Source organism: Hyaena hyaena, unplaced genomic scaffold (genome assembly GCF_003009895.1).
Source record: "Hyaena hyaena isolate Hyena2069 unplaced genomic scaffold, ASM300989v1 scaffold_364, whole genome shotgun sequence".
In the NCBI taxonomy this organism is placed as follows: Eukaryota; Metazoa; Chordata; class Mammalia; order Carnivora; family Hyaenidae; genus Hyaena; species Hyaena hyaena.
The window spans coordinates 1,293,878-1,365,966 of NW_024080996.1; the positions used below are offsets into that span (position 1 = coordinate 1,293,878).

At 36.6% G+C, this 72,089-nt stretch overlaps 6 protein-coding genes across 6 annotated transcripts in view; all 6 read left to right on the forward strand.

Annotated features, from left to right (window-relative positions):
• Positions 1-3,514: 3,514 nt before the first annotated feature.
• LOC120243931 (olfactory receptor 8B3-like) lies at positions 3,515-4,447 on the forward strand. Its single transcript, XM_039250168.1, is given in 1 exon segment — positions 3,515-4,447. A coding segment is annotated over 1 exon segment (933 nt).
• Positions 4,448-21,182: 16,735 nt separating this feature from the next.
• Positions 21,183-22,115, forward strand: LOC120243935 (olfactory receptor 147-like). Its single transcript, XM_039250171.1, has one exon. It carries the CDS (start codon positions 21,183-21,185, stop codon positions 22,113-22,115), a length of 933 nt encoding a protein of 310 aa, XP_039106102.1.
• Positions 22,116-27,966: 5,851 nt separating this feature from the next.
• LOC120243930 (olfactory receptor 147-like) lies at positions 27,967-30,632 on the forward strand. The gene is made up of 2 exons (XM_039250167.1): positions 27,967-28,903; positions 30,613-30,632. The coding sequence occupies exons 1-2, from the start codon at positions 27,988-27,990 to the stop codon at positions 30,630-30,632; spliced, it is 936 nt and encodes a 311-aa protein (XP_039106098.1). The 5' UTR covers positions 27,967-27,987.
• An 18,293-nt stretch (positions 30,633-48,925) lies between these two features.
• On the forward strand, positions 48,926-49,852 carry LOC120243939 (olfactory receptor 8B3-like). The gene is given in 1 exon segment (XM_039250176.1): positions 48,926-49,852. A coding segment is annotated over 1 exon segment (927 nt).
• A 14,142-nt stretch (positions 49,853-63,994) lies between these two features.
• On the forward strand, positions 63,995-64,951 carry LOC120243969 (olfactory receptor 145-like). The gene has a single exon (XM_039250228.1). The coding sequence runs from the start codon at positions 63,998-64,000 to the stop codon at positions 64,949-64,951; it is 954 nt and encodes a 317-aa protein (XP_039106159.1). The 5' UTR covers positions 63,995-63,997.
• Positions 64,952-71,842: 6,891 nt separating this feature from the next.
• The window catches only part of LOC120243938 (olfactory receptor 145-like), a 939-nt gene continuing 692 nt past the window's right edge, over positions 71,843-72,089 (forward strand). The window contains exon 1 of the mRNA XM_039250175.1: positions 71,843-72,089. This exon is cut by the window's right edge and continues 692 nt beyond it. Within this exon, the coding sequence (XP_039106106.1) occupies positions 71,846-72,089 (244 nt within the window). The 5' untranslated portion in view covers positions 71,843-71,845.

A 72,089-nucleotide genomic window follows, 5' to 3' on the forward strand; every position in this document is an offset into this window, starting at 1 on the left:
ACTTATTTTTAAAAAGGACAGAAAAGACTCACACAAAATCAGAAATGAAAGATGAGAAATAATGATCAACACCACAGAAATACAAATGATTATAAGAGAGTATTATGAAAAATTATATGCCAACAAATTGGACAAAGTAGGAGAAATGGAAAAAATTTCTAGAAACTGAAGCAGGAAGAAATAGAAAATTTTAAGAGACCAATTACAAGAGAGAGCAATGAAATATAATCAGTAATCAAAAACTCCCACAAAACACAAGTCCAGGACCAGATATCTGGCTTCACAGGCAAATTCTACCACATATTTAAAGAAAAGTTAGTACATTTTCTTTTCAAACTATTCCAAGAAATAGTTGGAATAGTTTCATTCTTCCTAATTCATTCTACAAGTCTAACATAACACTGATATGTAAGCCAGATAAAGACACTGCAGAAAAAGAGAACTATAGGTTAATATCTCTGACGAGTATAGATGCAGAAATGCTCAACAAAATATTAGTAAACAATCCAACAATACATTAAAAAAAATCATCCACCATGATCAAGTGGGATTTATTCCTGGAATGCAAGGTGGTTCAGTATTCACAAATCAACCATCATGATACATCATAACAACAAGAGAAAAGATAAAAATCATATGATCATTTCAACATGGAGAAAAAGCATTTGACAAGTTACAACATGAATTCAGGATAAACACCCTCGATAAAGTAACAGTTAACTGCAAATCTTAGTAATCAAATACTACAAATCAAACACTGCTGTAGTAATCAAATATACTATATATCTATTGTAATCAAAATAGTATGGTACTGGCACAAGAATAGAAACATAGATCAATAGAACAGAATAGAGATCTTAGAAATAGATCCATGACTATATGATCAGTTAATGTATGGTAAAGGATGCAAGAATATTCAATGGAAAAGTACAGTCTCTTTAACAAGTGGGGTTATGAAAATTGGACAGTTATAGCAAAAATAATAATGAAATTTTCTTACAACGTATACAAAAATACACTCAAAATAGATTAAAGACCTAAATGTGAAATCTGAAACCATAAAAATACTAGAAGAGAGGACAGGCAATAATTTCTCTTACATTGGCTGTAACAGCATCTTTCTAGATATGTCCCCTGAGGCAAGGGAAACAAGAGCAAACATAAACTATTGGGACTACATCAAAATAAAAAGCTTCTGCACAGCAAAGGAAACAATCAATAAAATAAAACAACAACAACAAAAACAACCCATTGAATTGAAGAAGACATTTACAAATGATATATCCAATAAAAGGTAAGTATCCAAAATATAAAGAACTTATACAATTCAATACAAAAAAAACAAGTAACCCAATTTAAAAATGGGGAGAAGACATAAACAGACATTTTTTCAAAGAAGGTATACAGATCGCCAATGGACACATGAAAAGATGCTCAACATCACTCATCACCAGGGAAAATAAATGCAAATTGAAACCACAGTGAGATATCATTCATAATGATCAGAACGGATACAATGAATAGCACAAGAAACAACAGGTGTTGGTGAGGATGTGGAAAAAGAGGGACTCTCATGCATGCACCATGCAAACTGGTGCAGCAACTATGGAAAACAGTATGGAGTTTCCTCAAAAAGTTAAAAATAGAAGTCCTATATGATCCAGTAAACCCACTACTGGGTATTTACCCAGAGAATAAAAAACCACTAATCTGAAAAACTTTATGAACCTCTATTATTTATAATAGCTAAAATATGAAAGCAACTCAAGTGTCTATAGATAGATAAAAAAAGAGGTGATATGTATATACAGTGGAATATTACTCAGCCATAAAAAGAATGAAATATTGCTATTTGCAACAACATTGATGGATATAGAAGGTGTAATACTAAGTGAAATAAGTCAGTCAGAGAAAGACAAACACCATGATTTCACTCATATGTGAAACTTAAGAAACAAAACAAATAAAGAAAACTTGTTGAATCAGTATTTCTGAAACTAATAAAACTGTATCTTAATTATTCTAGAATTAAAAAAAAAATTTAAATCCTTTAAAATTGACAGATGCATTAACCTTTCTTTTTGGAGGCACCCAGGAGAGATAACAACTGAACTGAATTACTGCAATATTTGAAATATTTCAGGTAAAGAAATAAACCTGTAGGCAAACTCTATGGAAAATTTTCATTTAGGATATAGGAAGAAAGGGAGAAAGAACTTATGCAGTAGATTTTCATTAAGAGATGAAGATGATATGAAGATGGGAGTTTATTTTTGCATCTGCCTTGGGGGATGTACAATCCTTAGAGTGAACTGTAAACTTGATTAGATATTGAGTCCCTAAAGAACTAAAGAGAGATTGTGGTCCCGAGTGTAACTATAATCAATCCCCTTATTTCTCTTTTGTACATAGACTCTGGTCCTTGGGGAAGAGACTGAACAAACATCTACCCTGTTTATAATCAGGTGCACTTTATCATTAGGCTCACATTCAGTCTTCTGTCTCCTTAATCATTAAGTAACAGATGTGATGACAATACAGAGGGTTTTTTCTCTGCTGCTTGAGCAGACTTAAAATTTTCTCAGAAATTATGATATGTAGTCCAGAAATATTTGAAGGGCATATCTGAAATTAAGTCTGGACTAAATCCTTTTAGAATTAAAGGAACCAAGGCCTCAGAGCCTGAAGCTTCCTTTTCAGGACTACAGGGGTAAATATCAGGGATAAGGAAGCACTGAGGTTTTCTGACCTAAGGAAGGTGAGTGGGTTTCTGAATTCTGTTGGTATCAATGTCCTTCTTGATTTGAGATGAAAGTCAAAAAATGTCAGATAAGCCACTTTCCCCCACATTTTGTGTAGTCCTAAGACTCAAGTAAAACTGAAAGGAGAATATGTTTCAGGGGAATAAGAATGTTCAGAGATCAGAAGGTGCAGGGGGTGTAGTATCTCAGTCAGTTCCCTCTCCATGGGTGGAGCCCTCAATGTTTATGACTCTTTCTCTGTGACATGGGGCAGTAACTCAGCCTCCCCCAGACTCTGATCCCTTAGTGTTGGATTAGGAACAATATTCATGGTTCCCAATCCACCACGTCTAATCTGGCCCATTAGAGGTCAGCTTCAGGTTGTTAGGGTCTCTGCCTCCAATTTTCTCGTGAGGAAAAGGTTCAAGTGCATGAAGAAATAGTGAGATGGCAGAAGGATGATCCTGTATGGGCCTTGCTTCTTCTTACTTACCCTTGGTTTTCCATAAGTCACATTGACATATGGCAGCACTGGTTTTCCCTCTTCAGGCAAAGTTTGTGATGCCTTTGCTAAATTTAGCTTATTAAGACTGTAGTAAGAGAAAGTCCCTGTCATTTAGTCTCTCGTTAATGGAAAAGGCAGATTCTATGGGTCCAGGTTGGGCCGGTCTTAGACATTCCCAGTGTCCACGCTCTCTTTGTAGGATGAGATATTGCAGGAAGAGCTGTTTTTCTGAGTTTTCTCATGTGTTCACAGATCCCTTTAGAGAAGAATGACTCCTGGAAATGCCTCTTCTGTGACTGAATTCATTCTGCTGGGACTAACAGACCTATCAGGTCTCCAGCTCTCCCTGTTCTGCCTGTTTCTAGTCATGTATGTGGTCACTGTGTTGGGAAATTTGGGCTTGATAATTTTAATCGGGCTGAATTCGTACCTACACACCCCCATGTACTTCTTCCTCTTCAATTTGTCCTTCATAGACCTCTGCTATTCTTCAGTATTTACACCAAAAATGCTGATGAATTTCCTATCAAAGAAAAATATTATCTCCTATATGGGATGCATGACCCAGCTTTACTTTTTCTGTTTTTTTGTGATTTCTGAATGCTATGTTCTGACATCAATGGCCTATGATCGCTATGTGGCCATCTGCAACCCACTTTTGTATAATGTCATCATGTCCCCTAGAGTGTGTTCCAGCCTTATGCTTGGTTCATATTTGATGGCATTTTCGGGTGCCATGGCCCACACGGGATGCATGCTGAGACTGACCTTCTGTGATGCAAATACCATCAACCATTATTTGTGTGACATCCTCCCCGTGCTCCAGCTCTCCTGCACAAGCACCTACATGAATGAGCTGGTGGTTTTCGTCGTGGTGGGCATCAACATCATTGTGCCCAGTGTCACCATCTTTGTGTCTTATGGTTTCATCCTCTCCAGCATCCTCCACATCAGCTCGACCGAGGGCAGGTCCAAAGCCTTCAGAACCTGAAGTTCCCACATAATTGCTGTTTCTTTGTTCTTTGGATCAGGTGCAATTATGTATCTTAAACCCTCTTCTGCTGGGTCTATGAATGAGGGGAAAATCTATTCTGTCTTTTATACCAATGTGGTTCCCATGATGAACCCCTTAATCTATAGTTTGAGGAACAAAGATGTTAAAATCGCTCTGAGAAGAACCCTGAGTAGGAAAGGGTTTTGATCAGAAAACTATGTGAGTAGTCATAAGGTAGGGACATTGCATGTGTTTATTTCAATATTTTTAGTGGAAGTCTTATCCTATTTCTCATTGTGATGAAGGAAATGTGTCTTCTCTCAATCTGTTTCTATTTTTTTTTTAAGTTTGGTCTGATTCCTTTGATCACTATTTTTCAAATTTTGCTCCTTTTCCTATTTAAAAATCACATTAAGGAAGATATTTATCTGTTTTTAAAATGGCACTAATGGATTTTTTTCTGGAAAAAGATGAATGGCTTAACAAATGATCAATAGAAAGACAAGTGTTACCTTGTACATTGGAGGATTTCTTAATTGCCTCTTGTAATGTACCTTTGGAAGCATGAACTAGATAATATGTCTGCATTCCTTTCTTTCCATTCTACTGTGGGAAGGAATATCACTCCTTCAAATACTAGTGTTTCACAATTATAGCAGATTCCATAACAGCTGTCAGTTTTACTCCACTTTGCAGCTGCAAACCCTACACATTAAACTTCGTTTAGTAGAGATTTCATATTTACTTCTCCAGGCTCAAAGTCACACATAATACATTGTCAGTATATATTGTGGCAGTGAGTACTTAAAGTCACATAGCTTCTTCATGAAGAAGTCTAGAATAGTCTATTAGCTACTTGATTTCAAGTCAACTACATTTTCTAGTGTACTTTCTAATTAATTTTATTTTAATTTTAGTAAACATGAAATATGAAAAAAATTTCTATTTTGAATGCTGACATTTTTGCAAGAAAAAAAATGTGAAATGTTTTCAGAGTCTTCTAATTCAAGGAACAAGACACAGGAGGAAAGATTTTCCAGGAACAGGCCATTAGTCTATGACCCAAAGGGATATATGGCCAATAAATCAGAGGTCCCTCAGTAAGGAATGGGTAATAAGATTTTAGAAACTGTATTTTATTCTCAATTTTAACCTGCTCCATAGAATACTATAATTATCCTTCACTTTCCATGAAGTTTTTTTTAAAAAAAATTTTTAATGTTTTATTTATTTCTAGGAGAGAGAGAGAGAGAGAGAGAGAGACAGCGTGAGCAGGGGAGGGTCAGAGAGAGAGGGAGTCACAGACTCTGAAACAGGCTCCAGGCTCTGACCTGGCAGTCAGCACAGAGCCCGATGCGGGGCTCAAACCCACGAACCACGAGATCATGACCTAAGCGAAAGTCAGACGCTTAACTGACTAAGCCACCCAGGCGCCCCTCCATGAAGTTTTTATTAAAACTTATAATATACAATGACCCATATTAATAGTGGTCTTGGGGGATGCCTGGGTGGCTCAGTCGGTTGAGCCTCAGACTTCAGCTCAGGTCATGATCTCATGGTTCTGGGGCAGTTTGTGGGTTTGAGCCCCGCGTCGGGCTCTATGCTGACAGCTAGCTCAGAGCCTGGAGCCTGCTTCAGATTCTGTGTCTCCCTCTCTCTCTGACCCTATCCTGCTCATGCTGTCTCTCTCTCTCAGAAATAAATTTTTAAAAATTTTTAAAAATTAAAAAAGAAATAGTGGTTTTGGCAATGAAGAACCATATCTATGGTCACATTTGTAGAGAACCAGGTAGAGTAAGGATAGCATCTTAAGGAGATGAAATAATGAGCTGTGATAAAAAAAAAAAAATCACATTGGGAAGAAGGAATAGAAAGTAAAATAATGAAAAAGGAACATTTTCTGTGGCTCTCTTCTTTTGGGAAGGCTCTAAAAATAGTATGTAGATGACAGGATTTCTCTGGATAGAATAAAAGTTTTAAGTTATTTGATATTTAAAAAGTTAAATTCATAGGACTGGTGGACCTGGGAACAATAAAATCACCCCTGCTTTTGGTGGTTTCCTATGTTACTCCCATATGAATTTTGAAGTACGGAAACCTCAAACTGTAGCTGGAAGAACAATGGAAATTTGAAAGAACTATTTGGTCGATGGCCATACCACCCTGAATGCGCCCAGTCTTTTCTGAAAGAGCTATTTGGTGAATAAATGATATGGTGAGAGTGTCTTTCTGTAATTGGATGTTGGATTGTTTTTCTTTTGAGAAAATTGGCAAATTGGTGATCACTGAAAAATCCTTTATATGTTGTGTGAAGTGACAATTTAAATATGGTTAACATAAATTTAAAAGGGGCGCCTGTGTGGCTCAGTGGATAAAGCATCTGACTTCAGCTCAGGGCATGATCTTGCAGTTTGTGAGTTCAAGTGCTGGCAGCTCAGAGCCTGGAGCCTACTTGGGATTGTCTTCCTCTCTCTCTGTCCCTCCTTGCTCATGCTCTGTCTCTCTCTCTGTCTCCCAATAATAAATAAACATTAAAAATTTTTAAATATAAATTTAATAACATTTACTATTTTACTGTTTTTCCAATCTCCACTCAATATTTAGGGTTTAAAAGTTAGCATAGCTAGATCATTGGCTTGTTTGTTTTTGAGACATTTGGCATTGCTTAATCCTTGACATATGGTTTTAAATGACCACTCATTTCCCATCTTCTGACCCCAATATTAATGCACCTGATTTTCACTAAGTATTTATATAAAATATGGGGTCTTGAGTGGAGTTTTCATTTTGGTTTTGTTTTACTGTTTTGATAACATTGTTTCCCGTATTGGAAGAAAAGTTTTTGGATGTGGTATTCGGGGTCCTTTGAAGACATTGAAGAGTGCATTCACTCTTCATGCATCTTATTCCTATTTGAGGTGGCCTAAAGAGTGGATTTAAAAGTCATCAATCTTTCATTTTATGAGACTCAAGTACAAATGACTTCTGTTTCAATTTCAGGAAAAAAAATCCTTTCTTTAAAATTAGATACCATTTTTTCAGATTATTTTGGAAATGATTAGTAAGAAACACATATACAAAGATGTTGTAAAATCTAAGGTGGTAAAATTTTAATAGAGGCAATTTAGTTTTTTAGGTACTGCATTTAAGTACTATGAAAAACTATTGGACTTCTTTCAAAGGGAGGAATATGTCAGAGGAAACAAGTTGGGTGTTTTACATACATAGGATAGGGTTTGTAGTTTTTTATTCTGTTTGTTATATGAAACGTGATAAAAGGAGTTTTGAAAGACAGGATACTTCTACTGAAGTTGTCACAACTGAGAGCCAAGTAAGTTAACCTTTAGATTCATCTCTGCCTGTGTATTAGGAAGGAGATTTTTCTAATTTAGTGTGAAAGCTTGGACTTCCCAAGCTATAATGTATATAAATGGTCCTCTTAGTTAAACCATGAAGAACATTTTCTGATTACATGCTAAATTTGTTTCCTGTAAATTTTCTGTAAGTGACGGTCTGTTGTCACTCAGGATTAGGTTTGGAATGAGCATGACTAGGGTGTGCTGAGGTTAAGAACTGATGAAAATCAGAAATTAAAGGGCTTTTGAGTTCTATATCCCTTTAATTCCTGAACCCCACTTTGTGGAACTCCACTCTTTTTTATACTGCCTCCCTAAACACACACATACACACCCTCACATGTGCACTCAGTGTATTCAAACTTTATAGTTTATGAGGTTTCTGCCTAACATCTATTGCATGGCATATGACCCACTTATAATCTTTGCAAGAACATTCAGGTACATGGTTTCTGCTTATGGCTCCAGAGAGGCAGGGATGAGTAGGAAATACTGCTGCATCCTGCAAAAGGAAATGATTATTGCTTCAATTATTCATTTCATTATGTAAAAACAACAACAGCAAACACTTTGATACCTGCTACATGTCTGGCAACTTGTGCAATGTGCAATATGTCACAAATGTAAATAAGATAGAAAGATAGATTTTTCATATAACAACATAGTGGCATTACATGCTACATACAGATAGAATCTAAAATCAGTCTTTAAAAAAATTTTTTATGTTATATTTACTTCTGAGAGAGAGAGAGAGAGAGAGTGCAAAAACAAGGAAGAGTCAGAGAGAGAGGGAGACACAGAATCCGAAACAGTCTCCAGGCTCTGAGCTAGCTGTCAGCACGGAGCCTGACGCGGGGCTCGAACCCACGAACCGCGAGATCATGACTTGAGCTGAAGTCGGACACTTAACCGACTGAGCCACCCAGGTGCCCCTAAAATTGATTGTGGTGAATCTGTGTCTGTGTTGGGGACAGCCATGGTATTTTTCTGTAAGTCTGATGCAGTTGGTTTTTCTCTCTAGCATTGGGATATTCCACTGGTTATTCAGTTGAGCACCAGGTGAAATAGTAGATGAAATACCAGGGCTCTGTGGTAAAATAAAGATGTATATTTGAACATTAAAATCACTTTCAGTGTGGGGAAGTTTTACATTCTGAGGCAGAGACTCCCATCTTCAGAGTGGGGGAAGACTGGTTGAATTCCTTGAGATGCTTAAAGTCTCTCTATGACATAAAGTTGAATAAACACACTTCAAATATAAATATAATGTGCAGGGTGTTATGATTGTTCTTAGAAGTAGAGCTCCTGTTTTCTGCATGCTGTTACATCTGTCTGTCTGTCTATGTGCTCCTTAGGGAAGAGCTAAGAGGTCAATAGGGAAGGGGATCCAATTTCCATCTCATAGATGATGAAACTGATTCTCAGAGATTTCATGACTTGTTCTGAATCACAATTTGTTCTGAATCACAATGGTCGAAGTTGAGTCGAGGACCTTGGTGTTTTGATTCTAAATCTACCAGCATCTTAAATTACATAAAACTTACCATTCTTCTAAAACCAGTAAAACAGAAACAGTGGTTTTAGTTAACTACAATGTCTCAGAACACAAATAACAGCAAACTCAAAGATGAAAATATCCACAAAGTGTCCTGAAAGACATTTCATTGACAATCCAGGTTGGTTCAACAGAAGAAACCAATAGAGGTCAAATAACGCTTACAAAGTAATCCGTCTGGAGTCCAGGGCAGAAACAATCTCTTCACCACACTTGAAGGATTTCCACTAGTGTCTGAAGGAAAAGGAAGGTCTATGGACAATCCCATTGTATAGGTTTGGAGAAAGTATCTTGTCATTATATTTAGGGTAATGGTAATGAAGGTATAGTTCCCATTCCATATTATGATTTCATTTTCTTAACCTTTTCTACTTTTTCATACAGTCTTTTTATTTTTATTTTTAAAGAACTTCTTCAGACATTATTTTTAAATTTTTAAAAATGATTTTTATATTTTCTGAAAGAAAGAGATAGTATGAACAGGGGAGAGTCAGAGAGAGAGGGAGACACAGAATCTGAAACAGGCTCCAGGCTCTGAGCCTGTCAGCACAGAGCCCGATGCTGGGCTTGAACCCACAAATTGTGAGATCATGACCTGAGCCTAAGTCAGATGCTTAACCAAATGAGCCACCCAGGAACCCCCAGATATTGTTTTTAATAGCTCTGTAATGAAAGTAATTTGGGAATATAGAAATATGGAAATATTTAGGCATAGAGAAAATGAAGAAAAGACACAAACAGGCAAATCACAGGAAAGCAAATTGGGAAGGTTTACAAATTTATGAATGAATGCTCAAACCCATTAATTTTAAGTGGGATACAATTTAGAAATGCGAGAGAAGGAATATGGTTTCATAAATTACCTGTGGGAATATGAATTGCAATAGTTTTTGAGAAATCCAATATGTAAACATACATATTAAAATGAAAGGCAATATTTTGAGAACTTATCTCATTGAAATAAAGTTACTCTCATATAAACATATATGCATAATAGTGATAGCATTGATCTTATAGTGAAAAACTGGAAGATAGTGAATTTCCACCACTATGGAGCAGGTGGATGAGTTTTGATATATCTACAGCATACACTAAAGTGATTTAAATGAAATGTTTTTAAATGCCAAAAGCAATAGGTCAACAAAATGTTTCCTTGTAAATACAGGACATAGCTCTTATGAATGCAGATAAAATGGTGAACAGTATTTATTGTTGTGCTGCCCCACTGTGACAAGCCCCTTCTCCTCTTGTTGAATGGACTTCTAGTACATTTAAAGGCCAGTGCTTTATTTTCCTTTTTTGTTTTTCTTTTTTCACCCTTTGGGAGCCAGGCATTAAAAACTAGAAGTTAAAATAAAACTTAGGTTTTTCTTCTTTATCTTTTAATATATAATTTATTGTAAAATTGGCTAACATCCAGTGTGTAAAGTGTGCTCTTGGTTTTGGGGGTAGATTCCCATAAAACCTAGGACTTTCAAAAGCAATTGTATGCACAAGAGAAATTAGAAAGTCACTGCATGTGTACAGGGAGAAGTGCAAGGTCTGAAAAACCTAAAAAGCCATTAACACCTCAGACTGATCCTTGGAACAGATACACTCTACCACAATATAAATAAATAAATAAATAAATAAATAAATAAATAAAAACATTAAACCCTGGTGAGGGGAGAAGATTTGATTTCTAGAGTCACCATAGTATTAGATTCATATATTTAGATTTCAACAGGAAATCACAAGACATACAATGAAACAGAAAGTATGGGTTCTTCAAAGGAAAAAAGAAATCAATAGAAACTGCCTCTGAAAAAGATGTCATGGCATATCTCCTAGACAAAGACTTTAAAATAATTGTTTAAAGAGGCTGAAATATCTAAAGGAAGATGTGTAGAGAGTCAATTTAACAATTTATAACTATAATGAAAATATCAATAAAGAAATAGAAAATCTAAAAGTGAGCCAAAAAAGAAATTTTGAAGCGAAAATCTCAATACTGCAATGGAAAATTCGGTAGAAAGGTGCCTGGGTGGCTCAGTCAGTTAAGTGTCTGACTTTTGATTTTGGCTCAGATCATGATCTCATGGTTCAAAGGGATCGAGACACGCGTTGGACACACACCTAGATACAGCTAATATCATATTCACCGGTGAAAAACTGAAAGCTTTCACCCAAAGATGAGGAACAGAATAAGTTTGTGAACAAGATAAGGATGCTCATTCACACCACTTTTATTCAATATCTACTGAAAGTCCTAGCATTAGCAATCAGACAAGAAAAAGGAATAAAAGGCATCCAAATTGGTATGGAAGAAGGAAAACTTTCACTATTTGCAGATAACATGATACTCTGTAGAAAACCCAAAACACTCCACCAAATAACTACAGGAACTAATAAATGAATTCAGTAAGGTTGCAGGATACAAAATCAATGTACAGAAACCTGTTGCATATCTATACACTACTAATGAAGCAACAGAAAGAGAAACTAAGAAAGCAATGCCATTTACAATGACCAAAAATAATAAAGTATCTAGGAATAAAGTTAACAAAGGAGGTGAAAGGCTTATACTCTGAGAACTTTAGAAAGTTAATGAAAGAAATTGAAGATGACACAAATAAATAGAAAGATATTCCATACTCATGGATTGGAAGAAAAATATTTTTTAAATTAGTGTTTTTATTTAGTTTTGAAACAGAGAGAGACCGAGCATGAGCGGGGAAAGGGCAGAGAGAGAGAGGGAGACACAGATTTGGAAGCAGTCTCCAGGCTCTGAGCTGTCAGCACAGAGCCCGATGTGGGGTTCGAACTCACAGACACTGAGATCATGACCTGAGCTGAAGTCAGACGCTTAGCCAACTGAGCCACCCAGGTGCCCCAGAAGAAAAATATTCTTAAAATGTCCATTCTGCTGAAAAAATCTACACATTTAATGCAATCCTATCAAAATACCAATAGCATTTATCACAGCACTAGGGCAAATAATCCTAAAGTTGGCAGGGAACCATAAAAGACCCCAAAAAGCCAAAAACAGTCTTGAAAAAGAAAAACAAATCTGGAGGTATCACAATTCCAGATTTCGAATTATACTACAAAGCTATAGTAATTAAAACAGTATGGTACTAGTACAAAAATAGACATGTAGATCAATGGAAGAGGATAGAAAACCAATGATTGGTTTGTTTGTATGGTCAGTTACCCTTTGACAAAAGAGGCAAGAGTACGCAATGGGAACCAGATAGTTTTCAACAAATGGTGTTGGGAAAACTGGACAGCTACATGCAAATGAATGAAACTGGACTACTTTCTTATCTCATACACAAAAATAAACTCAAAATGCGTTAGAGACCTAAATCTGAGACCTGAAACCATAAAAAATGCTAGAAGAGAGCACAGGCAATAATTTCTCTGATATTGGCCATAACAACATCATTCTAGATGTCTCATGAGGCAAGGAAACAAAAACAGAAATAAACTATTAGGACTTCGTCAAAATAAAAAGCTTCTGCACAGTGAAGGAAACAATCAACAAAACAAAAAGACAATTTACTGAATGGGAGAAGGTATTTGCAAGTGACATATTTGATAAAGGGTTAGTATCCAAAATAGATTAAGAACTTTTCAAATTCAACACTCAAAAACCAAATAACCCAGTTAAAAAATGGTCAGAAGAAGACATGAACAGACATTTCTCCAAAGAAGAAATACAGATGGCCAACAGACACAAGAAAAGATGCTCACCATCACTCATCATCAGGGAAATGCAAATCAAAATCACAATGAGATATCACCTCACATCTGTCAGAATAGCTAAAATTAAAAAAAAACATGAGAGAGCAAGTGTTGGCAAAGATGTAGATCAAAAGGAATCCTCTTGCACTGTTAGTGGAAATGCAAACTGGTGCAGCCACTGTGGAAAACAGTGTGGAAGTTCCCCCAAAAAGTTAAAAATAGAACTATCACATGATCCAGTAATTCTACTACTGGGTATTTACTCAAAGAATACAAAAATACTAATTTGAAAGATATATACACCCCTATGTTTATTGTAGCATCATCTAAAATAGCCAAATTATGGAAGCAGCCCAAGTGTCCTTCAGCAGATAATGGTTAAAGAAGATGTTGTGTGTATATACAATAGAATGTTATTCAGCCCCCCCAAAAAAATGAAATCTTGCCATTTGCACCAACATGGATGAAAGGAGCGATTATGATGTTAAGGGAAATAAGTCAGTCAGAGAACAACAAATGCCATATGGTTTCATTCACATGTAGAATTTAAGAAACAAAACAAAGAAGGAAAGAGCGAGAGTGAGACAAACCAAGAAACAGACTCTTAACTATAGAGAATGGAGGGAGATGGGGCAGAGGATGGGTGAAATAGGTGAAGGAGATTAAAGAGTACACTTATCATGATGAGCACTGAGTAATGTACAGAGGTGTTGAATCACTGTATTGTACACCTGAAACTAGTATAACATTGTATGTTAACTATGCTGGAATTAAATTTTTAAACTTAATTTTAAAAAGTTTACAGAAACAAAGAAACCATACTTAATGGAAGATTCAGTAGAGCAAGAAGATGTAACAGTTATAAACAGTTACAAGCCTAGTAATGGACCATGAAAATATATGCAATACAAACTGGTAGAACTGGCCACTAAAATAGACAAATTTAATAATAGTTGAATTCTTAATAATAGAACAACCAGACATAAGATAAAGAAGGAAATGGAGAACTTGGATAACATAATAAACCAAGTAGACTTATCAGACATATATAAAACATAGACCCAACAACAGCAGAATACACACTTCCTCAAGTGCACATGAGATATTTTCCAGAATAGACCATATGTTAGGCTACAAATTGAATCTCAGTAGAAAAGATAAATATCATAGAAGGTATCTCCTCTGACTACATGGAATAAAGTTAGAAATCAGTAACAGAAGGAAAATAGGAAAATACACAAATTTGTTGAAATCAAACAATACTCTCTTAAAGAAACCAATAGATCAAAGAACAAATCACATGGAATTTGAAAAATGTTTGTTTTTTTAATTTAATTTAAGTTAGTTAACATACTGTACAATATTAGTTTAAAGAGTAGACTTCAGTGATTCATCACTTACATACAACACCCAGTGTTCATCACATCAAGTGCCTTCCTTAATACCCATCACGCATCTACTGCATCCCCCTACCCACCTCCCTCCATCAACCTTCAGTTTGTTTTCTATCGTTAAGAGTCTCTTGTGATTTCTTACCTTCTATTCTCTTTAAATATGAGTGAAAACAAAGCCACAATATACCAAAACTTATGGCATGCAGCAAAAGCAGTGGTAAGGGGGACATTTGTAGCTATGTAAGCTTATGTTAAAAAGACAAGAAAGATCTCAAATCAATGACCTTACTTTACAACTTAAGGAAGTAGGAAAACAAGAGCAAACTAAACACAAATCTAGCAGGAGAAATGAAATAAAGATTAGAGCAGAGATAAATAAAACAGAATAGAAAAACAAGAGAGAAAGTCATTAAGGCCAAAAGTTGGTTCTCTGGAAACATCAACAAAACTGACAAAACTGTAGTTAGTTCGACTAAGAAAAAAGATAGTAGACTCAAATAAATCTATCAGAACAAGATACTGTGGACAAGAACAAAGTGATCATGAATAAGATTTTCTGACTCAATAAATAAGATGAATAAAATAAAATAAAATAAAATAATAAAATGTCTACCTTATTTCTGCTGGGAAGAGATTTTCCACTACTTCTCAGCTTTCTTCTCCATATCACTTTCCTCATTGCCCCATAATAGATACCTATAATTTGTTGGAGGGACTGAAGTAAGGAGTTGGACTGTACTTTTTCCTCATTTCCTTTACATTTTATATCTATAAATCACATTAAATGCAGAATGGAACTACCACAGTTGCTTGCTTATAGAATATCCAAGGGAGCTAAGGTTTATAGTTGAGCAGATTTCAATTTAAATAATTTATGATGAAAAGATGTTACAGGGCAAGTTTTTCAGAGTTGACCAACTATATCCACTAACTTTATCACCCAGTTTTACCTTACACTTTTAATGTGGATCTGTGTTAAAATCTTCACTCACAATGAGAGAAATTCAGATACTGATTGGACATTTAATACTATAAGGCATTAATATTTTGATTAAAGTGTAAAATAGTATTATTATGACTCTAATAAATATTTATCTTTTGGAAATGAGTACTAAAATATGATATCTGGGATTTTCTCCAAAATAGCCCAGTTGTGTGTGAGGGTAGGGGTGTTTAATAATGGTGGTAGAAATAAACAGGACTGACTATGATTTAATATTTTTTAACTTGTTAATGAGTTCAGGATAGTAAACTGTAATATACTCTCAACTCTTGTATACGTATGACATTTTTCATAAAAAATTTAAAATCTTTTAAAGTGTCAAAGAAAAAATCAGAAATGATGACATGGATATTACTACTACTTCTATTGAAATAAAAAGCATTATAACAGAAAACTGTGAACAATTATATGCCAACTAATTGGATAACAAAAATGAAATGGAAAAATTCCTGAAAATTGAAAACCGGCCATGACTAAATGATGAAGAACTAGAAAATCTGAGGAGACATAACTGATAAGGATATTGAATCAGTAGTTAAAAATATCCCACTAAAGAAAAGTCCTAGACCTCATAGCTTCACTGGTCAATTCTACCAAACATGTAAGGAAGAACTAACACGAGTCCTTCTCAAGCTTTTTCAAAAACTGAAGAGTATGGCACATTTCTCAACTCAGTCTTTATGACCACCATTACCCCAATACCAAAGGCAAATAGACACATTACAAGAAATGAAATCTACAGACCAATATCCTTAAAGAACATTAATGCAAACATCAACAAAATCCTAACGAATCAAATTCAGCATCATGTTTAAAGGATTATACACCATGACAAAGTAGGATTATTCCTGCGATGCAAAGGTGGTTCATCAGATGAAAGCAAATCAAAGTGACATATCAGATTAATAAAATGAAGGAAATACACACGCGTGTGCGCTTGCACATACACACACGCGTACGCACACAGTCATGACAATTGATTCAGAAAAAACTGGAGCAAATTCAAAATTCTTTCATGATAAAATTTTTCAACAAATTAAGACTAGAAGGAAACTATCTCAACAGAACAAAAGCTGTATTTAAAAAAAACCCCAGGGAACATTATACTCAATGGTGAAATCTGGGAGCTTTTTCTTAAAGTTCAGGGTCAAGGGAAGAACACGTACTCTCACAGATTCTATTCAACACAGCACTGGAATTTCTAGGCAGGATATTAGGCAAGAAATAGAAATGAAAAGTATTCAAGTTGAAAAGAAGGAAAATTATCTCTCTTCACAAATGTTAGGATCTTATATTGTACAGCATTCTAAAGAGTACACACACACACACACACACACACACACACACACACACTTAAAACCACAAGTGAACTTAGGAAGGAGCAGGATGCAAAGTTAACAGACAAAAATCATAAAGTTGGCTTTATATACAATAACAATGAAAAATCCTTAAGTGCAATTAAGAGAACAGTTCCATTTAAAGCAGCATCAAATAGAATCAAATACTTAACCAAGGAGAAAAAGGCTTGTAAAATGAAACTAAAAAACATTGCTAAAAGAAAATAGAGAAGACATAAATAAATGGATTGGAAAACTTAATATTGTTAACAAAAATACTACCAGGGGTGCTGAGTGGCTCAGTTGTTTGAGCATCCAAACTTGATTTCAGCGCAGGTCATGATCCCAGGATCTTGGGATTGAGCCCCAAGTGAGGCTCCATGCTGGAGCCTGCCTAAAATTTTTGCTTTCTCTCCCTTTCTTTTCACTTTCACTCACTCACTTTCTCTCTAAAAAAGAAAAAAATTAAAAAACAGATATTAATACTGCCCAGAATGATTTATGGATTCAACACAATCCAAATAAAAATTCCAATGTCTTTTTTTTTTTTTTTTTGCAGAAATAGAAGGCCTCATCCAAAAGTCATATGGAAACACAAGGGACCCTAATATCCAAAACCATCCTGAAAAAGAGTAAAGCAGCAAGACTCACACTTCCTGGTTACAAAACTTACTACAGAGCTACAGTAACCAAGAGAGTGGGGTATTGGCATAAAGGTAAACATAAAGACCAATGGAATAAATGAGAAAACTCAGATATAAATTTTTGCATAAAATGGAAGATTTTCTTGGATATGGCACCAAAAGCAAAGGCAACAGAAGCACGTATAGATAAGTTGGATTACATCAAATAAAAAGCTTCTGCAGAACAATCAGCAAAATGAAAACGCAGCCTATAGAATGGGAGGAAATATTTGTAAACCATATATCTGTTAAAAAGTTATATACAAAATTGGTAAGGAACACCTAAAACTCAAAAGTAACAGCAACCATACAAAGCAATTCTGTTTTTAAAAATGGGCAAAGGGCCCAAATACACTTTCTCAAAATAAAACATAAAAGTAGCCGTAAAGTACATTAAAAGATGGTCAACATCACTGATCTGCCAGGGAAATGCAAATGAAAACGGCAGTGAGATACCACCTCACATCTACTTAAACGGCTATAATCAAAAAGACAATAGATAAGCATTGTTGAGTTTGTGGAAAACGAGAATCCTTGTACAGTGTTAGTTAACATGTACAAAGTTTCCTTTGTGCAAGATGAGTAAGTTCTGGAGATCTAATATGCACCAGCGTCACCACAGTTAATGATTTATTGCCTACTTTTAAATTTGCTAAGAGGGTAGATTTTAAATGTTCTCGCTACAAAAAAAGAAAGTGACTATGTAAAGTGATAGATATTTTAATTAATTTGGGGCAATTATTTGACAATGTTTACACTTATAAACTCAAGTCATATATCTTAAATACATAAACTTATTAATTTTCAATTATACCCTCTGAAGAAGGGGAAGAAAGAAAAAAATAGCTTTGGCTCAATTTCCTCTTTAATTTTACTGAGTCTGAATCACTGGGTTTTTTGTTTATTATTTATTTATTTATTATTTTTAAGTAGGCTCCATGCCCTGAATGGAGCCCAATGGGGGGCTTGAACCCACACCCCTGAGATCAAGCTGAGATCAAGTGTCGGATGCTCAACCACCTGAACCACCTAGGTGCCCTTGAATTACAGTTTTAAGACATCATTTTATGACAAAACTTCAGTTGCCCAAGATAATGCAGAACATTTGAAAGTTCTTGAACTAGGGAATGACAGATCTGTGCTTTCAGAACCCATTCTAGCAGAAATGTGGATGGTTACATGAGGATGTATGGGGAAATGCTATAAAATAGTTAGCAGCCACTACAGTTCAATAGGAGAGTTAAGTTAAAACCTAACCACTGCCTCAATTATTGTGGTGGCTGAAGGAAAGGGATAGATGTCATTATGGTTGTAGACTCTATGGCTTAGTATTCAGGTTTTGTGGAAAATATTCTGAAGGTCTGAAACCAGAGAACATCACTTTCAGAAATATTTGAGCTCTTACTCTGTACACTGTACTGCATTTGACAAATAAAACAACAATTATGTTTTTTCTTATAGAAGTTATAATCATTGAAGAACAGAGGAATTAAAGGGAAAATGATGAGTGTTATGATGGAGGTTGTTTTAAAATTTATGAGAGCCTTTATAATGATAGCTGACATTAATTGACTATGCCATGGGACAGGCATTTTCTAGCCATTTTACTTACATTTTTTCATCTAATCATTATGACAATTTAATAAAATTGATGCCTTTTTTTTTTTTTTTTTTAAAGATAAAACAGAGGAAGAAAGAGATTACGAGATTAGCCTGGGGTATTATGAGTAAGGATAGAGGTAGAATAAATATCCACACTCTAACTCTGGAGCCCCTGTTGGTGTGTGTGTGATGAGGAGAAACAGATGACCTCAGTTATTGAAATGTTACAAAAGTCCCAGGAGAATGGTCAAATTTACAGTAGGNCCATGGGACAGGCATTTTCTAGCCATTTTACTTACATTTTTTCATCTAATCATTATGACAATTTAATAAAATTTTTGTCTTTTTTTTTTTTTTTTTTTTACCATTTCTATTTTACAAAGATAAACCAGAGGAAGAAAGAGATTACGTAATTTGCCTGGGGTATTATTAGTAAGAGTGGAGGTAGGATATATATACACACTCTAACTCTGTAGCCCCTGTTGGTGTGTGTGTGATGAGGAGAAACAGATGACCTCAGTTATTGAAATGTTACAAAAGTCCCAGGAGAATGGTCAAATTTACAGTAGGTATTAAAAAAAAAACTTAGGAAGGGATATATGGCATTAAAATTATTTTAGAGATATCCCAGGAAGAGACAATTGACCTGAGATACTCCATTTTGACAATTTTTACATAAAGAAGTAAAGAATCTTAGAGGCAGGTTGCTTGCAGAAAAATTCCCATTTAGGATATGGGAAGAAAGAGAGAAATGTAGAATAGATTTCCCTTCAGAGGTGAAGATGACAAGGGAGATGGGAGTTCATTTTTGGCTCTGTCTTGGGAGATACACAATCCTACGAGTGATGGGAAACCTTGAGTAAATTTTGAGTGCTCCTAAAGAGCTAATGACAGTTGCATGGTAGAGGGTGTAAATACAATCCTCTTTTTTCCCTTATTGCATAGAATCTATTCCCAAGGGGAAATGACTGCATAAGCTTCTATTCTGTTTATAACCAGGTGTGTTGTATCATTTAACTCACATTCAACCATGTGTACTTTATCAAATGGCAAATGAGCCAATAATGAAGATTTTACTTTTCTCTGTTGTATGAGAGAACTCAAAGTCATCGTTACAAATCTGTAGTTTGGAAAGGTTTCTAGGACTTATCTGAAATTCCATCTATGCAGTATCCTGTTAGAATCAAATGGATCAAAGCCTCAGAACCTGAAATTACCCTTCCGGGACTTCTGGGGTGAAAAAACAATAAGGAAGCACTGGGATATTCTTGCCTAAGAAGGATGAGTGTTTGAATTCCATTTATATGAATGTCCCTTTTGTTGTGAGATGGAAATTGAAAGATCTAAGAGATGCCACTTTCATTTTTACTTTGTGCGGTTCTGAGATTCAAGTGAAGAAGAATCTGTTCAAAGGGAGATCAGGAATGTTTAGAGACTTAAGGAGTGCAGGGATACAGTATCTCCATCAGTAAGTTCCTTCTCCATGGATGGAACTCTCACTTTTCTGGATTTGTGGATTTTATTCTGTGACATGAGGCATAACTTAACCTGCCCTAGGCTCTGGTCCCTTAGTTTTGGATTAGAAACAATGTTCTTGGTCACCTTGGTGGCTTAGTCGGTTAAGCGTCTGAATTCGGCTCAGGTCATGATCTCACAGTTTGTGAGTTCGAGCCGCACGTTGGGCTCTGTCTTGACAGCTAGCTCAGAGCCTGGATTCTGCTTCAAATTCTGTGTCTCCCTCTATCTCTGCTCTTTCCCTGATCATGCTTTGTTTCTCTCTCTCACTCTCAAAAAATAAATAAACATTAAAAAAATTTTTTTAAAAGAAAGAAACAATGTTCTTGGATCCCACCAATCAGTTCTAATATGCATTAGAGACAAGCAAATGTTTTGGGATCTCTGCCTCCAAACTTACTTACTGGGAGTCTTAAGTGAATGAAGAAATGGAGGGATCAGAGAAGGACAATTCTGTCTTGGTCCATCCTTCTTCTCCCTTGGTTTTTTCAGCAGTTGTGTTTGCATATGGTAATCCTGGACTTCCCCCTTAAGGCTAAGTTGTGATGCTCTTTGCTATATTTAGTTTATAAACCTCCAATAAAGGAGGAGTTAGTGTTTCTCAGTGTTGTCACGGTAGAGGTAACGGCAGATTTTACTGATCTAGATTTGGTTAGTCTCAGATATACCCAGCCTAAATTCCCTCTTTTAGGAGGCAATATTGTGGGAAGTGCTGGTTTTTCATCTAATGTAACCCTGTTTTTCTGTGCTCACAGATCCCCGTGGAGAAGAATGACTCCCGGAAATGGTTCTTTTGTGACTGAATTAATTCTGCTGGGGCTAACAGACCTACCACATCTCCAGCTCCCTCTGTTCTGCCTGTTTCTAGTCGTGTATGTGGTCACTGCATTGGGATATTTAGGCTTGATAACTCTAATTGGGCTGAATTCACACCTACACATCCCCATGTACTTTTTTCTCTTCAATTTGTCCTTCATAGATTTCTGTTATTCTTCTGTGTTTACTCCCAAAATGCTGATTAATTTCACATCAAAGAAGAATATTATCTCCTACAGGGGGTGCATGACCCAGCTCTACTTTTTTTGTTTTTCTATCATTTCTGAACGCTATGTGCTGACATCAATGGCTTATGATCACTATGTGGCCATCTGTAACCCACTTTTGTATAATGTCATCATGTCCCCTAAAGTGTGTTCCAGCCTTATACTTGTTTCAGATTCGGTGGCATTTTTTGATGCCATGGCCCACACGGGATGCATGCTGAGACTGACCTTCTGTGATGCCAACACCATCAACCATTATTTGTGTGACATCCTCCCAGTGCTCCAGCTCTCCTGCACAAGCACCTACGTGAATGAGCTGGTGGTTTTCATCGTGGTGGGCATCAATGTGATTGTGCCCAGTGTCACCATCTTTGTGTCTTATGGTTCCATCTTCTCCAGCATCTTCTGCATCAGCTCGACCGAGGGCAGGTCCAAAGCCTTCAGCACCTGCAGTTCCCACATGATTGCTGTTTCCTTGTTTTTTGGATCATGTGCATTTATGTATCTCAAACCATCATCTGCTATGTCTATGCATCAGGGGAAAATCTCTTCTGTCTTTTATACCAGTGTGGGTCCCTTGATGAACCCTTTCATTTACAGCTTGAGAAACAAAGATGTTAAAATTGCTCTGAGAAAAACCCTCAGTAGGAGAAGGTTTTGATCAGAATCAGTGTCCCTGCAAAGGTAGTAATAGGGCTTGTACATTCTGTTTCTTTTATCACAGTAGTTTAGGCAGAGCCTTCGTATCCTGTGTCTTTGCTACTGTGATGAAGGAAATTGGAGTCTTCACTCAATTTGTTTCCAATTTTTAAATAGTATAATTTCCTTCCTCGCCATTTTTCCAGTTTCTTCTCTTTCCCACCATTTTAACTGTTTAACATTAATGAATAAGTTTATCTGTGTTTTTTCATTGTCAGTATGGAGTTTGCTTTTTTTCTCCTGGAAAAAGATAAAAGGTTCTGCAAAAGATCAGGTAAAGTAACACTAGGGTAATCTTGGTTTCTTATTGCTACTTATAATGTAATGGTGGAATCAGGAATCAGATAATCCATACTTTACTGGTTACATTCTCCATTGACCTGTAATGTGCCTCCTTGAAATACCAGTGTTTCACAGATATAGTAGGTTCCATGAAGTCCATAAAATATAATCCACTTGTCTGCTGTAAACATTATGCATAAGCTCCTTTTGGCAAAGATTTCATATTTATTGTGGTAAATATGAAACTGACACATGTTTATATCATGAATATATATTTATTGCATAGACATGCTACTGAAGTTGAGAAAATTTAATGAGTTAGGTCACACAGTTTGTTAAGAAAACACCTAAATAAACTGTAACCTCCTGATTTCAGTCAACTGCTTTTTCAAATACACTTGTCTATTCTTTTCATGATTTTTATTTCAGTAATCATGGAATATGAGAAAACTTTTTTTATTTTTGAAGTTGATAGTACTTTGATGGCTTATACATGAATATCTCTCAGAGTAGTGGTTGCTTTAGGAAAATAGTTTAACAGTTCTTTTTCTTGTGAAACAGAAGTCCTATTAGGCTAGGATAGTTGAGAGATGATTGGATCAAACAGGGAGCTTTTTTCTGTAAATTAAGTTTAAAAAAGATTTTAGAATGTTTGCAAGTACTAGTAACTCCAGGATAGGGCACAGAAGAGAAAGGAACTCAGCAACAAACCATTAGATGGAGACATAACAAACACATGGACAATAAACAAGAAATCTCTCTGTAGGGAAAGAACAATGAGGTTTAAAACCACATTGCAATTTGAATTTGTATCCTGCTCTTTAGAGTACTGTAATTATTCTCCACTGTCCGTACAGCTTTGATAAAACTTACAATGCATGATGATCATACATTAATAGTGTTTGGGGGAGGGTAAGCCAAAATTGGTGGCCACATTAATGGGCAACCCAGGAACAGAGAGGTCAGACATTTTAGGAGATTAAGTAGTGTGTGGTATTCAAAACTCAAGTGAGGTTGAAGGAATTTAGAAAGCAAATGATGGGGAAAAGACAGCTCTTTTTATGATTTCCTTTCTGGAAGCTCTAGAAATATTATGGAGATCTCAGAATTTCGCTGGACAGGCTAAAAGTGCAAGTCATTTGATATTTAAACAGGAAAACTCGCAGAGCTATGGGACCTGGGAATAGCTAAATAACTCCTGTTTTTGTTGGCTTCCATATGCTATTCCCACATGGAGTTTAAGATATAAAACCCAGAAATTGCAGCTGGAAAAGCAATGACAACTTGAAAGAAACATGTGATGAACAAAACAAATTGTGATGATTTATTTTCTGGAATAGGATGCTGGCTTATTTTTCTTGAGAAAATTCAAAAAGATGACTACTTTAAAAACTTTTAATCCTAAATTCACTTCTGAACCCAATATTACACTATATGTTTACTAAAAAGAATTTGAATAAAATCTTGAAACAAAAACCTCTTAATCAATTGATAATTTAGATATTTGTAAGATTACTTTGATAATATTGCTTTTATACCATTTTGTAATTCACTCAAGATTTAGATATTGTGATGTCCAATGACGGATGAATGGATAAAGAAGATGTGGTATATATATTGGAATACTACTTGGCAATGAAAAATAATGAATCTTACCATTTGCAACAAGGTGGATGGAACTGGAGGGTACTATGCTAAGGGAAATAAGTCAGTCAGAGAAGGACAGATATCATATGTATTCACTCATTTGTGGAATTTGAGAAACAAAACAGATGAACATAGGGTAAGGGAAGGAAAAATAAGATAACAGAGAGGGAGGCAAACCATAAGAAGATAAATACACAGAACAAACTGAGGTTTGCTGAAGAGGGGTGGTTGGGGGGAGAAGAAAATGGATGATGGGCATTAAGGAAGGCACCTTTCAGGATGAGCACTGGGTGTCATGTGTAAGAGATGAATCACTGGGTTCTACTCCTAAAGCCAAGACTACACTGTATGTTCATTAACTTGAACTTATATTAAAAAAATAAAGATTTAAATATTAAGAAATTTTGCATAACTGGTTTGTTAGCTTGTCTTTTTTTAGACTTTGACATCACAAAATCCTTGGCTAAGGTTCATTTATTTATTTTAAAAATTAATTAATTTTTTTCTGGAAGCCAATTTATTTACAAAAAAATTTCATTTATTTCTAACTGAAGTATAGGTAACATGAATATTACATTAGTTTCACACATACAACATAGCTACCTGACATTTGTATACACTTACAAAATGTTCACCATGATAAGTGTAGTTATCACCTATCACCAGATAGTCCCTGACTTATAGTTTTAAATGACCTCTCACACCACATCCCCCAACCTCCATATCAACATGTTTGATTTTTATTTACTAAGTAGTACTTATATAAAATAGTTGATTTTCACTGTTTTTAAAATTTTTGCTTTTCTTTTACTTATTGTCTATTTTGATGAAATTGTATTTTTTATTGAAAAAAGTAATGTCAGTATGTAATGTCTGTAAAACTCAGGAATCCCTATAGACATTGCAAAGATGTGTTCATATTATTATATATCTTATCACCATTTGAAGTAGCTAAAAGTATGTGTTAAATCTGGTCACTGGGGCGCCCGGGTGGGTCAGTCGGGTAAGCGTCCGACTTCAGCTCAGGTCATGATCTGGCAGTTCATAAGTTCGAGCCCCACATCGGGCTCTGTGCTGACAGCTCAGAGCCTGGAGCCTGCTTCAGATTCTGTGCCTTTCTCTCTCTGTCCTCCCTTCTCTTGCACTATGTCTCTCTCTCTCTCTCTGAAAAATAAGTGGACATTAAAAAATAAATAAATAAAGTTGATTTTGTTAAATCGATTGTCCATGTTGGGGGACAGACCTGGTATTTTCCTGTGAGTCTGGCATAGTTGGCTTTGCTCTCCTGAATTGAGGCATTTCAGTTTATTATCAACTGAACACCAGGTGAAGTAGTTGGTTGATATGTGGGGCTTTGCTATGCAAACCTGTACCTTTAAGCATTAAGCTCAGTCTCAGTGAGAAATTTTACATTCTGAGGCAGAGACATTCATCTTCCTCAGTGAATAGGATGGTTGGTGGAATCACAGGGGCTTTGAAATCCTCTTTCTGCTGTAAAGATAAATTAACCCACTTCAAATATTCATAGACATGTGTAGGATATTATAATTGCTCTCAATGTGTTTTAGTTTTTTTTCTGCACTGTCAGAACTGTCAGTTTAAGTATTCCAAAGGGAAGTAATGTGAGATAAAGAAGAGAGGGAGTCTTAGTTTTCCTTTCACAGATTAAGAAACTAATGCTCAGACATGTTCATGGTTTGTCTTAAATTACAACTTTCTTTCCTTCCTTTTTTTTTTTTTTTTTTTTTTTTTTTGAGAGAGAGGGCACAAGTGAACAAGGGGCAGGGAGAGAGAATCCTATGAGAGACAGAGAGAGACAGAGAGAGAGAGAGAGAGAGGCTCATCCAAAGCAGGGCTAATGTTTTTACCCAAAGTGAGGCTCATGTTCACACATAGTGGGGCTTGAGCTCACCTGATGTGGAACTTGAACTTACAAACCATGAGATCATGACTTAAGACCAAAGATAAAGTCTGGTGCTTAATGACTAAGCCACCTGGACATCTCAAATTACAACTTTCAAGTGGTAGAGCTGTGACTAAGAATGGTGTTTTGATTCTAAATATATCAGGGTATCATTATTATTATTATTAATACACTGTACTTTTAGATATCAGTGAAACATGAGAATAGTTTTAGTGAATAAAAAGGCTCTGAACACAAAAGCAATATGCTAAACTAAGAAAAATGTCAAACAATATCTTTGACATTTCATATTTGAAATGAGCTTAGCTCTAAGCTCATTGAAATTGAGCCTTAGCTCTAAGGCCTAAATTAGAATGTATGAATATATTCTTATTTTATACTGACCTACACAATAAATGGAAACACCTAAGGGTAGACTATAAAAATCATTTTCACATTTTCTTTTCCTTCTGTTGGCTGGATGTGGAGTGCCCTGGGGCCCCACCTAAGTGGTGAAGCTGAGAACAAATGGTAGTGTATGATTTCATCAGTGCTGTGCAAAGATAATTATTAGAACAAGAGGACATCTTGACTTTCCTTACCAGTTTCAGTGTGACTAGTTTCATGCTTTTACTGAGAGCAGGACTGCTTTAACTAGTCTGGATTATTTGCAAAAACAATCTGTACACGACATATTTTTTAATAGGTGTATTCATTCAGGGTACGAGGTCTAGGGCCTCCTCTTCTGCCATCTTGTTTAATGGGAAATGGGAATTTATTTTTGACCTCTCTTTGGGGGATGTCCCTTCCGTACACTGGAAGGAAAACTTGGATACAATTTTGAGTCCCTACAGCTTTGAAGACACGTTATGGTCCTTTGTGAAAATACAATCCCCTCAATACCTATTACACCGCAGAAATTATTCCCAACGGAAGAGACTCAGTGCTGCCCTGTTTGTAACTGAGCACATTATATCCTTACACTCACCATAAGTCTCCTGTGAATTTTAAGTGGCAAAAGCGATAATAATAAAGGCTGTTTATTTTTGTCTGCTGCTTGAGAGGACTCAAAATCAGTAATTTTTATCTATAGTTCAGAAGGATTTCTAGGGCACATCAGAAATTAAGAGTGGGCTCTGTCTTCATAGAACCAAAGGGAGCAAAGCCACAGATTCTAAAGCTGCCCTCTCAGGACCACAGAGGTAATGTTGTTAAGAAAGCACCAAGGGTTTCTTGCCTAAGGAGGGTGAGTTTCTGAATTCCATTTATATCAACATCCTCCTTTTGTGATGGAAGGCCAGGGATCTAAGACCTGCCACTTAGTTTGCAGATTTTGCAGTCCTCTGACTCAAGTGAAATTGACAGAAGAATCTGTTGGAGGGGAGGGTGGTGGTGCAGGGAAGGTTCAGAGATATTATTGGGTTCAAAGGATGAAATTTATTGGTCAGTTCCATGGATGGAACTCTCACTCTTCCAAATTTATCGTTTTTACTCTGTAGCATGGAGCAGGAACTTAAACTCTCCTAGAGCCTGGTCTTTTATTTGGATTAGAAACAATGTTCTTCATTCCCACCACACCAAGTCTAATCCCCATTAGAGGCCAGCACTAGGTTGGTGGGGTTGCCGCCTCCAATTTTACTGATTAGGGGAGGGATCATATGCTCAAAGAAATGAAATGAGAGGAGGCGATTCTGTCTTAGTCCAATCTTCTCCCTTAACCTTTACTTTTCATAGAAGTAATGTTGGCATATGGAAACGCTGGCCTTCACACTGTAGGCTCAGTTTTGATGCTCTTTGCATATACAGCTTATAAAGACTCTAAAGAGAGAATGCTCATGTCACTTGATTCATGATAATGGTAAAGCAAATCTGTGGGTCAGAGTTGGGCTAGTCTGATATTCTTTGTACATACCCAATTCTCATGAGAGAACATTTGGTGGGAAAAATTGAATTTTTGTGTGTAACATTTTACTCCTGTGTCCACAGATTCGCTTAGAGTAGAATGGTGCCTGGGAATGCTTCTTCTGTGACTGAATTCATTCTGCTGGGGCTAACAGACCTACCACATCTCCAGCTCCCCCTTTTCTACCTGTTTCTAGTTACATATGTGGTCACTGCATTGGGAAATTTAGGCTTGATAACTCTAATTGGGCTGAATTCACATCTACATACCCCCATGTACTTTTTCCTGTTTAATTTGTCCTTCATAGACTTCTGTTATTCTTCTGTGTTTACACCCAAAATGCTCTTTAATTTCACATCAAAGAAGAATATCATCTCCTACAAGGGGTGCATGATCCAGCTTTGTCTTTTCAGTTTTTTTGGTATTTCTGAAGGTTATGTGCTGACATCAATGGCTTATGATCGCTATGTGGCCATCTGTAACCCACTTTTGTATAATGTCGTCATGTCCCCTAAAGTGTGTTCCAGCCTTATACTTGTTTCATACTCAGTGGCATTTTTTGATGCCATGGCCCACACGGGATGCATGCTGAGACTGACCTTCTGTGATGCCAACACCATCAACCATTATTTGTGTGACATCCTCCCCGTGCTCCAGCTCTCCTGCACAAGCACCTACGTGAATGAGCTGGTGGTTTTCATCGTGGTGGGCATCAATGTGATTGTGCCCAGTGTCACCATCTTTGTGTCTTATGGTTTTATCCTCTTCAGCATCCTCCTCATCAGCTCCACCAAGGGCAGGTCCAAAGCCTTCAGCACCTGCAGTTCCCACATAATTGCTGTTTCTTTGTTCTTTGGATCTGGTGCATTTATGTATCTTAAACCATCTTCTGCTGGATCTATGAATGAGGGGAAAATCTCCTCTGTTTTTTATACCAATATAGTTCCCTTGATGAACCCTTTCATTTACAGCTTGAGAAACAAAGACATTAAACTTGCTCTAATGAAAACTCTGAGTAATAGAACATTCTGATTAAAAACTGTGTCTGTCTGTGCAGTTAGTTGCATGCAAGGAGATACTGTGTGTTTAAATAAAGTATGTTTAGTGGAAATATTCTTAGCCTCTTTTTTCCTTAGCATGGTAAAGGAAGTTTGAGTCTCATAAGTTATTTTTAGTTGTATAAAGTAGGTGTTCTTTAAAATATAATAAAGTGGAGATTTTTTTCCCTCAGCATTACCACAATATCTTCTTCACCTTCTTGTTCTGTTTAGTAATAGCATTAAGTAAGAAACATGTCTTTTTTTTTCCCCCCGTAGTCATATTGAACTTGTTTTTTCCTCTGGAACATGGTGGACTGATTATATTGAAGTATTGATTTAGTTAACACTGGAGTGACATTGTATAATTGGGAGTGTTTTTACCTGCTACTTGGTATTAGAAACATATATCAGATATTATTTGTACTCCCTATGTTCCATCCTCCAACTGTCAACAGTATGTCTCCTTTAAATCCTGGGGTTGAAGATTCCATAAAAGCAATCAAAGTTAATCCATTTTACATGTGTAAACATTATGTTTAAAGTGTCTTTTGGCAAGCTTTTCTTTTTTACCTTTGAAGAGACAAATGAACACATCGATGATTTGTACAGATGGAAAAGTGAAGTTCAGAGTAGATTTCCCTGAAGTCACACACCTTCGTTAAGTAAAAGTCTGCACTAAGTCTTAGCCTTCTGATTTCAAGTCGACTACTCTTTGTAGTCTGTTTGGTCTACTTTATTCTATTTTTGTTACAGTAAGCAAGTACTATGATAAAACATTGCAAATTTGAAAGTTAACTGTACTTTATTCCAAGATGATTCATGAATTTCTCTCAGTGTGGGTATTACTTTTTTCATATTCTGTTCAAGAAAACACTTTGATGGTTATTCTTTTGGGAAAGAGGATGCCTTGGGGGCTGGTATATTAGGGAGACGTTTGGCTCAAATAGGGAGGTTATTTTTCTGCAAACTCAGAATAAAAGCCTGAATTTGCAATGTTTGTAAGCTTTTGTAATTTAGAGAATAGGGCACAGGAGAGAAAGGAACACAGAATTATGTCAGTTTTTCATTGTGGAGAGTAGTTATGAAAATTAGAATCTATGTTTCAATTTGATTTTGTATCCTCTTCTATAGAGAACTGTAACATATTTCAGTTTCATATACCTTTGATAGAATTATAATGCATAATATCCATATATTAGTAGTGTTTTAGGAGTGAAGAACAAAAAGCTGTAGGCACATTTGGGGAACCAAGCAGAATGAGGGCAGCAGTTTCAGGAGATAAAATAGTGAGGGGTAATTTGAAATTAGGAAGAAGGAATTTAGAAAGAAAAATGATGAATACTGAAAACCCCTAACCATTACTCTCTCTTTTCCTGATGGCCCTAAAAATATGGTGATCAGAAAGTAGTGGAAATATAAGTTATTTGATATATTTTTTTAAAGTTAAATCCACAGGGTTAGAGGACTTGGGGGCAACTAAATCACTCCTGTTTTTATTGGGTTCTGTATACTTTCATATGGATCTTTACATACAAAAACCTTGAGTTGCTTCTGGCAGAGCAATGACAACTAAAAGAAAGATTAGGTGAATAAACCAAACTGTGACAGTGTTATTTTTTCTGGAAAGGATGTTTGGTTATTATTATTATAATTATTATTAGGAAAGCAAAAACAATGCTACTAGAAAAATCCTCAGTTTTATGAATCAAGTGACAATTATTATATTTTCTAGGATACTTTTATTTTATTTGTCTTCAAGTTTTTATTTAAATTCCACTTAGATAGCATACAGTGCAATATTGGTTTCAGGACTGAAACCCAGTGATTCATCACTTACACACAACACCCAGTGCTCAACACAAGTTCCCTCTTAATCTACATCAACCATCTAGCCCATCTCCCCCACTCATCTCCAGTCCAGCAACTCTCAGTTTTTTATCTATTGTTAAGAGTCTCATATGATTTGCTTCCCACTCTTATTATTATCTTATTCTCCTTTCTCTTATGTTCATCTGTTGTGTTTCTCAAATTCCACATATGAGTGAACTCATATAATATCTTTCTTTCTCTGACTTATTTCCCTTAACATAATACCCCCTTGTCCCATCCATGTTGTTGCAAAAGGCAAGATTTCATTTGGCCTCTTTCCATTATTTGGCAATTGTTGGTGGGGTAACCATAAACATTGGGGTACATGTGCCCCTTTAAATCAGCACCACTGTATCCTTTGTATAAATTCCTAGTAGTGCAATTTCTGGGTTGTAGGGTAGTTCTATTTTCAATTTTTTGAGGAACCTCCATACTGTTTTTCAGAGTGGCTGCACCAGTTTGTGTTCCCACCAGCAGTGAAAACAGTTCCCCTTTCTCCATATCTTCACGAATATCTGTTGTTTCCTGAGTCGTTCATTTTAGCCATTATGACAGGTGTGAGGTGGTAACTTACTGTGGCTTTAATTTATATTTTAACTAATATCATCCTCAATTGGGAAAAACTGAGAGATTTCCCCTAAGATCAGGAACGCAACAGGGATGTCCACACTCACCAGTTGTTCAACATAGTACCAGAAGTCCTAGCCTCAGCAATTAGACAACAAAAAGAAATAAAAGGAATTCAAATTAGCAAGGAAGAAGTCAGACTTTTACTCTTCACAGATGACATGATATTCTACATAGAAAACCTGAAAGACTCTACCAAAAAATCTGCTAGAACTGATCCATGAATTCAACAAAGTCACACGATATAAAATCAATGCACAGAAATCTGTTGCTTTTCTATACACCAGTAATGAAGCAGCTGAAAGAGAAATCAAAGAATCAATCCCATTTACAATTGCATCAAAACCCATAAAATACCTAGGAATAAACCTAACCAAAGAGGTAAAAGATCTGTATGCTGAAAACTATAGAAATCTTATGGAGGAAATTGAAGAAGACACAAAGAAATGGAAAAACATTCCATGCTCATGGATTGGAGGAATAAATATTGTTAAAATGTCGATACTACCCAAAGCAATCTACACACTGAGTGCAATCCTTATCAAAATAACACCAGCGTTCTTCACAGAGCTGGAACGAGCAATCCTAAAATTTGTATGGAATCAGAAAAGTCCTGAACAGCCAAAGGAATATTAAAAAAGGAAACCAAAGCTGGAGGCATCACAATTCCTGACTTTAAGCTGTATCACAAAGCTGTAATCAAGACTGTGTGGTACTGACAAAAACAGAAACATAGATCAATGGAATAGGAGAGAGAACTCAGAAATGGACCCACAAATGTATAGCCAACTAATATTTGATAAAGCAGAAAAGAGTATCCAATGGATGAAAGAATCTCTTCAGCAAATGGAGTTTGGAAAAGTGGACAGCAACAGGCCCAAGAATGAAACTAGACAACTTTCTTACACCATACACAAAAGTAAATTCAAAATGGATGAAATACCTAAATGTGAAACAAGAAACCATAAAAATCCTACAGGAGAAAATAGGGAGCAACCTCTTTGACCTTGGCTGCAGCAACTTCTTACTTGACATGTCTCTGGAGGCAAGAGAAATAAAAGCAAAAATGAAGTATTGAGACCTCATCAAGATAAAAACTTCTGCACAGTGAAGAAAGCAATCAGGAAAACTAAAAGACAACTGAGGGAATGAGAGAAGACATTTGAAAATGGCATATTGGATAAAGAGTTGGTATCCAAAATCTATAAAGAACTTACCAAACTCAATACCCAAAAAATAAATAATGCAGTGAAGAATAAGCAGGAGACATGAATAGACACTTCCAAAGAAGACATCCAGATGGCAAACAGGCATATGAAAAGATGCTCAACATCACTCATCATAAGGAACCCACTTTTAACCTTTGCAAGAACATCTAAGTACCTAGCTCCAGAGAGGCAGGACTGTGTTGGAAGCTCTTGGTGAATCCAGGAAAAGGAAATGGTTGTTGCTTAAATCATTCATTTGTTTATATTAGAAAAAAATCCGACTTTTTTTTTACCTGCTAAGTCCCTGAAAATATTTGGCAATGTGATGTGTATGACAAACAAATAAGACATGTAAAAGACTGATATAAAGATAGATATTCACATAGAAAGTAGAGTTACATTGCACACAAGGAGAAATTCTAAAATTGATCTTATATGGTCAACATTACTCCTGGAAATTGATTATGTCAGCACATGTTTATGTTGGGGACAGACATGGTATCCTTCCACAAGCCTAACACAGTTGATTTTCCTCTTTAGCATTGGGATATTTCCCTGTATATTTAGCCTAGCACTAGATGTAGTCATTGGTTTATATGCAGGGCTTTGTTATACAAAATAATGCATGTTTAAACATTAAAGTCTCACTCAGGGTGGGAAGTTTTAAATTCAGAGGCAGAGACTTTTATTTTTCTCAGTAGGTAGGATAGCTGGTGGAATCACCTGTGTTGTTCAGTCTCTCTCTGACATAAGGTTGAATAGACCCAATTAACAAATAAAGATATGTGCAAGTTTTACATTTGCTCTTAGGAAGCGTGTGCTGTTGCAGTGTTCTCTGTGTGTTGTATCTGTCAGTCTCCGTGTTCCTCACGGAAGAACTTTGAGGTAAATAGGGAGGAGGATCCAGTTCCAATTTCATAGATGATAAGATTACCACTCAGAGATATTCATGCCTTGTTCCGAGTCACAATTAATATGCGGTAGAAATGAGATTTCGTATTTGGTGTTTTGATTCAAAATCTATCAGTGTTTTAAAAAATGATGATGATGATGATGATGCAATATTTGCCATACTTTAAAAAGACCAGTGAAACTTGAACAAAAGTTAGTGGATAAAAACTCCTCTGAGCACAAATAGAAGCAAACTATTCAAATAAGAAAAATGCCTAGAAAGTTATCTTTCATTTTTTTTATATTTGACAGATCTTTTGTCTAATTTAGAAAGTGTGACTAAGTTTTCATTTGATACAGGTTTATGCAGTAAATGGGAGGATATAAGAGAGCTTATAATAATCTATATTTGGGTGTTATACTAAGTGCCAGTAAATTATTACATTCAATATGTTATTTAATCTTCATGTCCTGGATATCTGATAGAAGTCAATGTGATTAGCCCCTTGTGGCAGAGTTTGCTAGCTGTTCACCTCTTATCCTAGAACAGACATCTCCCACTTTTTCTTGCAGTGAAATATGTGATATGACTGAGTTCTAGACATAATGGACACCATTCCTGGGAAAAGTTTACCTTTTCCACATTCTCTTTGACCTCCTGTGGGCTGGATGCAGATGATGATGAGGTCCTACCTAGATAATAAAGCTGTAATATGATGACAGGAGAAGAGTATAATAGTTATGATGGAGGAATAGTTGGAGCAACCATCATACTGGTCACATAGAGCACTCCAGTGCGCTGCCAGTAACCTATTCTTATAGCCACATCGTGATTATAAGCTGTAAATGTAACAATAGTTGGTGAAGGGTGATTTTATACTTAAAGTGTATACATTTCACAACAAATTAAGTTTCCAAAATTTTGATTAAAGCTTTTCTTAAGTGGAACATTAAGCTAATCTGTAAGCAAAGCCTGAGCATAAAGACTCAGGTGAATGGGAACAACCCTCAGAATACAGAATGGCTCCCAGAGAAGAGGACCACCATATGTAGGCTAATACTTACAGAACAATATAGACCAGTTCTCTCCACTGTTCTCTCCACTAACCTGATTAATAATTTCACCACTGTTTGTAGAGGGAGGAAAGTCAATGTGCAGTCTCATTTTATAGATTTCTAGTATTATGCATCATTATGCTTAAGCCAATGGTAAAATAGAGTGTACCCCTTATTTCATTTTATATCATTTAATTTTCTGAATCCTGTCCATTTTTTCCATAAAGATTTTCCTTAAAGAACTTATTTAGGCATTATTTTCTATATTTATAATGAAAACCACTTGAAAATATAGAAATATAGAAAAGACTGCCTCAGTAATTGGAAGTACTATAAAAGATATGTTTGAATCAGAATCAGGTATCACAATTGTGATTCAAGTTCAGAGGTGATTCAGCAGTAAGTAATTTTGTGTTGAGTCCAGCATATTGGATGACAGGATTTTATAATCTCACCTGCCTGGATAAGCACTGTGCCTGGAGATCAAGATGGACCTGAGTCTGAAGGTGGAAGTTTGTGGTACTCAGTTAAGTAAAGTAGGATGAATAAATTGCTGATCCTTGGTCTCTGGGTGTATATACTCATAATGTAGTTTTTTTTTTTTTTTTTTTTTTGGCTTTTGTCTTTCTGTAAATAGTGTTCAAAAGGTACCATGAGTTCAAAATAAATTATTTGATTTCTTTTTAAAAAATTTTTTTAAATGTTTATTTATTTTTGAGAGACAGAGTGTGAGTAGAGGAGGGGCAGAGGGACACCAAATCTGAAGCGGGATCCAGGCTCTGAGCTATCAGCACAGAGCCCCATGAGGGACTTGAACTCACTCACGAGCTGTGAGATCATGACCTGAGCCGAAGTAGGCCACCCAACCGACTGAGCTACCCAGGTGCCGCAAATTATTTGATTTCTTAAAGTGACAGTGACATGTGATGATGAAAAGGTGGTTAAAACGAATGTTTTGGCAGTTGCTGCTAGGAAAGATAAAAGTAAAATAAACATGAGAAACTAGAACTAAAAGGACAATTATGTTAAAAAAAAAAAAAAAGCCAAGAACAAGTGCTCACCGACACTGATACTGGATCTGGGAAATGTATGAAGTGTAACATTACTTTGACGGATTTCTGACTTGAATCTATACATTGACTTTCTCAAATTAGTAGTCTAATGAGACAGAGATTTAGTGATATCTTTTCATTTCCTCTTTCATTACTCAGCCAAGGACCTTCTGATAGCCTTACACACACACACACACACACACACACACACAGCACTTAATTAGTCCCTAAATTTCTAAAACCCTCACTTCTATCCAAACAAAAGCTTAAGTTATAGGTATTTGCATCAATGAATTGTTTATCATTGCAGGGTGAAACAAGTTTGGAATTATAGCTCACAATGGAAATTGTTAACTATGATAGAATTCTAAATACTTGATAAGCAACTGTGGATTAACTAGTACAGAGTGAAAAATTGTCTTTGACATCTCAGAACATTTGTTCTATAGTTGATGCAATTTTGACCTTTGTCCCATTCTTTTTCCCTGCCTGGAATTACTACTTCTTGTTTTGCCCTATACTATTACCCATTGGTCCTACCTTCCCAGGAATATTTTCTGACTCTCTAATACTGAGCAATGATTCCCTTCTTGGATGACATCCCATTGGTGTTTACTCAACTATTGCATGTATCACATTGTATTATAAAAGCTTTTTACATTCATGTGTCAATCTCAGTAAAAAAGTGAATATCGAAGTGGATTTTTTCTCAAAAAATGAGAGGGTTTTTGCATTTAGCAAGCATATACTCAAAAAGTGTGGGAAAACAAAACCATATTTTAATGCCACCAGCTGTGCTCTAGGCACAGAAAGAAATGGAGTTAAGTATGACTTTTCTCAGAACTCTAAGTAGTGTAAGTACATGCTCAGTGAGGATGGTGGATTGAGCTGATCTAGCAATCTGAGGGTCTTGTGAAACTGGTCTTATATGATCCATTAATTATGCTACTGAGTTTTTACTCAAGGAATATAAAAACACTAATTTGAAAAGACACATGCATCTCTAAGTTTATAGCAGCATTATTTACAATAGCCAAATTATGGAAGCAGCCCAAGTGTCCATCGATAAATGAGTGGATAAAAAAGATATGGTATATGTACACAAAGGAATATTATTCAGCCATAAAAAAGAATGAAATCTTGCCATTTGCCATGACATGGATGGATCTAGAGGGTATAATGTTAAGCAAAATAAGAGAGAGAACAACAAATACCATGTGATTTCACTTAAATGTGGAATTTAAAAAACAAAACAAAGAAAAAAAGTGACAATCCCCAAAACAGACTCTTAACTATAGGGAACAAATAAATGATTACCAGAGAGAGGTAGGTGGGGAAATAGGTGAAGGGGATTAAGGGTACACTTATCTTGATTAGCACCGAATAATGTATAGAATTGTTGAATAACTTTATTCTACACTTGAAACTAATATAATGCTGTATGTTAACTATACTGGAATTAAAATTAAGAAAAAAAGAACCCAATCTTGTTTGTTCAGGGAGGAAACTACTGCTCTCTGTCAGTCTCTACAGATACAAGACTTGTTATCTTCGATGCCCTGGAGACAGATGTCTACTTTCATTCTAATGGGGCCAGCTAGATATAGTCCTGACATTTGCAGAGTTGCCAGACATTTATGTGCTGACATGTCCATGCACAAGTCCATGTACAAATTTATGTTTATATTTAAATATGCACACACATATCTAAAACCAATTGACGGGCTTATCTTTCAAAAATAGGATTGGTGTCTAAACTTAAACCAGTCAATCTAAAGTAATCTAAATGTGTTAGCCAGTTTTATATTTAAGTTGAGTGAGCATCAATGAGTGGATATTTGATTGAAGAGTCTAAGCTGCCAACTAGAGAATGTTCTGGGCATCTCTATTTAGAAATACCTGTATACCTCACTCAAGTACAAGATCTTAAGGATGTAGCATAACTTTGTTAACTATTATATCCTCAACTTCTAGTACCTCATGGATGCCCAACTAATATGCTTTAGATAAATTCGTGTTTTAGCTAAATTAGCAGTATGATGCTTGCATATGGTCACAGTGAGGCATAAGAGTCTAGTATGTGAAGTCAGCTTACTTGAGTTTTAATATGTTGGCTTCATGATTTAATTCTTTCAGGTTAATTTTTCCTTGCACATTAGAATTATTTGGGAGCTTTTAGCAAATACTGAGATTCATCAGGTGTAAGTAAGAGGTTTCTTAAAATAAATTATTTAAATAAATAAGCATTAGTAAAAACTTAGGAAGCTTTGCAATGAAAAGATTAAAAAACATGGCTTTGAATTTAGATTTTTACTCAGACACCACCAAGTTTAACTGTATCTGGTTTTGTTTTTACCAGTAAACTGAATTTTCATCTGTACGTCATTGCTTAATTTTATTTTCCCCCCACTCAGCACTGATGTGGAACTGTTGTTATTATTTTAATTGACAACCATATGACCAGATCTGTATCTGTACACTTAGAATATATTTTTTAAAAATTTAACTTCCTGGGGCGCCTTGGTGGCTTAGTCGGTTCAGCGTCCGACTTCCGCTTAGGTCATGATCTCGCGGTTCGTGGGTTCGAGCCCCGCGTCGGGCTCTGTGCTGACTGCCAGCTCAGAGCCTGGAGCCTGTTTCAGTCTGTGACTCCCTCTCTCTCTGACCCTCCCCTGCTCATGCTGTCTCTCTCTCTCTCCTAGAAATAAATAAAACATTAAAAAAAAATTAACTTCCTGAGATAAGTAAGGTTATGAGTGACTCCACCAAAATGAAGAAGAAATTTTTTAAAAAATCAACCATACTTGTATTTTTTTCCTTCTAACTCTATCTTCAATAAATCTCATGAAAATATTGGAGTATCGAGATACTTTAGTGGGGAGTGGTGCTATGTACCTTCTAAAACCCAACCAGATTTATGACCATAAATTTTCTCTCAGTTTAAAATAGGACTATGTTACTTAAACAGTATCCTTCCCCCCCATTTTAAAAGCTTTATTGAGATATAATTGATATATAGCACTGTGTAAGTTTAAGGTGTACAGGTTTAGGAGATGTAGTCAAAGATAATCCATTTAGGAAGATCCTGAACTGACCTCCTCCTGCAGTAACATTGAATCTACAGCTACATATGGAACAGTTTCCTCTGAGAAAGACCTGAAAACTAGTTGAGCAGCTCCTTCACGTTGGCAAACAAGAAAAGGACCACACAGAGAAACTGAGATGTGGTCTTGCCATAAGCCCCTGGCAAACTCACTCTTTTTCCTGAGAAGCAAAGTGTTCATACCCCTCCTCAGACACCTCAGCTTTTAAGACCTGCAAGTGAGTGGGGAACCCCAAACATCTGGCTTTGAAAACCAATGGGGCTCATGTCCATGAGACCCAAGGGCTGTAGTGAACTGAGAAACATTTCTTAGAGGGCTTATGTGCAATTCACTGGCTCCAGGGCCCAGTACAGATGCAGCCATTTAAAAAGTGCCAAGACTACATCTGAAAGACATTCTTTTGCCAATGTTAATCATCAGATTAAGAGCCAGGGCTCTGTTGGAGTATTCTGTGGGAACTGAGGTGCCAGGTGGGTGCCATTTTTGTGCTCTCCCTCTATTTTGCTAAACTTGGCGGCCACAATTTGTTTTTACTCAGTGGGTATCATTTTTGTATTCTCCTTCTTCCCTTCTTGCTTTTATAAAGCTCTTGAGTGCCATCTTTTTTTTTTTAAATACTAATCTTTTTTCTTCTTTAATTTATACCTCCCCCCCACCTTAGAGGATGTCTTCTTCACACTTTTCTTCTCCCATACTCCCCAGAGCCAGTATCTCCAGGAAGGAAGCTTTTACACACTACTGATACCCCAGCTTTTTGGCTGCATCCCAGGGGATGCCTTCTGATTGCCTGGCTCTGGAGGTCAAGAGCACTTGCATCTCTGAATCCCATGGGACTGTCATAACTGGAGAGTCACTTCTTGGCAGACTACAACATGAAGGGCTCTGCATAGAAAGCACATGGAAATATACCCTCTGTCTTTCTGAGAAAGAGGCTTTTTTGCTTTCCCTCAAGTGTTGGCCTGAAGAGCAGGCTTCTGGTCTGGTACACTTCCAGAAGCCTATGGAGGTGGTCTCAAGGAATGTAGGCTTGGGAGGCTCTTCCTGTCCTCTTTCTCTCTCTCTCTGCCTTACCACAGCCTGCTGGTATCTCTGAGAAAGGATTTCATACATTGGTCTGGAACCCAGATGTTTGTAGCTATTTCCCAGGGGACGCCTCCATTGCCTGGGGAAATATGAATTATTATAGCCTCTGGGAAAGCCATCTAATATTAAACTGAAAGATAATATTTTACAAAATTGTTTTAGTGAGGTAAAAGTACTGGTATATCAATTATAGGCACAAATAATTGTGATTATTTTAGTATTGCTTATAGTGGAAAATCCAGAAAAATAGTGAAGTTACAGTAAGATGGAATGATTGGACAAATTATAATATATCCATGGCAGAATATTGAGGAGATAGTAACAAATTAAAGAAGAATCATTAAATTACAAAAACAAGAGATTTAAAATTATGTACTTTGGGCGCCTGGGTGGCTCAGTCGGTTAAGCATCTGACTCTTGGTTTCGGCCCAGGTCATGATCTCATGGTTCGTGAGTTCAAGCCACACCTAGAGCTCCATGCGAAGCTTGCTTGGGATTCTCTCTATCTCTCCACTGTCTCTCTCTGCCTCTCCCCCGTTGGCACTTGCTCTCTCTCTTTTAAAAATAAATAAACAGAGAAAAATGTATACTTTGTAATCAGTTACAAAGCCCTTAGAAAAGGATTTGGTTATGTGAGCAAGTAGGAAAATATGGTAAGGTGTGTGCTGGGTGATACACATGAATAACCGAGTGATGGAAGGGAGCTAAGACAGGAGAAGTGCTAAGAAAAAAGGAAAATGAAGTGATTTGTTTTAAAACATGACATGATCCTGTGTGTCATAATGGAAAATTTACATATGTGTAGGAGACAGTGTGTATGGGTGTAATATATTTTTGAGATTTCTTTTTTCTTAAATTTTAAACATTTTAATTTATTTTTTAGAGACAGAGACAGAGTGCAAGCAGAGGAGGCGTAAAGAGAGAGGGAGACACAGAATCCAAGCAGACTTCACACTCTGAGCTGTCAGCAGAGAGCCCAACATGGGGCTGGAACCCACAACCCTCCAGACCGTGACCTGAGCTGAAGTCAGACGCTTAACCGACTGAGCCACTTAGGCACCCTGTATTTTTTTTTTAAATGTTTTTATTTATTTCTAGGAGGTAGAGAGAGAGATAGAGACAGTGTGAGCAGGGGAGGGTCAGAGAGAGAGGGAGTCACAGACTGAAAAAGGCTCCAGGCTCTGAGCTGGCAGTCAGCACAGAGCCCGACGCGGGGCTCAAACCCACGAACCACGAGATCATGACCTAAGCGAAAGTCGGACACCTAACTGACTAAGCCACCCAGGCGCCCCCCACCCTGTATTTTTTGAAAGGTGTTTCAAATAAGTCACTAGCTAAAGTGTTAGTGAGTGTATCCAAACATCAAGCAAGCACAAGGAGATGGAGCAGGGAAAAGCTTTCTACCTAATTTTCCCTAGGGAAATGTGCAATCTCTGATGTGAAATTTTGAATAGAATATTTTCTCTAAAGACATCAGTAAAAAAGTGTTTTCTTTGTGTATAAACAATTCACAATATCTTTCCTAAAGATTTAGAATTGTGTAATGGCTCCTGCATAAGCCCTTGTCTATATCAGGTCCCTAAATCCTTGAATCTCAAAATTAAATAACTCACATGATGTTACCTGTTATTACTTCAAAACAGAGTGCTATTTGGATTAATGTTGTCTTATTTGCACATAGTTTACACACCATGTTACCTTCATTTCAGGTGTATAGCTTAGTGATTTGACAAGTTTATACATGATGCTATGTTCACAAGCGTAGCTACCATTCCTATTACAATATCATTGACTGTATTCATGTGTTCTGCTTTTTATTCCCATGATTTACTCATTCCATAACTGGGATCTTGTATTTCTCTCTCCACTTAATCCATTTTTCCCAATTTCCCACTCCCTTCCCCTCTGGCAGCCATTGGCTTATTCTCTGCATTTACAATTCTGGTTCTGCTTTTTGTGTGTTCATTTTTTAAGATTCCATTTATGAGTGGATTCATATGGTATTTGTCTCTCTCAGTCTGACTTATTTCACTTAGCCTAATAACTCTAGGTCCATCTATGTTGTCTCAAACAGCATGATCTCACCCTTTTCTATGGCTTTATATTACCATGTGTTGGTCTACAAAGAATTGACTCTCTAATTGTTACAGTCTCATACGATCCAGGGATGCAAGCTCCCTTGACCTCCAGAGCCAGGCAATCAAATTATACCATATCTTCCTTATCCATTTGTCTGTTGGCATACACTTAGGTTGCTTCCATGTCTTGGCTGTTGTAAATAATGCTGCAATAAACATAGGGTGTATATATCTTTTCAAACACTCAAAAGTATCTTTTCCTTTCCCCTGGGTGAGTACTTAATAGGGGGATTATTGGATCATATAGAATTTTATTTTTAACTTTTTGAGGAATCTTCAGACTGTTTTCGACAGTGACTGTACCACTTTACATTCCCACCAATGGTGCTTGATGGTTATTTTTTATACTTTAATAATCATTTCTGGGAAAAATCTCAGTTGAAAATCATGATCTTTATTGGAGTGACATCAAAAGCTAAGATTTATAAATGCCCCGAGCCTCTCCACACAAAAGAAAGAAAAAGAACTTTAGGAGTGTTTTTAGACCACTGTGACTATAAATGTATGGATTTTGTATGACCATAAATATTCATTTACTTAGGTGATTACCCTGGATGGGGATGACTTTATATAAGCCTCTCAAATTGTTTCCTAAACAAGCTGTGTTGTGATGCAGTCCCATCAATAAGGTATGAGAATTTCAATTGCTTTACATTCTCCCCAGCTGTAAGCAGAGCCAAATTTTTTTAAATTTTAGCTCTTCTAATGAAAGTTTTGTAATAGTATCTCATTATGGTTTTAGTTTACATTTTTGTAATGACTAATGACATTAAACATCTTTCATAAGTGTTATTTGCCATCCATCCATCTTCGTTGGTGAAGTACCTATTCCCATCCTTTGATCATTTCCTGATTCATTGCTTACTTATTGTTGAGTTTTAATGTTCTTTATATATTCTACAAGTAAATTCATTATTATGTATATGATTTACACATATATTCTTGCTGTGTTTGGCTTGTTTCATTCTTTTAATATTATCCTTTTTTTATTTTGAATTTTATCCTTTGAATATCAACCTTTATTATTTTGAATTTTATATATTTGGGTTCAATTTACTAAAACTGTAAAAAATTGCATCTATAATTATGAAGGGAATTGGTCTGCAGGTTTCTTGAAAATCTTTCTTTTCAAAGTTTTTAACGTTTATTCATTTTTGATAGAGAGAGACAGTGTGAGTGGGACAGAGAGAGGGAGACACAGAACTTGAAGCAGACTCCAGGCTCAGAGCTATCAGCACAGAGCCCAACATGGGGCTCAAACTCACCAATGATGAGATCATGACCTGAGCTGAAGTTGGACGCTTAACCAACTGAACCACCCAGGTGCCCCTGCAGTTTTCTTTTCTTATAATTATTTTGGTTTTGGTAACAGGGTAATGCATGTTGTATAGAATGAATCATCATATTTCTCCTTTTCAATTTTTTTGACAAGAGTCTCTGTAGAACTGGCATTATTTCTTCTCGAAATGTTTAGGAGGATTTAACAATGAAGTTATCTAGATCCAGTGCTTTTTTGTGGGACAGTTTTCAACTGAAATTTCTACTTCTTTAACAGGTAGAAAGCCATTATTGTTACCTACTTCTTAAGTGAGCTTTGGAAGCTGGTGTCTTTCAACAAATTTATCCATTCAATTGGTTGTCAAATTTATTAGCATAAATTTGTTCATAATATCTCCTTTTAACTCCATAGGATCTGTAGTAACAACCTCTCATATTTCTGTCATATTGATAATGGGTGCCTTTCTCTTTTTTGCCTATTCGATCTGACTAGAGAATTATCCCCTTAATTGGTCTCAAAAATACAGATTTAGATTAATTGATTATATATATTAGCCTTTCTTTCCTATTTTATTGCTTTTTTCCCTTTACATTTGTCATTTAATCTTTCTGCATATTTTGGGTTTATTTATTTTTTTATGTTTTTTTTGTGGTTTCATAAGACAAAGAGGTTTAAACCTTTGACTTGAAATATCTCATCTTGTCCAGTACTGGTACTTAGGTGCCTAACTTGCATGTAAACACTGTATTTAACTATATTTCACATGTTTTGATAAGCTCTTATTTTCATTCACTACAAAATGTTTTCTGATTATTTCTTTTCACGTTTTTTTTTAGAGTTTAGTATTATCTAAATAATACTAGATAGAGCAAGAATTTTTTTTAGAGTTTAGTATTATCTAAATAATACTAGATAGAGCAAGAATACAGTGATCTATGAACCAGGAAGAGGTACCTCACCAAAGATGGAATATCCTGGTGCCTTGATCTTGGACTTCCCCAATTCCAGAGCTGTGTGAAATACATTTCTCTTATTTATAACCAATCCATGGATTTGTTACAGCAGCCCAAACAGGCTAGCACAGTGCCTAAGTGATCTTTTCCATCTTTCTCCCTTTAGAATTGTCATGAAAAAAAAATTCCATAATTTTGGGAACACAAGTCATTGTTTTATGTTTGGAGCTACTTATTTTGAGCGGTTTACACATTTGAAGAAATTCAGAGTCTGATGCTTTTTTTTTTTTTTACTACTGAGACAATCCCCTCTATATGAGTAAACAAATGATGCCCTTCTCCCCTACTAAATATAAGTGTGTGTGCAAATATATGCTTATGTATTTCTTCAGATGAATAAGAATTCAGAATTCATCATACTAACTTCAAATTTTCTTGTAGTGTCCTTGTCTGGATTTGATATCAGGGTAATGCTGGCCTTATAAAATGGACTTGAAAGTCTACCAGTTCTTTAATGTTATGGGAGAGTTGAGAAGGATTCTGTTACTTTAAATGTTTGGTAGAATTTATACTTAAAGCTTGGATTTTTATTATTGGAAGATCTTAGGTTATTGATATAATCACCATACCAGTGACAGTTCTGTTTGGAATTTTTATGTATTCCTGATTCATTTTTGTAGGTTGTATGTTTCTAAGAATCTGTCCATTTCTTTGAGATTATCCACTTTTTGGTGTATAAATGTTCATATAATCTTATCCTTTTCTTTTTCTTTCTGTAGCATCTGTTACATTGTATCCTTTTTCATTTCTTTTACTTATCTAAGTTCTCTTTTTTCTTAATGTTTATTTATTTTTGAAGGAGAGAGAGTGAGAGGGAAAGAGGGGGGAGGGGCAGAGAGAGAGGGAGACACAAAATCCAAAGCAGGCTCCAGGTTCTGAGCTGTCAGCACAGAGCCCAATGCGGGACTCAAACCCACAAACTGGGAGATCATGACCTAAGATGAAGTCTGATGCTTAAGTGACTGAGCCACCCAGATGCTCTTCTCTTCTTTCTTATTTAGACTTGCTAAAGGCTTGTCAAATTTACCTTTTAAAACAGCTCTTATTTTCATTGATTTTACTATGATTTTCTATTTTCTATCTGAAGTATTTCTGGTTTTTTCCTTTTGTTTCCAGTTCCTTGAGGTATAAAGCCAGGTAGTTGATTTGAATCTCTCTTCTTTTTTAATATAGATGTTTATCATAATAGAGCTCCCCTTCAATATATATGTGTAAGCCTAACACACATTCTCACATATTTTCCTATTTGTTCATATGCTCATATACATTGACAGGGGCTGTAGCCTTGATTTAAGGAAATATTTCTGGTGTCTTGCATTTACAAAAGATACTTTATCGAATACATACATATATTTTGTGTCTATTAACATTTTTAGTTATAGCTATTTTTTAATACTTTTCTCTTCTAACTTTTGTATCAAAATTGAAATTTACCCACCACTTTTATAATACAGTATTCTGTACTGTTCTATGTGTTTATCAATTTGTCTTGGACTTTCTTTGGCTAATGTGGTATTGTTTCATGTCCTTTCATTTCTCTCCCTTTTTTTTAATGTTTATTTTGAGAGAGAGAGAGAGAGAGAGAGAGAGTGAGCAGGGGAAGGGCAAAAAGAGAGGAAGGAGAGAATCCCAAGCAGGCTCCACACTGTCAGTGTGGGGCTCAAACTCAGGAAATGTGAGATCATGACCTGAGCCAAAATCAAGGGTCAGATGCTTTAACTGACTGGGCCACTCAGGCGCCCCTAGTGTCCTTTCTTTTCAACTTGAAGAACTCCCTTTAGCATTTCTTATAAGTCAGGTTTAGTGGTGCTGAATCTTTTCAACTGTTGTTTGAGAAAAAAATTTTTCTCTCACCTTCTTTTGGAAGGATACTTTTACTATTTACAGTATTCTTGGTTGGCATTTTTACTTTTTTCTTTCAGCACATTGTATAGATCTTCCCGCTCCCTTCTGACCTGCAAGATTTCTGCTGAAATCCATTTAATTCTGTTGGAAAATTCACTGATATTCTTATGGTGGTTTCACTGAATGGGATAAGTTGCATTTCTCCTAGTGCTTTTAAAATTCTCTTTGTCTTTGACTTTTCAGTAATTTGAATATAGTGTGTCCAGGTGTAGATTTGTTTGAAGTCATCTTTTTTAGCAAGGGGTATCCTTTTTGCCTCCTAGATCTGGATGTTCATTTCTTTCTCTAGATTTGGGGGTTTTTAACCCATTTTCCCTTTGAGAAATCTTTCAGGTTATTTCTCATTTCTCTCTCTCTCTCTGTCTCTCTCTCTCTCGGATCCGTAAAATACATACATTGGTCTATCTGGTACACTCCAATAATTCTTTTGTTTTCTTTACTATTTTTCATTCTTTATTCATTTTGATACTTTGATGAATAATTTCACATGAATTTTTTAAAAATTCTATGACTCTTTTGTGGACCTTGACTGCTGTTTTAACCCTCTAGTAAATTTTCCACTTCAGTAATTTTTTTCTTCAGCTACATGATTTCTGCTTGGTATTCTCTGGAGTTTTCTGTGTCTTGTTGACATTCTTACTTTATTCATGTATTACTCTCTGACTGCAGTGAGCATTTTTATACCTGTTTTGAATTCTATGTTAGATAAATGACATATTTCCATTTCATTAGGGACAGTTTGTGGATAGTTATGTTGTTCTTTCTGGGAAATACTTAGACTCTCTGGGCTTGTGTCTGGACATTAGACAAAATGTCCACCTATCCTAATCTTCGTGGTCTAGCCTTGTACTAGAAGACCCACACAAAAAGCCTGGCCACATGGTGGGAGCCTCTTACACTTCATGTCAGTCTATCCTACTTTCTTTGTTCATTTTGCTTCATTGCTTCTGGAGTATGTCAGTTCCCATCAGCACTCTAAAACAAGTAATACTAAAGTCAGTTCCTCAGGCAGCCCCCTAATAAGTTGGGTCATTAGATACATGGTTAGAGGAAGGGTTCTTTACTGCTAGCTCTGGGCTGAGTCAGCAGGGAGTGTGTAAGTGGGGGCAGATGGCTATTGTGAGTTCTAGCCAAAACTGCTCTCTTTGTCCTCTGTCACCTGTGCAGCTAAACTATGCTATGGCCCGTGGCCCCTACCTTTCTGAGACATGCCTTATAGAAGCTAGTCTTATAATAGCTCCTAAAAAACTTGAGGCTTTGAATGTATGGTGCACCTCTTACCTTTCCCAGGGAGTAGCTGGGAGCTGAGGGGTTTTGTCCCAATCACATGTGCTATGCCAAGATAGGTATTATGAAAGAAGGTATTTTGAATTTCCCTAACAGCTTCAATGTGCCTGGTTTCATGCATGAATTGGGTAAGGCACTTTCTTAACCAGTTTCTAGATTTTTTTTACAAAGGGAATCTATACATAAATTGTTTTTGAATCAGTGTGTCATGTACAGAAGTAGAGATTTAGGCTTCCATCTTGCAGAGTGGGAAACGGGAGTTTATTTTTAGCTCTTCTTTGAGGGGTTGTACAGCCGCTACAGGGAAGAGAAAAATTGAGCAAATTATTGAGTCCTTAAGGTACTGAAGACAGATTATGGTCCAGGGTGTATATACAATTCCCATGGTTTCTGACTACACTTAGAAATTTTCCTTGGGGAACACACTGAGCAAGCTTCTGCCTTGTTTATAACTGAGTACATTATATAGTCACACTCACATTAAATCTTCTGTGGCTTACCAAGGGGCAGAAGTGATAATAATAAAGACTTTTCATCTTCTGTTTGAGGGAACTAAAAGTCATAATCAGAAGCTATGATCTGTACTTCTAAAAGATTTCCAGGGAATATCAGCAATTAGGTGTGGGCTGAATTCTATCTGAATCAAAAGAACCAAATCCTCAGAGCCTGAAATTGCTCTTCCATGATGATGGGGGTAATAACAATGATGAGGAAGCCCCAGTGTCTTCTGGCCTAAGGTGGGTGAGATTCTGAATTTCAGTTTAATCAAGTACTCCTTTTTTGAGATGGAAATCTGAGGATCTAAGATATGCCACTTTCTTTCCCAGTTTTGCAGTACAAGCACTCACATGAAATTGGCAGAAAAACCTGTCAGGAGCAGAGAATGTTTAGAGATGTTGCAGGGGCTCGTCAAGGAATGCATTCTGTCAGTCAGAAAGTTCCCTCTCTGTGGGCAAAGCTTGCTACTCCAGATCTGTGGCTTTTACTCTGTGACATTGGGGAGTAACTTCTTGTAGACTGGTCCCTTAGTTTTGGATTAGAAACAGTCTAGTTGGTTTCTACCACACCAAGTCTAATCTATATTAGAAACCAGCTCCAGGTCTCAGCTTGGAATTTTACTCATGAAGAAAGGGCTTAAGTGAATGAAAATGACTGAGAAGAAAGAAGGATAATTGTGTCCTCATGCAAACTTCTCCATAAAGGAGAAAGTACTTCCAACGGTTATGTTTACATTTGATAACATTGCTCTTCACTCTATAGGCTAAGTTTTGACATTCTTTGTTACCTAACTTGCAAACACTAATAAGGGGAAGCCTAAGTCACTCAGTATCATGATAATGCCAAAGGAGTATTTGGGTTAAGGTTGGGCTAGTCTCAGACCTTCCCCATGATTAAGCTGCACTTGGGAGAGGAGGTATGGTGAAAAGCTGGGTTTTTCTCTGTGTGACTTTCTTCTTCTGTGCTCACAGATCCCCTTAGAGAAGAATGGCTCCTGGAAATGGTTCTTTTGTGACTGAATTCATTCTGGTGGGACTAACAGACTTACCAGGTCTCTAGTTCCCCCTGTTCTGCCTGTTTCTAGTCATGTATATGGTCACCGTTTTGGGAAATTTGGGCTTGATAACTCTACTTGAGCTGAATTCACACCTACACACCCCCATGTACTTTTTCATCTTCAATTTGTCCTTCATCGACCTCTGTTATGCTTCTGTGTTTACACCAAAAATGCTGACTAACTTCATATCAATGAAGAACATTATCTCCTACAGGGGATGCATAACCCAGCTCTACTTTTTTTGTTTCTTTGTTATTTCTGAATGCTATGTGCTGACATCAATGGCCTATGATCGCTATGTGGCCATCTGCAACCCACTTTTGTATAATGTTGTCATGTCCCCTAGAGTGTGTTCCAGCCTTATACTTGGTTCATATTTGATGGCATTTTCGGGTGCCATGGCCCACACGGGATGCATGCTGAGACTGACCTTCTGTGATGCAAACTCCATCAACCATTATTTTTGTGACATCCTCCCCGTGCTCCAGCTCTCCTGCACAAGCACCTACGTGAATGAGCTGGTGGTTTTCATCGTGGGGGGCATCAACATCATTGTGCCCAGTGTCACCATCTTTGTGTCCTATGGTTCCATCCTCTGCAGTGTCCTCCGCATCAGCTCGACCGAGGGCAGGTCCAAAGCCTTCAGCACCTGCAGTTCACACATAATTGCTGTTTCCTTGTTCTTTGGATCATGTGCGTTTATGTATCTTAAACCATCTTCTGTTGCATCTATGGATGAAGGGAAAATCTCTTCTGTCTTTTATACCAATGTGGTTCCCATGATGAACCCTATAATCTATAGCTTAAGAAATAAAGATATTAAACTTGCCCTGAGGAGAATCCTGAGTAGGAGATAGTTAGAAACAGTATCTCTCTGTACAGATAGTTACACAACAGGGAAATTTTGTGTTTAATGAAAACATTTTTAGTGGTAACCTTCTTAGCCTATTTTTTTTGTTTTTTTTTTCATAGTACCATTATTTAATGATGGAACTGACAAATATGTCTCATATGTTAATTGTGAAAAATTTTAAATCTTTTTTTTTTTACAAATAGTTTATTGTCAAATTAGTTTACACATAACACCCAGTGCTCATCCCCACAAGTGCCCTCCTCCATGCCCATCCCCCTCCCCCCCACATCCATCAGTCCTCAGTTTTTGTCAGTATTCAAGAGTCTCTCATGGTTTGCCTCTCTCCCTTTCCCCCACTATTTCCGCCCTTCTTCTCCCCCTTGTTCCTCCGTCAAGTTCCTCCTAATCCTCCTATACGTGCAAACATATGATATTTGTCCTTCTCTGCCTGACTTATTTCGCTCAGCATAACACCCTCAAGCTCCATCCATGTTGCTACACATGGCCAGATTTCATTGTTTCTCATTGCCATGTAGTATTCCATGGTATAGATAAACCACATCTTCTTGATCCACTCGTCTGTTGATGGACACTTAGGCTCTTTCCATGTTTTAGCTATTGTTGAGAGTGCTGCTATGAACATTGGGGTACATGTGCTCCTATGCATCAGCATTTCTGTATCCCTTGGGTAAATTCCTAGCAGTGCTATTGCTGGGTCATGGGTGAGTTCTATTGTTAGTTTCCTGAGGAACCTCCACACTGTTTTCCAGAGGGTCTGCACCAGTTTACATTCCCATCAACAGTGTAGGAGGGTGCCCGTTTCTCCACATCCTCGCCAGCATCTAGAGTTCTCTGATTTGCTCATTTTAGCCACTCTGACTGGCGTGAGGTGGTATCTCAGTGTGGTTTTGATTTGTATTTCCCTGATGAGGAGGGATGCTGAGCATCGTTTCATGTGTCTGTTGGCCATCTGGATGTCCTCTTTGGAGAAGTGTCTGTTCATGTCTTCTGCCCATTTCTTCACTGGGTTGTTTGTTTTTCGGGCGTGTAGTTTGGTGAGTTCCTTATAGATTCTGGATATTAACCCTTTATCTGATATGTCATTTGCAACTATCTTTTCCCATTCCGTTGGTTGCCTATTAATTTTCTGGGTTGTTTCCTTGGCTGTGCAGAAGCTTTTAATCTTGATGAGGTCCCAACAGTTTATTTTTGCTCTTGATTCCCTTGCTTTTGGGGATGTGTCAAGTAAGAAGTTGCTGCGGTGGAGGTCAAGGAGGTTGTTTCCTGCTTTCTCCTCTAGGGTGTTGATAGTTTCCTGTCTCACGTTCAGGTCCTTTATCCATTTTGAGTTGATTTTTGTGCATGGTGTGAGAAAATGATCTAGTTTCATTCTTCTGCATGTTGCTGTCCAGTTCTCCCAACACCATCTGTTAAAAAGGCTGTCTTTTTTCCATTGGATATTCTTTCCTGCTTTGTCAAAGATCAGTTGGCTGTATACTTTTGGGTCCACTTCTGAGTTCTCAATTCTGTTCCATTGTTCTATGTGTCTGTTTTTGTGCCAATACCATACTGTCTTGATGACAGCTCTGTAGTAGAGGCTAAAGTCTGGCATGGTGATACCTCCCGTTTTGGTTTTATTTTTCAATATTACGTTGGCTATTCAGGGTCTTTTGTGGTTCCATACAAATTTTAGGATCCTTTGTTCTATTTTTGAGAAGAATGCTGGTGCAATTTTGGTTGGAATTACATTGAATGTGTAGATTGGTTTGGGTAGTAATGACATTTTAGCTATATTTATTCTTCCAATCCATGAGCATGGAATGTTTTTCCATTCCTTTGTGTCTTCTTCAATATCCTTCATAAGTTTTCTATAGTTTTCATCATACAGATCTCTTGTATCCTTGGTTAGGTTTATTCCTAGGTATTTTATGTTTTTTTGTGCAATTGTGAATGGGATCAATTTCTTGATTTCTCTTTCTATTGCTTCATTATTGGTGTATCAAAATACAACCAATTTCTGTACATTGATTTTGTATCCTGAAACTTTGCTGAATATACTCTTGTTTCTTTACTCTGACTGGCAAGAATCTGTCTTTTTCAAATGACAGTAATTGAAGGTTCCTGAAAGAGTATTATGTTTAATCCATTTTGCATCTGTAAACAATTTAAAGCAGGCCTCTTTTGGCAGAAAGTTGTTTTTCTTTGCTTTTACTTTTATATAGCCAAAGTAGCACATAACTGATCAACAAAACATATTTACTCTATGAATGGGAAAGTGAAGCTCAGAATAGTTAATGATTCACCTAAAGTCATGCAGCTTCAGAAAGACAAGGTCTAGAGTATCTTCCCAGTCTTCTGATTTCAAGTCTACAACTCTTAGTTGTGGGCTTTGTTTCTACTTTATTATTTTCACTTCAGTGAATAAGGACTATGAGAAAAGATTTCTAGTTTGAAGGTTGATTCTGCTTTGTTCCATGCTGGGTATTACACAAATTTCTCTCATGCTGGGCATCACAGTTTTTGTTTTTTGTTTAGGAAAACTGGTTTTGCTTCTTCTTGTTGAGAGAGAGCTCCTTGGGCTAGTATACTGAGGAGATGATTGGCTCACATAAGGATGTTACTTATATACAAAATGTATTTGGCACATCAAAAATTTGGCATCAAGTACTACAGAATAAGGTACTTTGAACCTGAGGTAAAATACAGTATAGAATAATTTTTTTTAAAAAAACCTGAATTTGGGGACTCCTGAGTGGCTCAGTCAGTTAAGCACCTGACTTCAGCTCAGGTCATGATCTCACAGTTCGTGGGTTCAAGCTCTGCATCGGGCTCTGTGCCGACAGCCAGCTCAGAGCCTGGAGCTGTTTCAGATTCTGTCTCTCTCTCTCTCTCTGTCTCTCTCTCTCTCTGTCTCTCTCTCTCTCTGTCTCTCTCTTTCTCTCTCTCTTTCTCTGTCTCTCTCTCTGTCTCTGACCTTCCCCTGCTCATGCTGTCTCTCTCTCAGAAGTAAATAAAACATTAAAAATTTTTAAAAACCCCTGAAATTGGAATATTTGTAAGTTTTTATATTTCAGAAAACAGGGTCATGGAAGAGTAAAGAGCACAAAAATGTCTCATTAGGCCAGGATTCAACAAGACATTTGACCAGTAAGTAAGCGATCCCTCTGTGGCTTATGGGCATGAGTATTAGAAACTGCATTCTGAAATGATATCATTTCTGCACAGGACTGTGAATGTGTTCCAGTGTCCATATCTAAGATGGAATTATGATACATGGTGACTAGATCAATATTCATTTTTCAGAATGAAGATAGGAAAGCTGTTGCCACATTTAGCAGTAGGTAGAGAGAGGGCAGTAGCTTCAGGAAATAAAATTAAGAGTAACTGGAACTCAGGAGAAAGGAATATACAAAATAAAATGATGGATAATGAAAACAAAAAAGGAATTTACAAAATAAAATGATGGATAATGAAAGCCCTTATTGTGACTCTCCTTTCCTCTCTGGAAGGCTGTAGAAATATTATTGAGTTCACAAGATTTCTATGGATAGGATAAAAGTATAAGTCATTTGATATTTAAAAATGTAAACTCACAGGGCTGGAGGACCTACGAACAACGAAATTAATTCTGGGTTTCTTGGCTTCCATATGCTACTCCTATATATATTTTAAGGTACAGAACTTCAAAATGCACCTGAGAGAGCAGTGACAACTGGAAGGAAACATTTGGTGAATAAACCAAATTGTGGCAATGTCTTTACTGGAAAGAATATGGATTTTTATTTTAAAGGTAAGGAAATGTCATTTTAAAGATCCTTAATATGATTTATCAAAGTGCAGTGTATTTTCTAAGATACTTCTAACAACATTTGTTATTTACCATTTTCATGTCTCCACTTGATATTTAAGTATTTTGAAATTTGTCTTAGGTCGGTTGTTGTGTGGCAATGTGCTCTACATGGCAAACAATAAAGGCACTATACCAGACTGATATGAAGGTAGATTTTCATAATACAACATAGTGGAGTTACATTCTACATGTGGATAGATTCCAAAATTGGTCTCATTTAGTCAACAACATTACTCCTGAAATTTGATTATGCTAGTGAATGTCCACATTGGGGGCAGAAATGGTGTTTTTCTGAGTGGCATAGTTGGTTTTTCTCTCTAGCATTAGGACATTTCATTGTATATTCAGCCTGGCCCCAAGCAAAGTAGTTGGTTTATACATAGGGCTTCATTGCACCTTTAAATACTAAAACCTTACTCAGTGTGGGAATTTTTATATTCTGAGGCAGAGACTCCCATCTTTCTCAATGAGTAGGATAGCTGATGGAATCACCTGTGTGTACTGTTTAAAGTCTCTCTCTGATGTAAGGTTGAATAGACCCACTAAAAAAAATAAAGATACATGCAGGGTCTTACACTTGCTGTTAGGAAGTGTGTAATGTTGCTGTGTTTGCTGCGTGTTATATCTGTCAGTCTCTGTGTTCCTCATGGAAGAACTTGGAGGTAAAAAGGTAAGAGCATCCAATTCCCATTCCATTGATGAGACTGCCACTCAGACCCCTTCATGACTTGTTCCAAATCAGAACTAATAAGTGCAATAGCTGGGACTAAGACTTGGGTGTTTTGATTCTAAATCTTGGGTGTTTTTATTATTATTATACATAAAATAAGAAAAATGACCAGAAAGTATCATTCACATTTGATATTTGACAGTTCTATTGCCTAAGTTAGAGAATGTGAGTATATTCTTTTTAATACAGGTCTATACAATAAATTGAAGCACATGAAGCACATATAGCCTACAATAATCATTGTCATTAGGCGTTTACCAAGTCCCAGGCTTAGCAATAAGTTCACACATTCATTATCTTATTCAGTCTGCACATCAGTAGTATTTGGTAGGCACTGCTATGATTGGCCCAGTGCGGCAGAGATTGCTAGCTGTTTGTCTCTTCCTGCAGAACATACAGTTCTGGATATGGATACAGTTTCCTTCTTGCAGTGAGGATTGGGATGTACTGAGTTCTAGACATGATGGATACCATTCCAGAGACAAAGTGTACCTTTTCCATATTCTCCTGACCTTCTGTGGACTGGCTGCAACTGATGGTGAGGCCCTCCCTATTCGATGATAAAGCTGTAAAGAAAAAGCCAGAGAATGATTGGCACAGAATCAAGATGGAAAATGAAAGAAGAGACAGAGCTACTATCAAGTAGGGAGACTGGAAGGCTCTAGTGTGCTGGCAATATTCTATTCTTACATCTGCTTGGTGGTTATAAGATTTTCATTTTGTAATCATTAGTGAAGTATAATTTTCTGAATCCCTAAGGCTAGGTAAGGGTTCCCTTCTTTGACTTGTATCCATTGGTGTTAGGCTTATCGACTTTTATGTATTTAAGCTAAATTTCACAATAAATTCAGATTACATAACGTTGATTAAAGCTCTTCTTAAACCAAACATCACAATAGTCCGTAAGTAGAAAATGTAAACAAACTCTTGGGATGCCTTCTGAGCACACAACAGCTACCACTGAAAAGAACAACCAAATGGCCTCAGGACAGAGGCCATTTTCCTTATAAACCCAATGAAGAATTTCAGTATATGTGGAAGTACGAAAGTCAATGTACAATCCCTTTTCATGGGTTTTGTAGTATGTTGTGAGCCATTATGCTGAGGTTAGTGGTGTGGTAAAGAGGGTATAGCTTTCATTCCATATTATATAACTTCATTTTCTGAATCCTGGATACTTTCTTCAAAAGTCTTTCCTTAAAGAATTTCTGTAGGTATATCTGTTATGAAAACCATTTGAAAATATAGAAATATGGTACTTAGGCATATGTCTATTTAGGCATAGAGAAAAGACTGCCTCAGTCATTGGAAGTATTATAAAACATACTGATTGAATCAGAATTGGGTATCACAATTGTAATTCAAGTTCAGATGTAATTCAACAGTAAGTAACTTTGTGTTGAGGCTCAGCATATTAGGAGAGTGCATTTTATAATCTCACCTGCCTGGGTAAGCATTGTTCCTGGAGATCAAGTAGACCTGTGTGTGAAGATGGAAGTCTGCTATACTCAGTTTAAAGTGGAGAGTGAATAGTCATTGACCCTTGGTCTTTGTATGTTATGCTCTAAATGAGATTTATCTTTCTAAAATTAAGTTGCTATTTGGACTCACCATGAATTCAGTATAAATTATTTGATTTATAAAAGTGACAATAAAAAGTGATAATGAAAAGATGGTTAAAATGAACAGTTTGGCAGTTATTGCTAAGAATGATAAAGGTAAAAGGAACATGAAAAACTAGAACTGAAGGAACAATTATATAAAATAAAGGTCAAAACAAGTGCTCACTCCCCACTGATATTGAGATTAGGAAATGTGAAAAGAAATCTGTCTTGAGTATATGAATTAAATTTCCCAAATTGGTAAAAGTCTATTCATACCATGATTGGATGGTGTTTTTTTCATTTGCTCTTTCATTCAGTTAGGCAAGAATCTTCTAATACCTAGTCACACACATACACAAAAGCACTTAATCAGTCCCTAAATTTTGAAAATCCTTCCTACTCGTCAAAGAAAGCTCAAGTCTTAGATATATGTAGCAATGAATTGTGAATCTTCTTTAATGAAACTGGAGTTTGGAATTGTAGTTCATAAAAGCTAAATAGAATTCTACATATTAGGTAAGTAATTATAGATAAGTAATTATAGATTAAATTATCAGGTGAAAAATCATCTTTCACATCTTGGAAAATTGGTACTGTAGCTGATGTACTTTTGACCTTTGGCCCATACTTTTTCCCTTGCTTGAAATCACTGCCTCCTGGCACTTTGGGGATGAGCACTGAGTGTTATGTGGAAACTAATTTGACAATAAACTATTTGTAAAAAATAAATAAATAAATAAATAAATAAATAAAAAAGAAATCACTGCCTCCTGTTTTACCCTATCATATAACCCTCTGGTCTTCCTTTTTCTGAGCACTTTCTGATTCGTGAGGACTAAGTGAAGGCTCCCTTTTTTGGCTTGTATCCCATTTGTGTTTGGTTCTGCTGTAGCATGTATCATGTTGTAATATAAATGCTTTTAACATTCATTTGTCAATCTCAACAAAGTGGATTTCCCTCCCTGCTTAAAACAAGTGGGTCTTTGCATAGAGCACACGTTCAAAAAGTATGGGTAAAACAAAGCTATGTTTTAATGCTTGGTACAACTGTGTTCCAGGCACAAGGAAGAAAATGGAGTTAAGTAAGAATTTACACTTTTTCACCTCTCTGAGAAGAGTAGATACATTCTCAGTGAGAATGGTGGGTGGAGCTGACCTAGCAATCTGAGGGTCTCAGGAAACTGGTCTGGGGGCCCCTGGGTGGCCTCAGTTGGTTAAGCGACCGACTTCGGCTCAGGTCACGATCTCGCGGTTTGTGAGTTTGAGCCCCGCGTCCAGCTCTGTGCTGACAGCTCAGAGCCTAGAGCCTCCTTCAGATTCTGTGTCTCCACCTCTCTCTGCCCCACCCATGGTCATGCTCTATCTCTAAATAATAAATAAAAATGTTTAAAAAAATAAAAAATAAATAAATAAAAAAGAAACTGTTCTGGTCTGTTCAATCAGGAAACCAACTGCTATTGCCCATACTCGTCAGGTATAAATCTTCTTGTATTAGATATCCAGGAAACAGATGTCCATTTTGATTAATATGGGCTGGCTAGATATAGTCCTGACATTTGTGGAGAGTTTTCCAAACAGGTGCTGACACGTCCATGCACAAGTCATACATACATATACATGCACATGTACATGCATACATATAAAAAACTGCTCGACATACTTACATTTCCAAAATAGCATTGATGACTATACTCAGATCAATATATCATAATTAAATGTCTTAACTAGTTTTACCTTTCAGTCAAGTGAGCTTCAGTGATTGGATATTTGATTGAAGAGTCCTGGTTTTCAGTGAAGAATATTCTGGGCGTCTCTTCCCGGAAAATATCTCCATCCCTTACTAAAGTTTAAGATCTCTGGAGGTAACAATTACTCTGTTAATTGTTAGTTCTTCAGTTTCTAGTACCTCATAGGTGCTCATCTAATTTATTTGAATAATTAGTGGCAGAACAATAGGTATGTGAATCTCGTGCTTATAGTGAGTTGTAAGATAGTGGTGTTTGATGCCAGTTGACTAGAGATTTAATAAAGTGGCTTCATGATTTGGTCTTTTATATTATTTTTTTCCTTTGCACATAGAATTAATTGGCTTTAACTAAGAACTGAGATTCATGAGATTTAAAACAGGAGTTTTCTCCTTAACCAGAATATATGACTTGATTCAAACAGATAAGCATTAGTAAACTTGTAGCAGCTAGGCAATGATACAATTAAAAATATGACTTTAGTGGGGCGCCTGGGTGGCTTAGTCGGTTAAGCGTCCGACTTTCGCTTAGGTCATGATCTCGCGGTTCGTGGGTTCGAGCCCCGCATCGGGCTCTGTGCTGACTGCCAGCTCGGACCTGGAGCCTGTTTCGGTCTGTGACTCCCTCTCTCTCTGACCCTCCCCTGCTCATGCTGTCTCTCTCTCTCCTAGAAATAAATAAAACATTTTTAAAAAATATGACTTTAGTATTTAGTTTTACTTAAACACCACAAAATTTAACAGTGTCCATTTTTATTGTTAAACTGAGTTTCTATATCTAGACCATTGCCTCATTTTACCTTTTCCCCCTACTTAACTTTGACTTAGAACTGCTGTCAAAATTTTAACTGAGACCTGTGTCTAAATTTAGAATTCTTTTTTTAAAATTAATGCCCTGAGGCATCTGGGTGGCTCAGGTAGTTAAACGTCCAACTTTTGATTTCGGCTCAGGTCATGATCTCACAGTTCGTGAGATGAGCCCCATGTCAGGCTCTGTACTGACAGCAATGAGTCAGCATGGGGTTCTCTCTCTTCCTCTCTCTGCCCCACCCCTCCTCAAAATAAATAAACATTTAAAAAATTTTTAATAAAATTAATTTCCTCAGATAGAATAGATTACAAATGCTTCATCAAAATGAGTGGGAATTTGAATGGGGAATTAAAAGAAAATATATATTGAAGAGCCAGCTCCGCTTAGTGGGAAATGAAGAGGCAGATGTGTGATGTTCCTCCATGAACTCCACCAGTTTTATGGCCATAAATCCTCTCTTGTTTTATTTTATTTTTTTTTATTTACAAATAGTTTATTTTCAAATTAGTTTCCACATAACACTCAGTGCTCATCCCCACAAGTGCCCTCCTCCATGCCCATCCCTCCTCCCCCCCACATCCATCAGTCCTCAGTTTTTGTCAGCATTCAAGAGTCTCTCATGGTTTGCCTCTCTCCCTTTCCCCCACCATTTCCCCCCTTCTTCTCCCCCTTGTTCCTCCGTCAAGTTCCTCCTAATCCTCCTATACGTGCAAACATATGATATTTGTCCTTCTCTGCCTGACTTATTTCACTCAGCATAACATCCTCAAGGTCCATCCATGTTGCTACACATGGCCAGATTTCATTCTTTCTCATTGCCATGTAGTATTCCATGGTATAGATAAACCACATCTTCTTGATCCATCCGTCTGTTGATGGACACTTAAGCTCAATCCTCTCTCATTTTAAAAGAAAAATTTTATTTATTTCAATAGTAGCTCTTAAGCAGTCTTTTCAAATAGAATATTTTAGAGTCAGTCAAAATAAACTTGCATTTTCAGAGACTTATTCATAATAGCCTTTTCCCAGCCACGTGGCATGTAAGAAGAGTCAGTCCAAAGGGAGGAAAAATCCTATGTCAGGAGATGTGTTAAATATTGGAAATATATAGGTAAATTTGAAATGGATCCTACTTCATTGAGAAGGTGATGTTTAAAGTGAATATTTGGAAAAAAAATTCTTTTTTGGGAGGATTACTGGCCAATGCAAAACTCCTAAGATGATACTTCTGGCATGTTTGAGAAGACAGAAAAGGCTACTGTGCTGAATAAAAGGAATAAGAGAGAGGGTGGAAGGAGAGGAGGGCTGACATGTAACACAAGGCAAGATCCTGGTGGAAGTTGTTGGTAATTGTGAAACTTGGGCTTTTACTACGTGAAATGGAGTACAGCTTCCTTTTTTGATAGAGGCTAAAAATGGAAGATTCTTATTTTTGTCAGTTTTCCTTGCAGCTGGGTTGGCCATGTGGTATAGATACATGACTGAAGAGACATAAAATAATCTGTTGGCATCTGGAAATGATTTACTTCATTCTACAGAGAGATATGGGAGGAGTTCTTTCGCCTTGTTTCTTGCTTTCTTCTTTGGATATATTGGTGTTTAGATGTGATTCTTTGAGCTGTGACAACCTTTTTGTGACCATTGGTGACAAGCCTGAGAATGAAAGTCATCACACTGAGGACAGTGAAATGGAAGACTGAGTTCTTGTTTTTTTTAATTTTTTTTTAATGTTTTTATTTATTTCTAGGAGAGAGAGAGAGACAGCGTGAGCAGGGGAGGGTCAGAGAGAGAGGGAGTCACAGACTCTGAAACAGGCTCCAGGGTCTGAGCTGGTAATCAGCACAGAGCCAGACTCGGGGCTCGAACCCACGAACCGCGAGATCATGACCTAAGCGAAAGTCAGACACTTAACCGACTAAGCCACCCAGTCGCCCCAGGAAGACTGAGTTCTTGATGAGAGTGATTTGTGGCTGAAGCAAACCTAGGATAATCTAGCCATAAGCTTATTGCTAGGTGAGAGAAATAAGCTCCTGTTTTAAATGAGTTAATTGAGCATTCTGTACTGTTAAGCTAGAAACTTTCTGACTAGAAACATAGGTTGAAGGTTACATTCCCAAGATATTAAATAAAAAATGTTTCTTAAATAAATGAACATCTTTGTGAGATCCTTACTCCTTTTGGGAAAGCACTGAAGAGAGAAACTAATTTATCTGATGAGAAGGTGAGTTTATGCAGATTTAAAATTAAATTTTAACTATTATGTTTGGTTCTCCTGAAGTGTGATCTTTGTTCACTATACCTTAATGGCCTTTGAAATATAAGCATTCTCCAATACTTTCTCTTATATTTGTGAAAAGGCTAAAAGTTTGTACAGCACCTAATGTGTGCAAAATGATTAAATAAAAATAGTTCTTTCAAGTCTTCCTACAAAATATAACTCTGGCTCAATTGCTTCTATAATTTTATCCAAGACCTAAACATACTTTTGAAACTTGTCCTTTTATCACGACATTTCAGTTGTCCAGTGGGTAATACAAAACCACTGAAAGTTCTTAAACTAAGGAGGGACAGAGCTTTGCTTTCAACGTTTATTGTAGCAGCAGTGTGCATGACTATATAAGAGGAATTATATGCGAAAATGCTTGAATAATAAGACGAGTAGTACAGTTCAGTTAAAATCTAAGAGGTTGTGTGGTGGCTGAGGGACAAGGGTAGAGGTCATTGTGGATGTAGACACTATTGCTTAGCATGTGAGAAATGTGGAATGTTTTCCAAAGGTTCAAAGCCAAAGAACATGATTTTCAGAAATATTTATTGAATTTCTTCTATGTATTCTGTACTGATCTTAACCCTAGGAGCAAAGTAGTAAGCAAGACAGAGGAGATGTTTGTCCTTACAGAACTTACAGTTTATATGGGAACATGGGAATTAAATTTAAAAAAAGTTTGATGAGCATTATGATGTATTTATGAGAACATAAATAATGACAACTAACATTTTTGACTATTATTATATTCCAGGCACTGTTATAACCATATTGAGAGAGAGAGAGAGAAACACACACACACACACACACACACACACACACACACACACAAACCAAGAAACAGACTCTTAACTCTAGAGAACAAATTGATGGTTACAAGAGGTGAGGTGGGTGGGAAGGTTTTTTTTAATTTGAGTAATGTCTACACCCAACATGGGGCTCAAACTCATGGCCCCAAAATCAAGAGTTGTTTGCTCCTCCATTCCTTCAACAGAGTCAACCAGGAGCCCCCTTTTTAGGGGAGGAGATGGGTTAAATAGGCGATAGGGATTAAGGCAAACTTGTTGTGAAGAACACCAAGTGTATCACGGAAGTGTCAAATCACTATATTGTGCACCTGAAACTAATATTGTAATGTATGTTAACTGGAATTTAAATAAAAACTTTTAAAACATAAAAGAAAAATTTCATTATCACAATAACCCAATGAAAGAGATGCTGTTTTTATCATCCTTATTTTACAAAAATAAACAGAAATTAAATAACTTGCTCAAGGCATTATTGTTAGTAAGAGTGGAAGTAGGAAGATAGCATTCATACACATACCCTCTGACTCCATAGCCTCTACTTTTTTCTATGCTGAAAAGAAATTGATAACCCCGGTTACTGAAATATTACATAAAATGACAGTAAGCAGGATAGTCAGGTAGAAATTTCTAGAAGGTGATTAAAGTATAAACTTTAGAAGGAATATAAGGCACTGCAAATTATTTTAGAGATATTGCAGAAGAGAGGACAACTGAGTTATTGTAATATTTGAAAAATTTGAGGTCAAAAAACAAGGAAGCCTGGAGGAAGAACCCTTGAAGAAAAAGTAGGATATGGGGACAAAGGAGAAATGAAACAACACAGTAGATTTCCCTTTAGAGATGAAGGTATGGGGAAGATGGGACTTTTATTTGGATCTAGGGATATAAAATCCCTGGAGTAAAGTGCAAATGAGTAAAATATTGAGTCCCTAAGGAACTAAAGACATGTCATGGCCCAGGGTACACAATCTCCTTATTCTTTTACACATAAAAATCTATTCCCCGAGGAAAAGACAGAGCAAGGTTCTACCCTGTATATAACCAAGCACCTTATATCCTTAAACTCATTTTAACTGTATGTTCAGCCAAGCAGCAATTGTGATGATAATAACAAAGACTTTATTTTTCTCTGCTTCTTAAAGAGGACTCAAAATCATAATCAGAAATTAGGATCAGAAAGATTTTAAGAGTATATATGAATTCAAGTCTGGGCTGAATCCTCTTAGAATCAGAGCCTCAGAGGGGCGCCTGTGTGGCTCAGTCGGTTGGGTGTCCGACTTCGGCTCAGGTCATGATCTCACTATTCTGGAGTTCAAGCCCCACGTCAGGCTCTGTGCTGACAGCTCAGAGCCTGGAGCCTGTTTCAGATTCTGTGTCTCCTCTCTGTCTCTGCTCCTCCCCTGCTTGTGTTCTGTCTCTCTCTCTCTCAACAATGAATAAACATTAAAATTTAAAAAAAAAAAAAAAGAATCAGAGCCGCAGAGCCTGAAATTGCCTTTCCATGACCACGGGGGTAAATATAAAGGATAAGGGAACACTGAAGTTTTCTGACCTAAGGTGAGTGAGTAGCTGAATTCCATTTATAATAAAACATTCACTGCTTTGAGATTAAAGTTCAAAGATCTGAGACATGTCACTATCTTTCCCACCTTGTACGGTATTGACATTCAGGTGAAGCTGGCAGGAGAATGTGTTGGAGGGATATAAGAGAATAATCAGAGATCAGGGGATGTAGGGGGTACAGTATCTCAGTCAGTAAGTTCCCTCTCCATGGATGGAACTCTCACTCTTCTGGATTTATGGCTTTTTCTCTGTGAGATGGGGTAGTAACTCAACTCCCCTAGATTCTCATCTCTTCTTTAGATTAGAAACAGTATTCTTAATTCTCACTCCATCAAGTACAATCTGCATTTGAGGCCAGTATGAGGTTCCTAAGGATTCTGTTCCTAATATTACTGGTGAGGAGAGGGTCAAGTGAATGAAGAAATGGTGAGATCAGAGAAGGGCAACTCTGTCCTGCTCTCAACTTCTCCCTTCACCCTTGGTTTTCCCAGCAGTCATATTTCTAGAGGTCATGTTCACTGGACTTGACTCTCTAAGGTAAGTGTGTGATGCACTTTACTGTATTTAGCTTATAAAGGCTTTAATAAAGGGACAGTCAGCATCCCTCAGTATCCTGATTGTGGTAAAGGTAGATTGTATGGGTCCGGGTTGGGCTAGTCTCAGCCTTTCCCATTATATACGCTCTCTGTAGTACAAGATCATGCATGAAGAGCTGAGTAGTTTCCTAATGTAACCCTATTTTTCTGTGCTCACAGATCCCCTTAGGGAAAGAATGGCTCCTGGAAATAGTTCTTTTGTGGCTGCATTCATACTGGTGGGACTAACAGACCTACCAGATCTCCAGCTCCCCCTGTTCTGCCTGTTTCTAGTCATGTATGTGGTCACCGTTTTGGGAAATTTAGGCTTGATAACTGTAATTGGGCTGAATTCACACCTGCACACTCCCATGTACTTTTTCCTCTTCAATTTGTCCTGCATAGACTTCTGTTATGCTTCTGTGTTTACACCCAAAATGCTGACTCACTTTGTATCAAAGAAGAATATGATCTCCTATATGGGATGCATGACTCAGCTTTACTTTTTCTGTTTCTTTGCTATTTCTGAATGCTATGTGCTGACATCAATGGCCTATGATCGCTATGTGGCCATCTGCAACCCACTTTTGTATAATGTTGTCATGTCCCCTAGAGTGTGTTCCAGCCTTATACTTGGTTCATATTTGATGGCATTTTCGGGTGCCATGGCCCACACGGGATGCATGCTGAGACTGACCTTCTGTGATGCAAACACCATCAACCATTATTTTTGTGACATCCTCCCCGTGCTCCAGCTCTCCTGCACAAGTACCTACGTGAATGAGCTGGTGGTTTTCATCGTGGTGGGCATCAATGTGATTGTGCCCAGTGTCACCATCTTTGTGTCTTATGGTTTCATCCTCTCCAGCATCCTCCGCATCAGCTCGACCGAGGGCAGGTCCAAAGCCTTCAACACCTGCAGTTCCCACATAATTGCTGTTTCCTTGTTCTTTGGATCAGGTGCATTTATGTATCTTAAACCATCTTCTGCTGGGTCTATGGATGAGGGAAAAATATCAACTATCTTTTACACCAATACAGTCCCCATGATGAACCCTTTCATTTACAGCTTGAGAAACAAAGATGTTAAACTTGCTCTGAGAAAAACTCTGAGTAGGAGAAGGTTCTTCTCAGATAGCATCTCTAGTTGATTCCAGGACAGGGAGTTTCTGTTTGTAATTACAATAATTTTATTGGCAGCTTTCTTATCCTATCTCTTTCTTACCATGTTGAAGGAGAGTTAAGTCTTCTCTAAATAATTTATTTTTACTTTTTGTAGAGTAGGTTTCTCTTCACTATTTGCATGCTTTCTTCTCCCCTTTTTCCATTTAGCAATAATGTTAAGGAAGAAATATATTATCTGTTTTTTTCCTTTTGTTTTGAACTTTAATTTTTCTTTCTGGAAATAGAAGACTGGTCAACAAATGATAAAATCAAGAACTATTTGGATGATATACTGTCATTAAGGATATCTCATCTGTCACTTGAAATTGGCAGCATGAAATGGACAGTTTGTCTCTACTTCCATCTTTCCAGCATTAACTCAACAAGGATGTGTCTCCTTTAATAATTTACATGAAAGGTTCCATATCGACTGTCAAATATAAATGATTTTGCATCTATAAACACTGCATCTTGATTGCTTCCACAAAGGGTTTTCTTATCTTTGCAAGCTCAGCCCTACTCATAACAGATTGTCAAAATATTTTTATTGCATGGATTGGAAAGTAAAGCTTGGAGTGGCTAATGTCTTATAGTTCCCTCTTCTGAATGAAAAAGTCTAGACTAAATTTTTAGCCTTTTGACTTCAAGTCTATTACTCTCTGTAGTGTACTTTGTTCTACCTCACTGTATTGCTTTTTGTTTCCATAACCGTGGAAAATAACAAAACATTTCTAATTTGAAAATTGATTGCTCTTTTTTCCAGGATGATACATGAATTTCTCTCAGGGAGGATATTGCTTTGTTTCATTTGTTTAGAAAGGCAGTTTGATAGGATTTTTTTCATCAGGAAAGAGGAGGCTTTGCAGACATGTACAGTTGGGAAATGATTGGCTCAAACAGAATGTTACTTCTGCAAATTTAAATAAAATGAATTTGGTGTTGGGGATTGAGGAGTGCACTTTTGATAAGCACTGAGTATTGTATGGAAGTAATGGATCACTATATTGTGTACTTGAAATGAATATTATGTTGTATGTTAACTAACTAGAATTTAAATAAAAACTTACAAAAATAAAATGAATTTGATACATGTAATTCACAGAGCAGGGCATGGGAGAGAAAGGAGCCCAGACATAAAGAACATTAATTAAGTCAGGGCTCAACAGGACACATAGCCATTAATCAGAGTTCTCTGTGTGGAGAGTGGTCATCAGGACTTAGAAACCACATTTCAGTCCCAATTTTAATACTGCATGATACAGTGCTATAAAAATAAAATCCATAAAACTTTCATAAAATTTATAATTCACAATGACCATACACCAGTAGTACTTGGAGAATGAGGTGAAAATGTATGGTCACATTTGTGGAACCAGGGAGAGAGAGGACATTTTAAAAGATAAAGCAGTGAGTAGCAATTAAAACTATAAATTGGGAAAAAGGAATCCAGAAAGCGAAATGACATATGATAAAATGCCATTCTTCTGATTCTCCTCTCCTTTCTGGAAGGACCTAGCAATATTATAGGGAATGCAGGATTTCTTTGGATAGAATAAAAGCTCGAGTTATTTGATATAAAAGAAAATTAGCTCCCCCCCACCCCTGGACTTGAGGGATGGAAACAACTAAATAATTCCTGGGTTTTGTTGGCTTCTATATGCTACTTCAATGAATTTAAGGTAAAAAACCCTCAAGTTGTCATTAGGAGAGCAGTGATAATTTAAAAGAAACGTTTGGTCAATGAATCAAATTATGACAATGTCTTTTCTGTAATATGATATTGGATTATTTTTCTTTTAAGAAAATAGGCAAAGAATTTTTACTCCAAAACTTTTGATCTTAACCAAGTGACAGTAGCAACAATTTTTTAAAGATAACTTTAATAATATTTTCAATTTTACTTGTTTTCTAATCTCCACTAAGATTTAGACATTGTAAAAGTTGGCAACACTGGTATGTTGTCCTGTTTGTTTGATTTTAGATGTTTAGTATTGCTAACTAATATGTGTTTTACATTACCACTCATACTTCATCTCCTGACTCCAATATTAATATGCTTAATTTTTACTTAAGTTCTATTCATATAAAATGGTTGATCCAAATCGGTGTTTTCTTTTCTTTTTTTCATTTATTTACTGTCCATTTTGATAAAATTGTTCTCCTTATTGATATTGAAGTGTATCTACATAAGTAAATAATATCTCTGCTCTTTGGGGATTTCTGTAGACATTGCAGAGGTGCGTTCACTCTGTTACATATTTTATCAAATTTGAGGTGGCCCCAAGTATATGTTAAACCTGGTCACAATCTTTCATGTAAGAAGTCTCAATATACAAGTGAAATTTGTTTCATTTTTAGAGAAAATAAAGTTTCTTTCAAAATAGTTTCCATTTTTCAGATTATTTTTTAAAAATAACAAAAATTTAAATGAAGCTTGTAAAAGCTATCCTTGGCAAAGTTTTAAAGGACGCAAGTTATCTGTAACTTTTACTTAGTAACTCAGGCTTCATGTATGTATTTGGACTTCTCTCAAAGGAAGGGAATCAAGTTAGGGTGTGTTTACTTGTAAAACACAAGTAATGAATGAATATATATACATTCAGTTTTCTGTGTTGCAATTATACAGCTAAGAATTAAACAGGTAAACTATGGGATTCACCTGTGCCTGTAAACTAAGACAGAGTTGCTTCTAAGTCAGTGTGAACACTGAGTTTCTAGACTTAATGGAACATGGTCTTCCTGGTTAAACAAAGTTTTCTGATTACATCTTAATTTTGTTTAGTAGACACTTTCTCTAAGCATGCTTCTATTGATGCTCAGGACAAATCTGGAATGATCAGGGTGTACTGTAGTAAAGGGCTGATAAAACCCAGAAGCAAAAGAGGCTTTGAGTTCTATATTTCTTTAATTTCTGAACCCTAAATTTATATATTTCCATCACCTGCTTCTCTTTACACTACCTTTCTACACACACACACACGCACACACACACATTCACACTCAGAGTCTTCAAGTCTTGTATTTTATGAGATCACTGTGTAACAACTAAGGCATGGGATGCAACTCACTTTTTAAAAAAGCTTTTATTTAGGGCGCCTTGGTGGCTCAGTTGGTTGAGCATCTGACTCTTGATTTCAGTTCAGATCATGATCCAAGGGTTGTGGGATTGAACCCTACACTGAGCCTCTCTCTCTCTGCTTAAGAGTCTCTCTTGGGGCACCTGGGTGGCTCAGTCAGTTAAGCATCTGACTTCAGCTCAGATCATGAGCTCATGGTTCACAAGTTTGAGCCCCCCGTCGGGCTCTGTGCTAACAGCTCAGAGCCTGGAGCCTGCTTCAGATTTTGTGTCTCCCTCTCTCTCAGCCCTTCTCCTGCTCAGTCTCTCTCTCTCTTCTCTCTCTCTTTCAAAAATAAAAACATAAAAAAAGTTCTCTCTCTGCCCCTCCTCCCCACTTGTGCTCTCTTCCTCTAAAGTAAATAAATAAATAGTTTTTATTTAAATTCCAGTTAGTTAATATACAGTGTAATTAGTTTCAGATGTACACTACAGTGATTCAGTGCTTCTATGCAATAACTGGTGCTTATCATAAGTGCACTTCTTAATCCTTATCATTTATTTAACACATCCCTTCAACTCTCTCCCCTCTGGTGTTGTTGGATTTGGTTTGCTAGTATTTTATTGAAAAATTTTGCATCTGTTTTCATCAGGGATATTGGCTTGTTGTTCTCTTTTTAGTGCTGTCTTCATCTGGTTTTGGTATCAGGGTAATGCTGGCCTCATGGAGTGAATTTGGAAGTTTTCCTTCTTTTTCCATATTTTAGGATAGTATTAACTCCTCTTTAAATGTTTGGTAGAATCTGTCTGAGAAGCCACTTGGTCCTGGACTTTTGTTTTTCAAGAGTGTTTTGATTAGTGATTCAATTTCTTTGGTGGTTATTGGTTTGTTTAAATTTTCAATTTCTACTGTTTCAGTTTTGGTAGTTTTTATGTTTCTAGGAGTTATCCATTTCTTCTAGGTTGTCCAATTTGCTGGCATATAAGTTTTCACAGTATTCTCTTATAATCCTTTGTATTTGTTGGTTATTTCTCCTCTCTTATCTGTGATTTTATTTATTTGAGTCCTTTTTTTCTTGATAAAACTGTCTAGATGTTTATTGATTTTATTGATTTCGTTTTGTTTTTTTAAGATCCAACTCCCAGTTTCATTGATCTATTGTTTTTTTAGTTTCCATACTATTTACTTTTGCTCTAATCTTTATTACTTTTTTCCTTCTGCTAGTTTTAGGCCTTGTTTGTTATTCTTTTTCTATGTCCTTTATGTGTAATGTTAGATTGTTTATTTGAGATTTTTCTTGCTTATTGAGGTAGGCTTATATTGCTTTAAACTTCCTTTTTAGAACCAGTTTTGTTGCATCCAAAGGTTTGGACCATTGTGTTTTCATTTGTTTTCCATCTATTTTCTTAAATTTCTTCTTTTATTTCCTGGTTGATTTCATTGGTTAGTAAGATGTTCTCTATTTTTAGTGTTTGCTTATTTATTTTGAAAGAGAGCAAGAGTGTGCACATACAAACAAGGGAGGGGGAGAGAGGGAGAGAGAGAATCAAAGCAGACTCCATGTTCAGTGCACAGCCCAATGTGGGGCTCAATCTCATGAACTGTGAGATCATGACCTGAGCCACAATGAAGGGTTGGACACTTCACCAACTGATATACTGAGGCCCCCAGAAAGGTGTTCTTTAAATGCCATGTATTTGTGGTCTTTCTAGATTTTTTCTTATAGTGGACTTCTAGTTTCATAGCATTGTGGTTAGAAAAGATGTATAGTATGACTTTGATCTTCTTGAATTTGTTGAGGATTGTTTTGTGAGCTAATATGTGATCTATTCTGAAAAATGTTTTGTGTGCACTTGAATGTGTACTCTGCTGTTTTAGGATAGAATGTTCTAAATATATCTGTTAAGTCTACCTGGTCCAGTGTGACATTCAAAGTAATCATTTACTTGTTGATTTTCAGTTTATGTGATCTGTCATTGATGTAAATGGGGAAGAAAAGGTAGTTTAATACATTTCTTGCAGAGATATGAATTATTATAGTCTTTGGGAAAAACCATCTGATACTAATTAAAAGACAACATTATGGGAATTTATCCCATTAAATAAAAGTACTGGTATATCAAGATGAATGCACCAATGACAATTATTTTACCATTGCTGTTAATGATAAAAGAATGGAAAATTATGGTTGGGTAAGTTATGATTTGTCCAAATATAGAACTTTGGAGAGATTTTAATGAAGTGTTATTAAATGACAAAGTCAAGAGGTAAAGAAAAATGTAGTTCCTAATCAATTGTAAAGCCCCTATAAACTTATTTGGTTACATCAGCAATTAGGAAAATAGGGAAGATGTTGTAAGTTATAAACATGAATAAGTGGGTGTGATGGCTGAGGGGGTCTAAGAAAAGAAAGAATGCTAAGAAAAAGGGACAAGGAGTGAAGTGTCTAAATGCATCATATCATCATGTTTGCCTTAGTGTCAATCATGTATATGAGTGGGAAGATATGTATATACATGTAATATTTTTATAGGTATTTAAAATATTATTGGCTATGTGTTAGCAGTTGTACCTAAAGGCCAAAGAAGTGCTAGGAGAAAGAAGAGAGAAAAAGGTCTCTATTTCATTTGTCCTGGAATAATGTGCAATTTTGAGTAGAATATTGGGCCTCCAAAGACACCAGGGAATAAGCATCTTCATCTTTGTGCAAACAGTTTCATAAATCTGTCTTTCCCAAAGGGTGTGAGCTATGGAAAGCCTCCTGGGAAAGCCTCTATATCAAATCCCTGAGACCTCTAAGCTCATAATAAGATCAAACACATAATGTTTCCTGTTATTATGTTGAAAACAGAGTGCTGTTTACACTCCTTTTTTTTTATTATAGTTTAATGATCACCTCTGGGCAAAATAATTATTAAAAATAGTGATCGTTATCTGAATAATTCTCAGAGCAAGTCAAAGACTGAGATTTATAAATGCTCTGAGCCCCTCCACACAAATGGAGGAGGAAGTGTTTGGTTGAGTTCTATTACCCCTCACACCACAGAACTTTCTTACTGGAGATTAGTGTTGGAGAGGAAACCACAGGAAGTTTTGAGCTCACTAGGCAAAGAAGAGTGAGCATTGAACCCTTTATGTTTTTATGTCTTTCAAAGTCCAGAACCATAGAAATAATAAGCTTTTCTGCTTTTGCCAGCTCTGGCCTGGATGCAGATGACTACAAGGTCTGCATGGGAAGAAAGTCAAGATTAGAAGTAGTGCTGAGATTATGGGGTTTGCAGTGCCTCCAATCTTTCTCCCCCTTAAAGAATTTCTTATGAAGGAAACCCAGGTTCCATTCCTGACCTAATTACTTTCTTGCCGTGTGTGCTTGTGAAACCAAAGAGTCTCTGTGAGTCTGTTTCCCGAGATCTGCGATGGACATGTGCTTGTGATTTCCACCCAACACAGTGTCCAGTCTGGATCTGTGGCCAGCACAGGTAGCTGAAGTGTGGTGATTAAAGATTAACAAGTACAAACTGGAGTAAGTAAAGAAATAAAAAGTATTAGTGACAAACTGAAGCAGAGAAAATATGAGAAATTTCTCTACTTCTTCCCCTCTTGAAATATTTCTTCTGGTGTTACCTGAACCTCTGTTGATGCCTCCCATATACTTGTCTTCCTTGAGCGAAGCCAGATCCAACTTCCTATACAATAGTTAAATATCAACAGAATCTGTTGGCTTCTTACCCCCAGGACAGTCTGGGAATGGTACTGCATAGGAAATGTGGGCTCTGCTTCAAATATGATTCTACTCTCCTATCTTTCAGATCCTACCAGAAGAGAATGGATATGAGAAACAGTTCCTTAGTCACTGAGTTTTTCCTTGTGGGTTTAACCAAATATTCAGAGATCCAGCTGCCCCTGTTTTTCCTTTTCCTAGGAATCTACATTGTCACTGTGGCAGGAAACCTGGGCTTGGTCACTCTAATTGGACTGAATTCTCACCTTCACACCCCCATGTACTACTTCCTCTTTAATTTATCCTTTATTGACCTCTGTTACTCTTCTGTCATCACCCCAAAACTCC

Bases quoted from the DNA above. Each gene is read 5' to 3' on its own strand.
- LOC120243935 (XM_039250171.1), top strand. From the start codon at position 21,183: ATGACTCCCGGAAATGGTTCTTTTGTGACTGAATTAATTCTGCTGGGG.
- LOC120243969 (XM_039250228.1), top strand. From the start codon at position 63,998: ATGGCTCCTGGAAATAGTTCTTTTGTGGCTGCATTCATACTGGTGGGA.
- LOC120243930 (XM_039250167.1), top strand. From the start codon at position 27,988: ATGGTGCCTGGGAATGCTTCTTCTGTGACTGAATTCATTCTGCTGGGG. The intron at 28,904-30,612 runs GTAATAGAACAT...CAATGCTACTAG, and splicing joins TGCTCTAATGAAAACTCTGA to AAAAATCCTCAGTTTTATGA.